This window comes from Rhinolophus hipposideros, assembly GCF_964194185.1.
Source record: "Rhinolophus hipposideros genome assembly, chromosome: X".
Classification (NCBI taxonomy): domain Eukaryota; kingdom Metazoa; phylum Chordata; class Mammalia; order Chiroptera; family Rhinolophidae; genus Rhinolophus; species Rhinolophus hipposideros.
In genome coordinates, this window is record NC_138046.1 from 38,973,803 (window position 1) to 39,045,891 (window position 72,089).

A 72,089-nucleotide genomic window follows, 5' to 3' on the forward strand; every position below is an offset into this window, starting at 1 on the left:
TGCAAACAGTGCCTCTGATAAGGGGCTAATATCCAAAATATACAAGGAACTCATGAAACTCAACAACAAAAATCAAACAACCCAATTGAAAAATGGACAGAGGACCTGAAGAGACATTTCTCCAAAGAGGATATACAAATGACAAATAGACATATCAAAAAATGCTCAACATCGCTAATCATCAGAGAAATGCAAATGAAAACCACAATGAGATATCACCTCACCCCAGTCAGAATGGCTTTCATCAATAAGACAAATAGTAACAAGTGTTGGAGAGGCTGTGGAGAAAAAGGAACCCTCATACACTGTTGGTGGGAATGCAGACTGGTGCAGCCGTTATGGAAGGCAGTGTGGAGGTTCCTCAAGAAATTACGAATAGAATTACCATATGACCCAGCAATCGCTCTCCTGGGTATCTACCCCAAAAATATAAAAGCATTTCTCTATAGAGACACGTGTCCTCCAATGTTCATTGCAGCTTTGTTTACGGTGGCCAAGACATGGAAACAACCAAAATGTCCTTCAATAGATGAATGGATAAAGAAGTTGTGATATATATACACAATGGAATACTATTCCGCGTTAAGGAAAGATGATATAGGAGCATTTGTGACAACATGGATGGATCTTGAGAGTATAATGCTAAGTGAAATAAGTCAGACAGATAAAGCAGAGAATCCTATGATTTCACTGATATGTGGTATATAAACCAAAAAGAACAAGACAAACAAATGAGGAAGAAAAACTCATAGACACAGACAATAATTTAGTGGTTACCAGAGGATAAGGGGGTGGGGGGTGGGTGATGAGGGTAAAGGGGATCAAATATATGGTGATGGAAGGAGAACTGACTCTGGGTGGTGAACACACAATGGGATTTATAGACGATGTAATACAGAATTGTACACCTGAAATCTATGTAAATTTACTAACAATTGTCACCCCAATAAAATTAATTAAAAAAATTTTTTTTTGTATTTCTGCAGTGTCTGCTGTCACTTCACCTCTTTCTTTTGTGATTTTATTAATTTGGGTCCTCTCTCTCCTTTTTTTAATGAGTCTGGCTAAAGGTTTGTCGATTTTGTTTATCTTCTCTAAGAACCAACTCTTGGATTCATTGATCTTTTGTATTGTTTTTCTGGTTTCTATTTCATTTATTTCTGCTCTGATCTTTATTATCTCCTTCCTTGTACTCTTTTTGGGCTTCTTTTGCTGTTCTTTTTCCAGATCTCTTAAGTGTGAAGATAAACTGTTGATTAGTGATTTTTCTTGTTTCTTTAGGTACACCTGCAGTGCTATGAATGTCTCTCTTAGGACTGCTTTCGCTGCATCCCATAGATATTGCGTCATCTTTTTTTCATTTTCGTTTGTCTCGAGATATCTTTTGATATCCTCCTTGATCTCCTGGTTTATCCATTCATTATTTAGTAATATGTTATTCAGCCTCCATGAATTGGTGTGTCTTCCAGTTTTTTTCCTGTAGGTCATTTCTAATTTCATAGCACTGTGGTCAGAGAAGACAGTTGGTATGATTTCAATTTTCTTAAATTTATCAAGACTTGTTTTGTGGCCTAACATATGGTCTATCTTGGAAAATTTTCCATGTTTGCTTGATAACATGTATTCTGCAGCTTTGGGTGAAATGCTCTGAAAATATCAATTAAATCCAAGTGGTCCAATGTGTCATTTAAGGCCGTTGTTTCCACATTGATTTTTTGTCTGGAAGATCTGTCCCTTGTTGTCAGAGGTGTGTTGAAGTACCCTGCTATGATAGTGTTACTGTTGATCTCTGTCTTTATGTCAGTCAATATCTGTTTTATACATTTAGGTGCTCCTATGTTGGGTACATAGATGTTTATTCGGGTTATGTCGTCTTGTTGGATCGATATCTTTATTATTATATAGTGCGCATCTTTGTCTTTTAATATGTTCTTCATTTTAAAGTCTATTTTGTCAGATATAAGTATTGCATCCCCAGCTTTTTTCTCATTTCCATTTGCATGAATTATCTTACTCCAACCCTTCACTTTCAGCCTGTGTGTGTCTTTTGATCTGAGGTGAGTCTCTTGTATATAGCAGATACAAGGGTCTTGCTTTCTTATCCACTCAGCCACCCTATGTGTCTTGATTGGAGCATTTAATCCATTTACATTTAAAGTGATTATTGATAGGTACATAGTTATTGTCATTTTTAAATATTTGTTGTTAGATTGTTTCATCTTTCTTTTGTTTACAGAAGTCTTTTTAATATTTCGTGCAATGTTGGCTTGGTGGCAATAAATTCCTTTAGCTTGTCCTGTTCTGGTAAACTCTGTGTCTCTCCTTCAATTTTAAATGGTAGTGTTGCTAGATCAATCAATCTAGGTGTAGGCCTTCGGTTTCCATCACTTTGAGTATCTCCTGCCCCTCCTTCCTGGCCTGCAATGTTTCTGTAGAAAAGTCATTTGATATTCTCATGAGAGTTCCCTTGTATGTAACCCTCTGTCTTTCCCTTGCTGCTTTTAGGATTCTCTCTTTGTCTTTAATATTTGCCATTTTAACTATAATGTGTCTTGGTGTGGACCTGTTTGGGTTTACCCTGGTTGGAACTTTCTGCACTTCTGGGGCTTGTATGTTGGTTTGCTTCATCAGGTTAGGGAAGTTTTCAGACATTATTAGTTCAAATATATTCTCAATCCCTTGCTTTCTCTTCACCTTCTGGTATTCCTATGATGCGCATGTTGTTGTGCTTGATATTACCCCAGAGATCTCTTAAACCATCTTCATTGTTTTTTTATTCTTTTTTCTTTCTGTTGTTCTGTTTGGATGATCTCTGCTAACTTGTCTTCTAAGTTGCTGATTTGATCCTCTCCTTCATCTAGCCTGCTGTTAATTCCTTCAAGTGAGTTATTTATTTCAGTAGTTGGGTTCTTTAGTTTTAACTGGTTTTTCATGATGATTTCTATATCCTTCTTTAGGTTGTCTCTAAGCTCCTTAAAGATTCTTATCATCAGTGTTCTGAACTCTGTCTCTGATAGGTTGGTTACCTCTGTTTCATTTGGTTCTATTTCTGGAGGTTTCTTCTGTTCTTTTATTTGGGACATGTTTCTTTTTTTCCCATTCTGACTGACTCTCTGTGTTTGCTTCAATGTATTAGGTAGATCCCCTAGAGTTCTTATTTCTTGCTGGATTATTTTATGTGTGTGTGTCCTTTATATTTGACCTGCACTACTTCTTTCTTCTCCTCTGTGTGTGCTTCAAAGGTGACTCTTGCGTTGTGTATATTATCCTGTTAAAGAAGATCTTTAATTGCTTTTCGCTTGTGAGTAGGTGGGGTTAACTCCTATACTGACTAGTTGTGAGACTTGGCTCTGCCCACCGCAGGTTGTTCTGCTGCATGAGGGTTGACCACTTAAATGTGGTCTGAAAAGAGCCTGAAAAGAGTTCCCTCTGGGTGCATCACTTTTAGGTCAAATCTGGTAGTTCTCTGGTTTGGTCTGGAGTTGGCCTCTGGGTGTTTTAAATCTTGTGCCTCTTCAGCTGGGCCATAGTAGGGCCATGTCAGAACAAAGCAAATCACCAAGCACAACAACAACAATGACAATAAAGAAAAAATCAAATACATTCACTTGTAAAAACAACCGACAACCCACACTCAATACAGGCAAAGATATCAAAGATATAAATATAAAACAAAACAAAACAAAACAAAAAGCAGCACCAGTCTTGGCTTAAGCCCACCAAGTAATCTCCAGGTTGTCCTTTGCTGTGCCAAAGATTTCTCTGTGTATTGTGCAGGCAGAGCCGGTCACCTGGTGCCCAGAGTGACCTTGGGACTGCAGATTTAGATGAGTGGGGCTGAGGGGTGGATGGTAGTTTCTACAAAGTCAGTGCCGTTTCTGCCCTTGCCTGCACATATGCGCACTGAGAGTAGCACCACCAGCCCTGTGTCAAGTTCTCCTGAGTCTTAGGGCACTTTTTCCGTGTGTGTATATGTGTGTGTGTGTGGTAGGCGGGAGATTTCTGAGCTGCTGAAAGCCCATAGCTGGGTCTGTGGCCTCCTGCTGATCCCTGGGAGTGCCTCAGCAGTTGTAATTGCCTCGCCCTAGGCAGGCCAGAAAGGGTGGAGGCTGGGGATGGAGGGGTCTTCTCTCTCCCCGTCCAGTCGTGTCACACTCTTCCTGCAGGCCAGAAAAGGTGGTGACTGGGGGTAGAGGAGTCTCTTCTCTCCTATACCATGAAAAAATCACACTCTTCCCAGCCTCTTCCCTGGATCAGAGCTGCATGCAGGTTTTCCCAGAGTCTGAGCAGTAAGGCTCCTCTGTAATCTGACACTACTCCTCAGTTCAGGGGCCAGTTTAAGTCTCTGGAAGTGTGGTGGTAGGATTGGAAGAGTGGGGGGAGGGGCCCTGGTATGGAGTTTGTGTACTTTGTCTGTCCTGTGGCCCAGCTGGAGGTCTCAGGTGAGGTTATTGCCTCAAATACTGGATATGCTGCCCCCTCGATGGGAGAGATCAGCAGTGGGTCGCAGGGAAAGAGCCCACCTCCTGGCTTTTGTGTTTTCTGTTCAGTCCTGGGATCCCCTGCATTTCTGCAGCTGGTTTTGCAGGCCGCGTTTCCACCATGCCTCATTTTACTGGGCCTATTAACAGCTTTTGACATTATCCGTCTGTCCTTGAAACATTTTGTCCACTTGGTTTCTGGGACACCACAGACTCTGGGTTTTCCTCTTACCTTCCTAGCCTCATCTTAGTCTCCTTTGTTGGTACCTCCTCATCTCTTTGACCTGTATTATATATTGGAAGGTCCCAGATCTCAGTCTTTGGTCCCTTTTTCCTTTTAAAATCTCATCTCCATTATACTCTATGTGAATTCAATTGATCCCATGGCTTTAAATACCATGTATATGCTGATGACTCTCAAATACATATCTATAGCTCTGGTCTTGCCTCTAATCTCCAGGTTCAAATAGGCAACTGCCTACTCATTTTCTCCCCTTGGATGTTCAGTCAGGCAGCTCAAACTGAACCATCCAAAACTGAACTCTTGTCCCTTGTCCTCAGGCCCCTTACACAATTATACGGTTGCTCATGACAAAAACAGAGGCATCATCCTCTGATACTCCACACTCAGTAAATCCTATCAGCATTTCCACTGCTATTAGCTTGGTCCAAGTCACCATCAACTCTAGCCTGGATTATTGCATCTACCCTTTCCTTCCATACAGAGTAGCCTTTTAAAATGGAAGTTACATCATATCACTAAGCTTACAAATTTCCAACTGCTTGTTTTTTACTAAAAATAAATAGTAAAATAAATAGGCACATGCTCTACCCTGTGCTTATCTGTGAGATCATATAACCTTTTCTGTTTCCTATTGTATTGGTCTTGCTATTTCTAGAACTACTAAGCTGATTCCCACCTCAGGGCTTTTGAATGTGCTGTTCCTTCTGTATGGAAAATTCTTCCTCTATCTTCACCTGGCTTATTCCCTCACTTCACTGAGGTCCTTAATGTCACTTTCTTGGAGAGGCATTCCCTGACCACCCAATCTAAAATGAACCCCCATTAGTTTCTTTCATATTATCCTGCCTTTTTTTTTTTAGAACTTATAATTATCTGATATGGTTATTGTCTGTCTCCCACACCAGAAAGTTAATTTCAAGAGGGTAAGTTCTTTGTCTTGTTCACTGATGTATCTCCAGTGCCGGGCTTCCAAAAAAAATTATTGAATAATGAATACATGATAGCAATATTAATATGTTTTTGTTAGCATTCTTTTCCATTATTGATGGTACTGTATGTGATATAATACCATATTTCCATGTATTTCCAATCTATACAATATGGTCATGAAAGAGCATGTTGGTAGTATAATCCTGAAGTAATGTAAAATGTGCTGTTGTATATTTTGTATTCTGTTCTTAGTATGGAGGGGCTGGGGCACTCTATTATTTACTTATGAATTTTTTATGCGAAGTGAATGTTTTGGGTACACAGTGTTTGCTTGCTTAAATGTATTTAAGAGCATCTGGGAGTAGGGAGAAGGGTGTTGAACAAAAAAGATTGTTTTGTTAGTTCCAGAGTAATGGAGTCTTTCAAGATACTGCATTGCTCTTCATCTGTGACTGTATTTGAATAAAACATAAGGCATATTTAATCATAATTTGACCTGTGTTAAGAAATTGATGACCTACGGAGATTTTTTTTAATGGGCTGTAAAAGCCTGTTGGTGGTATTTTGGAAGGGATTATTAAAAATAAAGCTCCGATCTGCTCAGATTTCGGACAGATTCTGAGATGTGTAAACTGCTTCATGAATTAACACTGTTAATCTGGCAGTTGCTATAGTGGCTCAAAACGGAATTCTCTAGCTTTGACAGTGCTTTAGGAAATTCATTAGCTCGATGAACTCAGGATGTCATACAGGCAATCATCTAAAAAAGAATTAAGGAATAAGATGACTATGTTTTACAAAATGTATTGAACATATTTTATAAATATCAATAAACAATAGTATATAATGTTGGCAGGGACACAAATATAATCGTGTTATACATAACTGGAGGTTACAGTGATATTTGTTAAAAAGAGATCCTACCAGTATTTCACTTGTCTACAAGTGATTTTCGTCATTCAATATGTGCTTAAATTCTTTGAGTATTTTTGTGGGAAATGACTTATACCACTTGACTAGTGGTGAGTGTGATGCATCTGTCTGATTCTGTCTTTTTGTGTTTGAAAGTACACAAAGTCATCTTCATATTTTTTTCCAAACTACTCTACTGCAGGACATAATATTTGCTAGTTATTATCTAAAATATATTGACTCACCACCAGGTCATAAGCTGATTGTAATATTACTGAGCCATGTATTGATCTCAACATGTCATCAGGTCTTAAGGTCTGGCTGGTTCTAGAGGTGCTGATTATGATGCTGAGTCATGGTCATACTATAGAAACTGCATAGACATTTGTACATGTTGGATGGTCTCCTTGAAACAAGATTAGTTATTCAGGAAGCCAGTGATTTTGAGTCACATCCTGAAACTGGATAGATACACAGTAGATTAACTGATGAAACAAAATGATATCCCAGGGACAATTATATGAGAGGAAATTGAACTTCACTAAAGTGAAATTCGTTGAAAGATAGTATTATATGTTAAAATGAGCACAATCTTTACAATCAGGTATACACATCTTTTCTTGCTTAAGTTTTATAAGCTTGAGTAATTTACTTAAACTTTTTGAACCTCAAACGACTCATTTGTAATTTTGGGATAAATCTTAATAGTAACTATCAATGTTGTTGAGACTTAAATGAGCTAATGAATATCAAGCATCTGGCACAGAGCTTGACACTTGGTAAAAGCTTAACAAACTATAGTCATCATTCTTCTTCTTCTTCTTCTTCTTCTTCTTCTTCTTCTTCTTCTTCTTCTTCTTCTTCTTCTTCTTCTTCTTCTTCTTATTCTCATTCTTATTATTATTATATAAATGCCTGACAAAGTTGGTGCTAGAGCCCAGATCTCCTAGTCAATGCTTTCTCATGTAAGGCCGTATACATTTATCATTTCTCTCATAGATGACATTTAAGCCTTTGTAATTATGCTGCTTCATTTTTCTCTCCTCAAGCTCTACTTCATTTTCCCATTTTCCTTTTCTCTAAGCCCTATTCTAATTGCTTTGGGTGATATTTTTAGTAATGTGAATGAAAAGTGTCAAACTTTATAACACTGATTTTTTTCTAACCCAGTGGCAACAGAAATAACATGCCCATACTTTTAGGTGGTTGTTTCAGTAGACACTTTAGTGACATTGAAAAAACCCATTTCTCATTTTCTAATGCATAATTATCTATCTTTGCAACTTGGTTACTGCTTTTATAAATGAAAGAAGAACTTGTGGTCATTTCAGGTACTTTGGAAGAATCTTTTTTTTCCCCTTTGTCAAGACAGAGAAGGAACTTTACTACAAAACCATATTATGTCGGTGACTGGATTATTCTCCTTGCAACATTTTTCTGTCCCTTTCATCTTTTAACTTTTAGTATGGATTATACTAGCTGTGGGATCTCGTACAAATCACATCACTCCTCTCAGCCCCAGTTTTACTGATTGTAAATATGCAATACCAATGTTATACACCTGAATAACATTATTCAGGTTAAAATAATGAATTAAAATAATTCAATAAATTTTTGTAAACTATAAAATCTAAACAAATGTGAGAAATTATTATTGTTAAGACAAAGATCAGTAAAGGCAGATAATGGATCAACAAGGGTGTTAGAAGTTGGAGTTTAATATTAAGTGCCTAGTTATCAACTGTCAGATCAGTTTTGCTGAATTAGTAGGGGCAAATATGTAGGTTGGAGCAAGTTATTTTGAGGTTTTGGCTTAGTGGCAAGGTGCTCAGAAGCAAATCCCTCTCAAGTATATAAAGCAATTTACTATTCTCACAGCACTTTCACATGCATTATCTCATTCAATCTTCAACACAAATCTTCCAAGCTGGCGTCATTACCTCCATTTTATAGATGGAAGTTGAATGACAGTTTGCCTCTAAGCACTAAGCCTCTAAGGTTGAGGCAGGGCTGAAATCCAGGTCAATATTTATACCATTGTGCCTTTTATTAGAACAAGCTCCTCAGTTATATCTATTAGTTTACCCAAAGATTAATTAGCCTTGTCAGCTTTTACACCACCTTGCTGTGATTCTAAATTTGCTGTAGATGGCTTTTAGCCTCATCTATAACCTCCCCTATCCTGTAACTTGTAGAATCTGTATCCTGGCCACCAGCTGTTTTAGGAACACCTGTCTAATTTTTTTCAGTGTGCTTGATTATCCGACAGGAAGGGAAATGTTAGAGATTCTAATTAATGTTTCTAAAATGGAAAGAAGAAAAAAAGAGGGCCTGTGATAATTGCCTATGATAATTTATTTCTTGAGAAACCATATTACTGGTAAGTACCTGGAGTCTCTCCAATAATGCAAGGATTATCCCAGCCAACTCTTAGAACTAGAGGATTATTTAGCATGGCTTTGAAGAGGTGGGGAAGTGAAGCTGAAAACAGGAAATAGCTTTAGGCTTGCCATTCCCAAGGAGGTTCTCAGTGGGAAACTGTCTAAGCAATAGTGTTGTATGAAACGAGTGTGTAGAAACAGGAAATTGCCTTCTACATTGATCTTAGGTATGAAAAATGCCTAAGTGTAGTGGTTATAGTCAAGGGCTCTGGTATGAGACTGGATTCAAATCTAAGTTTCACCATTTATGGTCTGTGTGACTGGCAGAAGTAGTTTAATCTCTCTATGTCTCAGCTTCTGATCTTTAAGATGGGAATTAAAATAGTACATACATCCGAATTTGACTGTGAGTATTACCTGAGATAATGTATATAAAGTGCTTAGCGCAGGGCAGTGCCTGGGACACTGTGAATGCTGAGTAAATAGTAGGACATATTATTATTATTACAGACATTATGACTGTTGTCACTTGCACCTTGCATATTAGATAAGATTTATCTGGAATAGTATCTGGCAAAAAAGAGGTGCTCAATGAAGGTTTATTAAATTATTACTCTTCCAAAAATGTCATGATGATAAAACTGGTGGGCTTGATGGTTTGGGTGGTGACAGTAGGTTGAGGAAGGTTTGAGGTGAGGCTTCTGATAAAATATGTGCAGGACAGACTCCTTATAACAAGAACATTTATTTGCTAGTCAGTGAAAAGGGCTTAGGAGAGTGTTTCTCAGTTCTATCTCTGCCACCAATAAGTTATGTGAGCTTGGACAACTCACCTTCCTCTCTGGGTATTTCATTTTTAAAAATAAGGAGTTAAGATCAGACAAGTGGTTGTTAACTGTGGGTTTGGGTGGGGAGTGTATCAGAAACTGTTTTAAATCTTGTATGTCTGCATTTCCATCCCCAATCTTCCCTTTGTCTTCAGGTCCTCTATCAACCTCCTTGTGAAACCTCTGTCCTTCTTGGTAACCAACTAATATATAAAGCACCTCATTGCACTAATGATCATTCTGTAACCCAGAAACCATGGAAATAATTGCCTTTGTGTTCCTTTGGGTAAGAAAGTCTAGGTGGGACTCTAGGTGTAATTCAGGAGCTCCTTTATGGGTTTATAGATAAGTGAGCCAGGTATCCATTTTTCTACCTTTGCTTAAATGTATTGGGCTGATCCAGGAAATGCTATTTGATAGCCTGAGTCAAATTTCAGTAGCCAATAAACAGAACAGAAGCAAGTGATTTTTAACTCTTTACTTAGCATTCATGCTATACATGACATAGGGTTATGAAATATTTGAGGACAGGTTGATAGGGGAAAGAGAACTTTAAGGTCTCTCTGAGAGCATTAGAAGGGAAGCCTAATTGTCATAGTCTTGACAAGTAATATAGAAAGATTCCTCTTTGTCAAATCTATTGCTTTGGATCCAAAAGTAATTGGTGTGTTCATCTCCATCTATGATAGCAACTCTGTGAAATATCTGTGGCTTTCCGTTGACCAAACCTACCCACTACTTACAGATGCTTTAGAGGGCAGCAATGGGCTGGCGAATGAGGAGGGATGAATTGAGGAGAGATTTATTGGACCTCAGTAAGAGAAATGGCATCCTCTTACAATTTTATGAGAGAAAAATTATAGCATAGTGTTGATTCAGCCTGGATAGCTAATTGAAGGAAAATTTAAATAGTGGAGTCCCAGAGGAAAAGCTTTCATAATCCTGAGTTAAATATGTGGGATCCAGCATAGTAGGATGGAAGTATACTGGACTGGGAATTATACATACATATATATATGGGAATTATATATATATGTATATATATATATATATATATATATATATATATATATATATATATATATATATATAAATAGAAGATATATATATAAAATAGAATATATATATAAAATATATATAGAATATATATGTATAATAGAAGATATACATATATCTATATATCTATATCTATATCTATCTATCTATCTATCTATCTATCTATCTATCTATCTATCTATCTATATATATATCTTCTATTCCCAGTTCTATTACTAACTTGCTGTGCAACTTTGGGCAAGTTTGAGTTTTGTTTTCCAATATATAAAGGAGGATTTGACTAGCATTGTCTCCAATATACCTACTGGCTCCAACAGTTTGACCCCAAAATTCTATTATGTAATAGTTGAAGCCTACCAACATTAGAACATTACAGATGGACCAGTAGGATGAAGGGGGTGGACAGGGAAAGACGGTCTATCCTGCTTAATTAATTTATGTAGGAGAAAAAATGGTTGTCCCTGAATGTTGTGATAAATTACCTTTAATCCTTAACTTCCTGTGAAATTGTTGATTCCAGGGATATAGACTCAAAGAGAAATGTAGAACTCAGAGTAGTGATTTTTCTTTGACAGGAGAGTGATTTTTGACTGAGTAGGTGTGTAGAGATATGAATCCTTTAAGTTTTGATCATAAAACCAATATTCTTCAAGGATAAAAAGATGATTAAATTGTATTCTGTGGTGGTGAAGTGCTGTTTTAAGAAAGGGTTAATAAATTAGTTCAGATTTGCCATTTAGAAACATGATCCTTGCTATAGTGGTAAGTGAAAGATTGGATGAGAGAAGGAGTTGAAGACTTCCAGGTTTCTGGTTTGGGCAACTGGAAAGATGATGCCATTTACTGATAAAGGAAACACAGGGAGGAGTGGAACAGATATGAAAGTAGGAGATGATGATTTGGTTTTTATGAAGAAATGGAGCAAAGTTCTGCGATATCAAGGCTTTGGTGTAGGTTCTGAGCATTCTCAGTAGTCAGATGACTTTCAAATACTTTTTATTTCAGAAAAGAGTATATATCAGTGTGTTTCCTTTGTTGCCAGTCCCTGTAAACCAATAAGAACACTCTGGTGGGTCTGGCTCAGTGTTCAGGCTGAAGGCTATTTGAAGTCATCCCATCCTGGCCACAGAGTGTGATGTATAGAAAAGTGTGAAAGTGAGAGGATGGAAGGGGTGAAGCAATACAGGTTTTCATTTGTTTTGCTTTATTCTTACTCTTGTAAGAAGGATGAGACTAGAAATCTCCCTTTCCAATTATATTGGTTCCAAACTTGATTTTTTTCTGTGTCCATGGTTCAGAGGGTCACGTTTTTCCCAATTCTTGGTAAAAGCATGCAGATAATTCCCCAATGTATTTTCAATCACATTTAGTCATTTGGTTTTTTGAAGTAAGATAAAGTTAAAATGTTGTGTGTTTTTTTTTCTTAGAGTGGAAATTTCAAAGTATTAAATCTTAGAGAAATGGCTTTCATTCATTTGGATATCAGATGCTTATATGCCATTCTTATTTGCACAGCATTTGGCTCTACTTTGTCTTCGAACACTGAAATAAAAGGTAAACCAACGATGGAGTAGTTTTCAAATTATGGATATTTATTGTCTTTTCAACCTACCGTAAGAAAATGACAAGTGGATGCATTGTTATTGGAGATAAGTCAGGAAATCAATGCACAAAAGATACATTCTTAGTCAGCCTCATGTATATATAACTATATATATATAGCTTCATGTATATATAACTGATGATAATAAACATTTTGTGGGATAAAAGCCAAACTAAAGGACACTTTCCATATGTTTTGTATAATCTTATCTAAGAATAGGTTAATTATCTGAAACTTCACTGCCTGAAATCTAACTAACTAGATATTTCCTTAATTTCTATCCTTAACTTTTAAGACAATTAGATAAATAAGAAAAAATAAACGAAGGTTTAAAGTTAAAAAAGTAATTACAGAATCATTAAATCATGTCTAATGAACTAGTATTATTACCATAGGTAATCAGAGCAATGCATTTGAAAAATATTTATAACCATAAAATTGAAAACAACAGAATTGTTATTTCTTCCTCAATGGAGACCTTCTTTATTGGTACATGGAGGTCTCACATCAAATTATAATTTGTGCCACAATTTATTCCTGTGGATTCTTTTCCTCACCTCAGTAAGTGTCATAAAGTAGTAAAATGAACAATAGGGCAAAAATAAGAGGGAATTATTAGCAGAATGGCAACATGAGGGTAATAGCATAGTACTACTAGATTTGCTTGTAGGAAAGTTTATAGAATTATTTCTTTATTGGTTTTTGTTGCTTTTTAAGTTACCAGATGGAGAAGCCATTGCCTCTCACTGCCTCCAACTCCAAAATAAGAGGGGCTGTTTCCTGATGTCACTCTACTCAGCTGCCTGCCACTTCTTGAATCATTCCAAAGAATGGCCCTGGTTTGCCATATCTAGGGATAGCTCTGAACTTGAGTTTACAAGAGGATTTAATTAACCAGAATAGACTGACGAGATCTGCTTGTTCCTCTAATTCTTAAGGCACTTATCCATAGTAGTTATATTTTACATTTTCTATCCCTTTGTGTGTGTGTGCCATGATGGTATATGAATATAGTAAACACTGAATTAATAACTGTTTAGTTCTTGCTTTTAGAGAGATTTATGTAATAAAATGTTCCCATCCTAAACCAAATTATGGTCTGTAGGACCACAGAGATAACTCCATGTTGAATTTCTTGTTTGTGTGAAAACTTAGTACCTAGCTAGGCAAAATCACATTTTGCATATGTGATTTCTTAAAGACGGGATAACTATACAGTAGTAATCCATCTTTTTAAATGGCTTTATTGGATACAATTTATGCAATATAAAACTTACCCTTTTAAAGTATACTGTTCAGTGATTTTTTAGTATATTCACAAAGTTGTATAACAGCCACGACTATCAAAAATTCCGGAATATTTACATCAACCCCCCCCCCCAAAAAAAAAAACCCCATATCCATTCAGCTGTCATGTCTCATTCTCCCTTTCCTCCAGCCCTTGGCAATTACTAATTTACTTTCTGTCTCAATGGATTTGCCTATTCTGGACATCTCATATAAATGGAATCATGCAATATGTGGTCCTTTGTGACTGGTTTCTTTCACCTAGATTAGTGTTTTCAAGGTTCTTCATGTTGTAGTATGTATCAGTACTTAATTCTTTCTTATGGCTGAATAATATTCCATTGTGTGGATATACTAGAGTATATCCATTCATCAGTTGATGAACATACAGTAGTAATCTGGATTTAGCAATCTTTGTCATAAAATACAGGAAAAAAGTAAAAATATTTTGATTTTATTCCAGTTAATCCTCCTCAGGATTTTGAGATAGTGGATCCTGGATATTTAGGCTATCTATATTTGCAATGGCAACCTTCATTGTCTCTGGAAAATTTCAAGGAATGCACTGTAGAATATGAATTAAAATACCGAAACATTGATAGTGAAAACTGGAAGGTAAGTACAGCATGCATTTTTGATATCAGAGTGATTATTAGCATTTTCTTATGATTCCTGATGTCAGCATCCACTCTAATTTCCATATTTCAATAGCAATTAATTAAGATATAACAAGCTGCCACGACTGCTGTTCTCTTCTCTGTACTTTCTGCCACATCTATTTTCACCCCACCCAATATTAAGACTACCATTGGAAATACAGGAAAAAATTACTTGGTCCCATGGATAATGGACTTGAAGAGTACTTATACATTTTACCATATTTTATAGTTACTGATTTACCTGTATGCGAGTCTTAATCTACGTTATTGGACTGTGAGTTGTTTTTCTGTAGGTATCAAGCCTTATTTATCTTTGTATTTTCCCCACAGAACACAACATGTTTTCTTGCATATATTGTAGTAAATGCTCAATGAAAGTTTATTGAATTATTAACCACTTACATAGTCAACAAGCATGTTCATTCAAAGATTTCTGTTCTACAAGAATTCAGTTACCTTCCTAATTCAGCTAGGTAGTTTCAAGGGACAATTCAAATCAAACATTTATTGAGCCACTTTTTGTGCTAGGCACTCTGCTAGGTATCAGGAGTACAAGGATAAATGATATATGATTTTAGTCTTCTAGGAGCTCACAATTTGTCTGGCTTTCTCCAGTTACCTCCAAAGGTTTTACTTTATATGATTCCTGAGGAATTCATATGTCATTTGAAAGGTGACAAATCATTTGTCATATAATTTGCACATGGTATGTGAAAATTATCTCTTTATTTCAAGTTGGTTATGGCTCAAGTCCTGCCATAGAGCCTTTTTTCTGTTTCAGAATTTTGTTGGTTTTTTTGAATGAGGTGTTAAGATTCAAATGACCTCATTAAATGATGCAATGTACAGAAATTTGTTCTATCAGAAACATATCTGGGACATTGTATCATGAAGAATTTCTTTCTTTCTTTTTAACTTCACAACATTTATTTATTTAATTTTTTATAAGATTTTATTGAGGAAGAGGAACAGGACTCTATTGGGGAACAGTATGCACTTCCAGAACCTTCTCCAAGTCAAGCTGTTGTCTCTCCAATCCTAGTTGTGGAGGGCGCAGTTCAGCTCCAGGTCCAGTTGCCATTGTTAGTTGTAGGGGGCACAGCCTACCATCCCTCATGGGAGTCGAGGAGTCGAACTGGCAACCTTGTGGTTGAGAGCCCACTGGCCCATGTGGGAATCGAACCGGCAGCCTTCAGCGTTAGTAGCACAGAGCTCCAACCGCCTGAGTCACTGGGCCGGCCCGAGGAATTTCTTAGATATTGGGGTATTATGACTTCTTACTTTATTAATGTGGCGCATGATGTCATCACTGTTTCTAAACTTGATTTTGTCTCATCTTTTTTATCAAACAGACCATCATTACTAAGAACCTATGTTACAAAGACGGGTTTGATCTTAACAAAGGCGTTGAAGCAAAGATACACACACTTTTGCAAGGCCAGTGCACAAATGGATCTACAGTTCAAAGTTCATGGTCAGAAGCTACTTATTCAATATCACCAAAAGGTTAAAACAAAGTTCTCATTTCATATTTAATACTGTCAGAACAATCCACATGGGAATAAATTCTACAACTCTTATACATGAGATTATAGGTACAATTGAGAGTGTGGCACAAAATAGAATGCTTCTTAAGAGTGAGTGACTGGCCTTTTTGAATTCTTTTTTTTTAAATTAAATTTATTGGGGTGACAATTGTTAGTAAATTGAATTCTTTAAATCAGCGGAGACATTTGGCAAAATCTGTATCTTATTAGGCATTTAATACAGTTCCCAGTTTTGAGGTCATATTAATAAATATATATGTGAGCATTTGCTCAACTGTTTAGAGCATCCTGGAATTATTAATTTAGTACTTTTACATATGCTTACACTAGTACTTACTCTAGAAAATGAAACCTCAAAGGTTTTTGATTTTGCATACCCCACTTACAGTGAAGTGATTTCCAACAACTTCCTTTTGGAATATTCCCAATTGTGTTGATTCCTAAATGAAATGGAGAGATCAAACGAAATGAAGTAAAGTTACATAGTGATTTCCCAAATGATTCATCACCATGCCTTTCAAGCACTCACAGTTCATTCCTTCCTTAGGAAATCTGGAAACTAAAATTCGGGATATGGATTGTACATATTACAATTGGCAATATTTACTCTGCTCTTGGAAACTTGGCATAGGTGTCCGTTTTGATACTGATTACAACTTGTTTTACTGGTGAGTATTTTATAATAAGAATTCGTATTAGGAAACTACCTATCAAAATTAATCCATAGTATGAGTAACTGTATTTTCACTTAATTAAATTCATTATATTTTTCAAAGTTTCATTTATGATAAAGGTTGTTTACAATTATTTGGGGTTTTCAATGGGAGTAAGTAGGTTTAGGGTGTAGCTACTAGAAGGCACTCTATGGGTGATATAAGGAATGCAACCACTGTTTTTATAAAAGATTAAATTTGTATCTTTAGATAGATGGAGTTGAATTATAACCTGAAAAATTTGGCATATTTTATATTCTTGTCTTTTAAAAGCAGGTACCTATTAAAACTGGATCCTTTTATTTCTGACTCTCCTTCCTTTGGTAACTCTCAGTGAGGCTTTTAAACTTCAGTCATCTTGAATCTCCTGTCTTCTTCATTCTTTAACATTCTTTAATTGTTCCGTGATAACATTGAACTCTAATTTAGGCTCACTTCATACCACATCGGGATGATTACCCTAGCCTCCCGAAAGATGTTCTCTGCTTGTAGTCTCTCCCCTTCCCATTCGTTCTACAAACTGTAGTCAGATTTATCTTCCTATACTGCTATATTCACATGTCACTCTTTTGCTCAAAAACTTCCAGTGGCTACTCATTTCCTCCATGATAAAATCTAGGCTGCCATTCAAGTCTCTGCCTCACTATGTTACTGCCTTTCCAACATTACCTTCTATTATCACCACTGTGAATGTTCCACTCCATTTAGACTCATCTCTAGTTTTTTTTCTCATCAATGTTATGCTCTTTTATGCGTTTGTGTGCACTGCTATCTGAAATGCCCTCTGGCTCTCTCTTTCACCAACTCTTATCCATCCTGTAAGGCCCATCTAGCATTAAATTTCCTTAATCCTTTACTGATCACATCAACTTCTGTTTAGTTTTTCTCTGAACTATTATTTATTTTACAGATGACATTTAAATTTATATATATACACATATATATATAGTCTCTTAAATTTTTAAGAGATTTATAGGCATGAACTGTTCCTTATATTTCTCTTGACTATTTCTGCTGTGCTATGCCCATTTCACTTGGTGGTGTTGGGCAAGTGAGCTCCCTTTTTGGGGTCTCAGTTCCCTCATCTGAAACTGGATGTGTCAATTTCTAAGGTCTGACTTTTTGTTCATTAAGTCAACAAATATTAAGCAATCATTAAATGCCAAGCACTGTTCTAGATAAAAAGGACAAAAGTGTGAATCAGACAAAGTCCCTGCATTCTTGAGCACTGCATTTCATGTTTAATATAACTTTATCCTCATCTTAGTAGCGTAGTGAGGGATAAATATTAACATTATAGAGAATGGAAAATAAGGGTACCACAAAACTTCCCATAGGCACAAAGTAAATCTATATAAAGTCAAGCCTAGAACTCAAGTCTCTCAAACTCTAATCAGTTGAACTAACCAAGAGACTACAATTTTGCAAACTCTGCCTAAAGTAAATACTTGGCATAAAATGGATTCTGTAGAATCCAGATATGTGTACCAGCATCTTACCAGATGCTAAATTGGCCTTATTTCAGAAAGGATTTTGGTTACTTTTACAGATAATGTTACATTTTGCATTGCAAGCTTTTCTTTAAGGAAAATAAACCAGGCATTTGTTGCTTTGGAAATCAATAGGGAAATTCCCCCTAATTCCCATTAACTTTATTACTGGAAAAAGGTTAACTTTGAATGATATGGCAACATTTCTTGTCTAGGAGAATGAGAAATTAGATATTTACTTGCCAAATAGTTCCTCCTTTTCTTTTTGACCCCCCCCCCGCCCCGTTGGCTTTTCTGAGGTTTATCTCTTGATATAAATTGTGTCCTCAGATAATTTTATTTTATTTTATGAAACATAACATTTTTTTAACTACTGAAAGCAACAAAGTAACAAGACAAAGAAATAGACATAACAATATTTTGTGTGTCTGGTTTTAAATATGTTTTCTATACAAGTTCTCCAATATAATATAAAAAAGGAAGTATCACTTAGTATAAGTAATACTTGTTGCAAATGACAAGATTTCATTCTTTTATGATGCTCAGTAATATTCCATTGTGTGTGTGTGTGTGCCAAAAATGTATACATATTTTAAGTAAAAATCTGTATTAAAATTGTAATACTCATTATATACTGATAACAAAAGATGAATACAAGTTACGTTTGACTTCTGCAATTACAAGAGGTGCTCAAAATAGTTACCATCAGTGTAATTTTAATACAGTTTTTTCATTTCTTAAAATATGTATACATGTTTTGGCACCCTCTGTATATATCTATATCTATTTCTATCTATCTATCTATCTATCTATCTATCTATCTATCTATCTATCATCTATCTATCTATCTATCTATATGACATCTTCTTTATTTATTCATCTATCTGTAGATACCTAAGTGACTTCCATATCTTGGCTATTGTAAATAATGCTGCAATGAATATAGGGGTGCACATATCTTTTTGAATTAATGTTTTCATTTTCTTTCTATAAATACCCAGAAGTAGAATTGATGGGTCATATGGTAGTTCTATATTTAATTTTTTGAGGAACTTCCATGCTGTTTTCCATAGTGGCTGCACCAATTTATAATCTCACCAACAGTGCACGAGGGTTGCCAGAGGAGAGGGTTCTGGGGGAATGGGTGAAGGGGAATAGGTACAAACTTCCAGTTATAAAATAAATAAGCCATGGAAATGTAGTGTATAGCACAGGAAATATAGTCAATAATATTGTAATAACTTTTCACGGTGACAGATGATTACTAGACTTATCGTGATGATCACTTTGTAAGATATACAAATGTTGAATCTGTGTTGTACATCTGTGTACAGTCTGTTGAATCTGTACATCTGTACACCTGTGTACATCTGTGTTGAATCTGTGTTGTACATCTGTGTTTCACATTTGTTGTAATATAATATTGTGAGCCAACTATACTTTAATAATAACAAAATAGGAAAAAAGGCAGTGTTATTCAGAATTACGTATATAAATCCCTGGTTTTCTTAATAGGAATCTTATTCTTCGATTCACAAATCCTGTTGATGAGTCAGCATAACCTTACCTTATCTTTGAGATTTCGTAACAGCTCCTATCAGATTGTAAATTCCAGATTTGTAAAGGCTCCCCATCAGATTGTAAGCTTCCTTACTGTGATATCTCTAACACTTGTCATAGGCTCTGACACATAGTTGGTACTTGATAAAGTTGCATGTTATTAAATGATTTTTAATTCACTTGATATCTTAAGATAATTGAAATTTGGACACCATGATACTAGAAGATATTGGTAAAACAATTTTTACAAAACTTCTTTTTACAGGTATGAGGACTTGGACCATGCATTACAGTGTGTTGATTATATCAAGAGTAATGGAAAAAATATTGGATGCAGGTTTCCCTATTTGGAGTCACCAGACTATAAAGATTTCTACATCTGTGTTAATGGATCATCAAAATTCCAGTTTATCAGACCTAGCTATTTCATTTTTCAGCTTCAAAATATAGGTGAGGCAAACAAACAACTTCAAAATGTTTCTAGTTTAAGCTATTTACAACCATATGAAAGAGCAGAGATAGATATAGAGATGAGATATAGAGATACCTACTGAAATGCAAAGCCAGGAAAATGAGGGCCAACAGAGCATATGAGGAAGCTCTTATTAAATATAAAAGTATGGAAGATGAGGGATTGAATGAAGGGTAAAGTGTTATTTTCATTTAGAACTTACAATCTATTTCCCAGCTTCAAAGAGTTGGTCTGCTATACAGTATTATTGTCTAGCGTTAGTGATAGAGTAATTATGGAATCACTTACTTCCAGGCCTCAACAGGCAAATGGTTGTATATTTTGAGTCTGGTTTCTCTGTTTTAACAATTACAACACTGACAGATTCTAGAGTGAGTCATACCTGGGTCAATTGAATCTTGGATTTACTACTTTCTAGCTGCATAACTTTGGGCAAGTTACTTTTAACATCTGTTTCGATTTCCTCATCAGTAAAATGAAGATAATAAAGGACCACCTTATAGATTTATTGTGAGATGTGAATGAATTTATGGTGTAACATCCCTGGTTCAGTGCTTGACACATCATAAGCTCTAAATAAGAGTTAACTACTAATAAAAATAGTAGTAGGTATGATTGTGGTAGTTGTTTCTAATGCTACTGTAGGGGATGAAAACATTTCCTCTACCCTTCTGGGTTCTTTTGGCTGGTCTAATAATTTGACATAAGGCAGATTAACAGAAGAAAATTTAATTATGTCTGTATGGGAGCCTCACATAGACATGAGAAGACAAAAGACAATCAAGCAATTGAGGCTTATATGCCATCCTAAGCTAAGGACAAGGGAATAGGAGTCTGGGACTTCAAAGGGAAGGAAGATGCAATGCAAAGGGAAGATGCAATGCAAAAGGAAGATGCAATGCAAAGGGAAGGAAGATGCAAAGGGAAGGAGAAGAGCAAATGCTTGATAAACAAATGATTGCCATGCCATGCAGAGGCAATGGGAGATGAAGAAATTTAAACAAGCCCTGCCAATTCCTTCCAGCCTACCACACCTGGCCCATACACTTTGTAGTTATCTCTGGTGATAGCTTTCTTCCTGATCCAGACCCTCCATTTAAATTCTTTTAGTCAGTTAAGGGGAGGTAAAAAAGAAAAGGAAAAAAGAAAGAAAGAAAACTCTTCCTGAGTCTTGGTTGTCTTCAGCGTAAAATAATCCACATGCCAAAGTGGCACATTTTGGGGTGGTCTATTCTGCTTCTCTTTACTGCAAAATGAAGAAATAACTCTAATGATTTGGACCTTCTAACTTTTCTTTCGAGCTTAAATATTTGTCAATATGTGACTTACAAAAATTAGTTTCCAAAATAACCAAGTTTCTTAATAAACTGAACTTGACTGGTAAGCAAATTTTAATTCACATTACAGAGGACAGTCTTGAGCCACCTGATGTATCTTAGAGGCTTGTGTTACTAGGTTTCCCTAGCTTTTAATAACGGCTACTGCTCAACTTCAGTACCTCCATGTTGAATGATTTCCTTTTGCTTTTCAGTTAAACCTTCGCCACCAGACTATCTTAGTATTACTGTGAAGTCAGAGGAAATTAACCTGAAATGGAGCATGCCTACAGGACCCATTCCAGTGAATTGCTTCATTTATGAAATTGCATTCACAGAAGATGATAGTACCTGGGTGGTATGAACATTACGTTTATTTGGCAAAATCATAAACATAGCTTTTTAAATAAAATAGCAAACATGAGAATCAATCAATTGCTATCCACATGAGAAATAGAACATGACATATTTATCTCAGTTTAATTTCCAGAAAATCAAATAATCTAGTGGACAAAAGAAAGATTTTTGCCATTGGAAAGCATAATCATACCAATTTTAAAGCTACGTAGGACCTTGGAGATAAGCTAGGAACTTGTTTCTAATATTGTGTCAATAAATTAAAGTTGCCATGGGCATGCATAACATGAATTACAAAGAGGCTTCAAGTGAAAAAAGAACACAACAAAAAACATAAATAAACATAAAAACTTTTTGAGGAACAACCATCAGGGCAGGGTTACCCAAGAATGGCTTGTATCAAGAATGGGCAGGGTTACCCAAGAATGGCTTGTATCAGGGAAAGGGGCTAATTGGGAAAGTAGGAGATGGTTGCAAGACTAATTATTCCCCAGCACCAACAATGTGTGATGCCTTTAGCCCCACATTGTTATATGTTAATTTTATTCATTGGTTTCCAACTCAGAGAGAGTGATGGAGATAAGTAGGTAAGGCATTAGCTCTAATCAATTCATTTCATAAACAGATGAGAAAATGGAGTTGAATTGATTGACAAGTCCCAAGGAAGTGAATTGACTTACAGTCAAATTACACAGCTAAAACTAGAATCCAGATCTTATTCCCAGTCCGCTTTAATCTGTATCACACTATGCTGATTTCCATGAAAAGTTACAACAAAAGAAAAACCTGTTTTGGATGAGAAACACTCTTCAGCTCCTTGAAATGTAGAATTGAAATAATCGCTTCAATGATTTTTTTTCCTTTGAGATCATCCAGCCTTGTTGTATTTTCATATCTGAAAGGGTAGTTTCATGCCAACCCCTAAGCACTGCTGCACAGATCTTAGGGCAATTAATCAAAATAAGAATAAGAGAAAAACAAAGATTTATGTATATGAGTATGATTTCTAGTTTCCATAGAAGCAACATTCACATGATGGCTCTTTCTACTAACTCAGTGTATATAACATTTTACAGTTCATGGAATCTGGGAAATTTGACACTAATCCAAATACTGGCTGTCATAAACACTAAATATGCCTAGGAATTTTGTCCTGTGACACACGCGCTTTACTACAAGTGATCCATTATCATCACTATAGAAAAATTTAAAAATATAGATACGGGAAGAAAAAATGAAAAGAGAAAAGTAACTCACCATACAGAGAGATAATCATTATTAGGGTTTTGGTATATATCTTTTTAGTCATTTGATGCATATATTTTATGTAACAAAACCCACTTTGAAAGAGACTAACGAAACGGGATTGGTCTAGCTGAAATTAAATCAAATAATACCATCTTATTTTTTCCTTGGCTTTCAGACTACCACTTTTGAAAATGAAATGTACATCACAAGAACATCAAATAAAAGCCAACAATTCTGCTTTTTAGTGAGAAACAAAGTGAATATTTATTGCTCAGATGATGGAATTTGGAGTGAGTGGAGTGATAAACAATGCTGGAAAGGTATGAGGTAAAAGAACAGTAACTAAATAACGAGCTATTTGTTAGCAAAATTAATTTTCTTCCAGTGTATTTTGTATAATAATTATGGAAATCACAATGCTCTTTCATATAGTCTAAAATCAGAGAAGATAAAGTAGTAAGCACCTCAGTCGAACATAGATTTATGGAGAAACTAACATTCAGTTTTATCTAGGTGTAGTTATAAGATTAACTAAAAGTCATGTTATAGTTCTATTACCAATATTCTTGTTTTTCTTTCAGTAAAAAGCACATGCTAGTTCTTTTTTGGGGGAGCCCATTTTAACAATATTTTCTTATGCTTTTAATTTTTAAGTGAGAAGAAATCTTTTTTTAATTAAAGTTTATTGGGGTAACAATTGTTAGTAAAGTTACATAAATTTCAGGTGTACAATTCTGTATTACATCATCTATAAATCCCACTGTGTGTTCACCACCCAGAGTCAGTTCTCCTTCCAACACCATCTACCCTCATCTACCACCCCTCTCCCCCCTTACCCTCTGAAAACCACTAAACTATTGTCTGTGCCTATGACTGTTTGTTTCCCATTTGTTTGTCTTGTTCTTTTGTTGTTTTTGGTTTATATACCACATATCAGTGAAATCTGCTTTTTCTGTCTGACTTATTTCGCTTAGCATTATAATCTCAAGATCCATCCATGTTGTCACAAATGGTACTATTTCATCTTTTCTAACCGCTGAATAGTATTCCATTGTGTATATATACCACAACTTCTTTATCCATTCATCTATCGAAGGACATTTTGGTTGTTTCCATGTCTTGGCCACCATAAATAAAGCTGCAATGAACATTGGAGCACACATGTCTTTATGGATAAATGTTTTCAGATTTTTTGGGTAGAATCACAGGAGAGGGATTGCTGGGTCATATGGTAATTCTACTTGTAATTTTTTGAGGAACCTCCACACTGCCTTCCATAGTGGCTGCACCAGTCGAGCAGAAATCTTAAAGCAAGGATCAGTCAGCATAAACTTGTTTTCGAGTGTCTAGTACTGTTCCTAATGAATATGTTTCTAAGTAATATGTCATCATTAGTAAAATGTATATTTTATGATGCATTTTTCATTCCATTCACTTCCAACACTGATTTAAAATGACATGATAAAAGACATATTTAAATAGAAACATAAACTACTAAAAAGCCTTGACAGTGAGGCAAAATATTATTATGCTTCACAGTATACTAGCTTTATCAATAGAAATGATGAATAATTGTTTGAAATTGAAGTCAATTAGCTCAGCATTGCTCTTTTAGATATATAGATACGTATATACATATACAGATACAGACAGATAATGGCATTTCTATCATTCATTCATCTTCTTTCATGTTGTTCCATTGTAATAGAGTTACTGTTTTACTATTATCTCTCTATAAATATAGTGGTATCATTGTTTTCTTTCACTCATCAAGTATTTATTAAGCACTTACTATATATCAGATTTTTAAGGCATGGGAGATATAGCAGTAAAACAACCTATATTCTCACAAAATTTATATTCTATTCCCAAGTTGAGTAGAGATAGATAATAAAGAAAGAAGCCAAATATATCATGTACTCACTAAAGGCTATGCAGAAAAAATAGGCAGAGAGAGGGAGAACTCAATTAACCAAGAGATATATGGAATCAGAATGAACACTTATCTGTTCTACGTTTTTCGTTTTACTACTGCTGTAAGAAATCTGGCAACTCTGTAGAAGTGACATTGAGAAAGTCATGTCCTGAATTATATCTTGTCATTAGTCAATGCATAATTTAAAGTGGATATGGTGAGTTGTTAGCCACATCCTCAAGATATACGAGATAAGACCAAAACATATGGTGAATGTTTAAATAAATAAAAATTTATTACAGTAAAAGGCACATTAATCTCCCTCAAAATACTCCCCCTCACTTTGAATACACTTATCCCATGGTTCTTGCCACTTTCTGAAGCAGTTCTGGATGTCCTCTTTTGTGAGTGTGTTTAGTTGTGCTGTCATGGCTACCTCAATGTCCTGAATCATTTTGACTTTGGAGGAAAAGCCAGAAGTCACATGGTGCCAGATCTGGTGAATAAGGTGGATGAGGACACACCGTAATGTTTTTATTTGACAAAAATTGCCTTATACCAGAAGAGATGTGTGACACGGAGCATTGTCATGATGGAGGATGAAACCGTTTGCCCATTTTATGTTAATGCACTGTTCATGGTCCATGATTTATGGCACACTTTAAAACACACTTTCTCTCAACCTTAGCTCACAACAAACTGACTGCACCCAACAACTTGAAACTTGTCACACACTATTACTAAGGTTCGACTCGCTGCTTCCCTATTGAAGATCCCGAACTTTCCGTGGGATGGCACTCGGCAGCAGCATTCACCATATTTTGTGATCGCCACGGAAAGGCTCTGTATCACACATCGTTTCTGGGACAGCAATTTCTGTCAAATAAAACAATTATGGTGTGTCCTCATTCACCTCATTCACCAGATCCGGTACCGTGTAACTTCTGGCTCTTCCCCAAAGACAAAATAACCCTGAAAGTTAAATGTTTTTAATTGATTCAGGACATTGAGGCAGCAGTAACAGCACAACTAAAGGCACTCACGAAAGAGGACATCCAGAACTGTTTCAGAAAGTAGCAAGAATGGTGGGATAAGTGTGTTCAAAGCTAGGGAGAGTATTTTGAGGGTGATTAATGGCAATGTGACTTTTACTCTAAATTTTTTTTTAAATTGAAACATTCACCGTATTGTTTGATCACACCTTGTACATCTTTTTATGTAGTGTACATATTGTGTTAACATGATATTGATGATTGAGATTTCTTTTTCCCTGATGGGTACCTCTTGATAAAATTTTAATAACTTTGAGATTAGGAACAAAAATTTCCTGAGATGTGTGTGGTCTTTGTTCTTTAGGATATTTATTATTGGATGTTTCAAGGTATAGAAAAATAAGACAATATTTTTCTTTTTGGAAATAAAACTATGACTTCTTCAAAATTGACTTTATGTATAGGGAAAGCAACTGGAACCTCAGGAAAGAAGTATGCTTTCTTACTGTTAATTTTAAATGCCAAACATTTAAATTATTTGTCATTTCTCTAGATTATATTTTTGCAAATCTTTTTTTTTCTTATTTATTGGGGTGACATTTGTTAGTAAAATCACATAGATTTCAGGTGTGCAATTCTGTATTACATCATCTATAAATCCCATTGTGTGTTCACCACCCAGAGTCAGTTCTCCTTCCATCACCATATATTTGATATCCCTTAGCCTCATCTTCCACCCCCTACTCCCCTCTTACCCTCTGGTAACCACTAAACTGTTGTCTGTGTCTATGAGTTTCTGCTTCTCATTTCTTTGACTTGTTCTTTTGTTCTTTTTGGTTTATATACCACATATCATAGGGTTCTCTACTTTTTCTTTCTGACTTATTTCACTTAGCATTATACTCTCAAGATCCATAAATGTTGTCACAAATGTTCCTATATAATCTTTCCTTAACGCCGAATAGTATTCCATTGTGTATATATACCACAGCTTCTTTATCCATTCATCTATCGAAGGACATTTTGGTTGTTTCCATGTCTTGGCCACCTTAAACAAAGCTGCAATGACCATTGGAGCACATGTGTCTTTATGGAAAACATTTGTTTTCAGATTTTTTGGGTAGGTACTCAGGAGAGGGATTGCTGGATCATATGGTAATTCTATTCGCAATTTTTTGAGGAACCTCCACATTGCCTTCCATAGAAGCTGCACCAGTCTGCATTCCCACCAACAGTGTATGAGGGTTCTTTTTTCTCCATAGCTCTCCAACACTTGTGACTATTATTCTGACTGGGGTGAGGTGATAACTCATCGTGGTTTTCATTTGCAATTCTCTGATAATTAGTGATGTTGAGCATTTTTTCATATGTCTATTTGCCATTTGTATGTCCTCTTTGGAGAAATGACTCTTCAGGTCCTCTGCCCATTTTTCAATTGGGTTGTTTGTTCTTTTATTGTTGAGTTTCATGAGTTCCTTGTATATTTTAATATTAGCCCCTTATCGAAGGCACTGTTTGCAAAAATCTTCTCCCATTCAGTTGGTTGCCTCTTTATTTTGTCGATGGTTTCTTTTGCTGTACAGAAGCTTTTAAGTTTCATATAGTCCCATTTGTTTATTTTAGCTTTTACTTCCATTGCCTTTGAAGTCAAATTCATAAAATGCTCTTTGAACCCAAGATCCATAAGTTTAGTACTTATGTTTTATTCTATGCAATTTATTGTGTCAGGTCTTATGCTTAAGTCTTTGATCCATTTTGAATTAATTTTGGTACATGGTGACAGATAGCAGTCCAGTTTCATTCTCTTGCACGTGGCTATCCAGTTCTCTCAGCACCATTTATTGAAAAGGCTGTCTTTCCTTCATTGCATGTTTTTAGTTTCCTTGTCAAAAATTATCTGTCCATATTTATGTGGTTTCATTTCTGGGTTCTCAATTCTATTCCATTGGTCTACGGGTCTGTTTTTCTGCCAATACCATGCTGTTTTGATTATTGTAGCCCTTTAGTACAAGCTAAAGTCAGGGAGTGGGATACCTCCAGTATTGTTCTTTTTTCTTAAGCTTGCTTTGGCTATTCGGGGTCTTTTGTGGTTCCAATCAAATCTGATGATTTTTTGTTCTATGTCTTTAAAAAATGCCATTGGGATGTTGATGGGGATTGCATTAAATCTGTATATGGCTTTGGGTAATATAGCCATTTTAACTATGTTGATTCTTCCAATCTGTGAGCACGGAATGTCTGTCCATTTCTTTGTTTCTTCTTCAATTTCTTTCAAAAATGTCTTATACTTTTCAGCATATAAATCCTTCACATCCTTGGTTAAGTTTATTCCTAGCTATTTGATTCTTTTTGCTACAATTGGAAAAGGGAATTGTTTTTTGTATTTCTTTTTCTTAGATTTCATTGTTAGTGTATAGGAATGCAATGGACTTTTGTAAGTTGATTTTGTAGGCAGCAACTTTAATGTATCCGTTGATTGTTTCTAAAAGCTTTTTGGTGGAGTGTTTAGGGTTTTCTATATATAGCATCATGTAATCTGCAAAGAGTGATAATTTAACTTCTTCATTCCCAATTTGGATGCCTTTTATTTCTTTCTCTTACCTGATGGCTCTGGCAAGGACTTCCAACACTATGTTGAAAAGCAGAGGTGATAGGGGAGAGTTCTGTCGTGTTTCTGAACATAGACCAAAGGGCTTCAATTTTTCACCATTGATTATGAGATTAGCTGAGGGCTTGTCATAGATGGCCTTTAGTATGTTAAGGTATTTTCCTTCTATACCAATTTTATTAAGTGTTTTAATCATACATGGATGTTGTATCTTATCAAATGCTTTTTCTGCATCAATAGATAGAATCATATGATTTTTTTCCTTTATTTTGTTTATGTGATGTATCACATTGATGTATTTGCGGATGTTGAACCATCCTTGTGCTCCGGGGATGAACCCCACTTGGTCGTGATGAATAATCTTTTTAATGCATTGTTGTATTCGATTTGCTAGAATTTCGTGTAGGATTTTTGCATCAGTATTCATCAGAGATATTAGTCTGTAGTTTTCTTTTTTGTGTTGTGCTTACCAGGTTTTGGTATCAGGGTAATGTTGGCCTCATAAAATGACTTAGGGAGTACTGTCTCTTCTTCAATTTTTTTGAAGAGTTTGAGCAGGATTGGTATTAGATCCTCTTTGAAGGTTTGGTAGAATTCACTAGTGAAGCCATCTGGTCCAGGACTTTTGCTTTTGGGAAGGTTTTTGATGACTGATTCAATTTTGTTACTGGTGGTCAGTCTGTTTAGATTTTCCAGTTTGTCATGGTTCAGCCTGGAAGGCTAAATGTTTCTAAGAATTTGTCCGTTTCTTCTAGGTTATTGAATTTGGTGGCATATAGTCCTTCATGGTATTCTTACATGATCCTTTGTATTTCTGTGGTGCCATGATAACTTCCCCTTTTTCATTTCTGATTTTGTTAATTAGTGTCTTCTCTCTTTTTATCTTAGTAAGTCTAGCCAAGGTTTTTTCAATTTTGTTAATCTTTTGAAATAACCAGCTCTTTCTCACATTAATTTTTTTCTATTCTCTTTTTGTTCTCCATTTCATTTAGTTCTGCTCTGATATTTGTTATTTCCTTTCTTCTGCTGACCTTGGGTTTCACTTGTTCTTCATTTTCTAGTTCTTTAAGGTGTTACATGAGGTTATTTATTTGGGATTTTTCTTGTTTCTTGAGATAGGTCTGTTTTAATATAAATTTCCCTCTTAAAACTGCTTTCGCTGCATCCCAAAAATTTTGGTAGGATGTATTTTCATTGTCATTTGTTTCTATGTATCTTTTGATCTCTCCTCTAATTTCTTTTTGACCCAGTCGCTCTTTAAAAGTATGTTGTTTAATCTCCATGTATTTGTGTTTTTTCCTGCTTCTTTTTGCAGTTGATATCCAATTTCAAAGCCTTGTGATCAGAGAATATGCTTGGTATGATTTCAATCTTCTTAAATTTGCTGAGGCTGATTTTATGTCCGAATGTATCCTTGATAATGTTCCATGTATACTCGATAAGAATGTATAGTCTGATGTTTTAGGATGAAGTGCTCTATATTTGTCAATTATGTCCATTTCATCTAATGTGTCATTTAGGGCTGCTATTTCGTTATTTATTTTCTGTTTGGATGATCTATCCATAGCTGTCAATGATGTATTTAAGACCCCTAGTATAATTGTGTTTTGGTCAATTTCTCCCTTGAGTTCTGTTTGTAGTTGTCTGGTATATTTTGGTGCTCGCTGATTGGGGGCATAAATATTGATGACTGTTATGTCTTCTTGTTGTATAGTCCCCTTTACCATTATGTAATGTCCATCTTTGTCTCTTGTTATCTTTTTCACCCTGAAGTCTGTTTCATCTGATATTGTTATGGCTACACCTGGTTTTCTCTGGGTACCATTTGCTTGGAGTGTCAATTTCCACCCTTTCACTTTGAGTCTATGCTTGTCATTGTAGCTGAGATATGTCTCTTGGAGACAGCATATGGTTGGGTTTAGTTTTTTATCCAATCTGCTACTCTGTGCCTTTTTATTGGTGAGTTCAGTCCATTTACATTTAGGGTGATTATTGACATGTGAGGATTTCCTGTCATTGTATCTTTAGTTTTCTGGTAAGGCTGTGTCTCCATTGTTTCTTTGCCTTTTTGTTGTTGTCTATTATTTCTGTGTGGTGGTATTTTATGATGTTTCCCTCTGTTTCTTCTTTTATTACAGTATATATTTCAGTTACTGATTTTTTTTTGAGTGGTACCCTTAAGTTTATGTGAAAGAAAGTTTGCATTTTCTTCAGCACGCTTACTTTCTCCATTCCCATATTCCGGTTCAGGCCTTTACTCTCCCCCTTTTTATGTTGCCACAAATTGTCCTTGTTAATGGTTGTCGAATAGCCTCCTTTAGTATTTCTTGTACTGCCGTTCATGTATTAGAAAATTCCCTCAGCTTTTGTACGTCTGGAAAGGTCTTTATTCGTCCTTCATGTCTAAAGGATATCTTTGCTGGATATATTACTCTTGGCTCATAATTTCTCTCTTTCAATACTTTGAGTATTTGGTTCCAATCCCTCCTGGCTTGTAGAGTTTCTGCTGAAAAATCTGATGATAATCTAATGGGCTTTCCTTTGTAGGTTACCGTCTTCTTTTCCCTGGCTCCCTTGAGGATTCTTTCTTTGTCGTTTATTTTAGACAGCTTCAATACAATATGTCTTGGAGAAAGCCTGTTGGGATTGAGGTAATTAGGTGTGCTATTTGCTTCTTGGATTCGAGGATCCAATTCTGTCCAGGAGTTTGGGAAGTTCTCATCAACAATTTGTTTAAATATATTCTCTGTTCCCTTCTCTCTTTCTTCTCCTTCTGGTATGCGCATTATTCTTAGAGTCAGAAAGTTCTTGTAGAATTCTTTCATTTCTTGTAAGTCTCTAGTCTGTTTCTTCTTCCATCTTTGTAATTTCTAGGTTTCTGTCTTCGATGTCACTGATTCTTTCCTCCATCTGGTCAACTCTACTACTTAAGCTGGTTATTTCATTCTTAATTTCTTCTATTGAGTTCTTAATCTCCAGAAATTCCATTTGGTTATTTTTGAAAAATTCAGTCTCCCATAAAATGCTCATGTTTTTCTTTGATTGCGCTGCTGAGTTCATTAAATTGCCTTTCTGTGTTTTCTTGCATCTCGTTGAGTTTTTTCAGAACTGCAATCTTGAATTCTCTGTCATTTAAGTCATATATTTCCATATCTTTAAGTTCCTTTTCTGGAGACTTTTCACTTTCTTTCTGAGCTGTCTTGTTGGCTTGGTTATTCACGGCAATTACTGATTTATTATTTCTCTTCCTAGAAATCTACAGGAGTGGCTTCTGCAACAGGTTGATAGGAAAGGTCTTTCTTTTGTTTTCCAGTATTTGTTGGTAGAATGTTTTATTTTCTTTCTGACTGCAGCCTTTTTTTCCTCTCTCACACAGTAGTGCTATGTTTCCTCTGCACTTTTCCAGCTTCTCACACAATGGGTGTATTCCCTGGGAGACTGGCTTCTCCTCTGTTAACAGTTCGCCTGGTTCATAGGGCACCACGTCCCTGTGGGTATGCGGAGAGCTTTTTAAGTTCCAAAGCTCTTTCTGGACCAGATTCAGAGCCAGTATTTTTCAGCAGTTTTGTTTACTCCTGCAGGCATCTGCCCAGATAGTTGGGGCCAGGGGCAGGGTGAGTTGTGAGAGGTGGCCCACACCAATGGCGGCGACCACCACCACAACTCGTCTCGCTTCCACAGCTCCCTCCCTTTTGCCGGAAGTAGTTGGGCTGTGAACCTGTGTCTGCAGTCCACAGTTTTCAGAACAGCAGCTATTCTGTTCTTTTGATCTGACACTGCTGCTCTTCAGCTCCTAGCACCAGGCAGGTGGGGGACATGTGAGCTCTGGGAGAGTAGGGAGGGGGCGGCTAGTCTCACTGCCTAAGGCTTCCGTTCTCTGCTCGGCAGTGAGTGCTTAAACCACCGTTTTCAGCCTTCTTCCCTCAGTCTTTTCTCTGAGGTCTCTGCCGTGAGCATTGGGCTCAGCCGTGTTATATGCTGCCCGCTCAGCCCTGTGGGACATATGCGTAGCTCTAGCAGTTCGAATTTTTCCCTCTCCCGCAGCTGCTGTAGTTCCGGGATGCAGCGAGCTCGGAGCACTGAACCAGTTCTGCGTCCTGCGCCTGTGAGGCTCTGTGTCCGCACTTCTCCCTTCCCTCCTTCCCTGCTCGCGTGAATCACCCACCTTTAGGTGAATTCAGTAGTGGGCCTCTTCGTCTTGCCTGTCTGCTGTGCATGGAGTTCTTTGTGGAGCTATTGTCATTTCATTAGTTGTAAATTCCAGGGGAGTTTTACAGAGGGTCATCTCATCCCGCCATTTTGATGACGTCTATATTCTTGCAAATCTTAACTGAATTGACCACAAAATTTTGACTTAGTAGAAAATAAGACCCTAAGGGACTAACACACAGCAAATGGTGGGTTGCGGATAGGTTTAAGTGTAAGGGTGGGCCTAGGATTCAAGATGCTCTGTAGTATTACTTCAAAACAAGTGAGATATACTGGTTTTGGAAGGACAGGCTTTGTCTATTTTTTAAGTTTGTCTAGTGATTGCTTATTTTTTGCTATGCAGTACTATTAAAACTTAATACCTAAAAGAAGAGAAAAACCTCACCTTTTTATTCACTAAAATGTGAGATGAGACAACTTTAAAAACATGACCTTTAAAGATTAACTCCATTATTTTCACAAGGACTTTTATTGAAGACCATCTCTTGCTCACTACAGCATATGTAATACAAACATTTGACTTATTGACAGTTAAGAAATATACAAGATATGTTTATCTAATCACTTGGTTAATGTTTTGTCATTTGTTCGTATGAAGAATTCACAAGGTCAAATTTTAATCAAAGCAGAAAATAAGAATTGGGCTTTTGGGCATTATTTTTCTCAGTGAAATGAAGAGATGTCACAGTTCAGTAATGTAGTTCTGTATAAACAGTGCACAAATGAAAGAAATGCTATACTCAAATATAACTGTGGTATCTATGCATTGGCAAAAGATGGCAGATGTTTCTGAGTTAAACTCAGTTCGACTCCATTTACTAGATTATTTATAAAATAATTCAGTTTAAAAAATAATTGTAAACATCTAATCCTTCCCCTTTTCAAATTTTTTTTCACCTAGGTGACATTCGGAAGGAAACCTTGTTATTTTTCTTGATACCATTTGCTTTTGTGTCATTATTTGTTTTGTTAATAACTTGTCTGCTTTTGTACAAACAAAAGGCTTTACTGAAAATGGTGAGTGGTATAATATTATAACGTTTAGTTTAAAACAGTAGATAACAAAAAAGTTCTGCATTTAGGACTGATGAACCTACATTTTATAATTTTGCCTGCACACTGTGGGTATATAATTGATGTTGTATGGATAGTGATGTCTTAAAAAAAATATAGCAGTTTAAAAATTAACCCTAAAAATCTACATTTTGGGGTGGATTTACTTTTGTTGAAGTAAAAGAATAAAGCTTTAGAACATGAAACCCTATTTTTAGATTAGGGAAAAATATAAGGAAACAGTTACAGGAGAAAGCAGGATTGGGGAAAAGGATAGAGTGACTTAGAATTGATATAAACTGAAATATATTACTAGTGTGCCACAGACAAAAGATCACAAAAATTAAAAACCATGGTCCCTACTCTCCAAGAGCTCACACTCTAGTTGGGGGAGATAAAATTCATACAGAAAATAAAATCTACATTATGAGTTGATTTTAGATAATTGTTATTTGAGTTGTACAGAAACCGTGTTTCCCTGAAAATAAGACCTAGCCAGACAATCAGCTCTAATGCGTCTTTTGGAGCAAACATTAATATAAGACCCGGTCTTATTTTACTATAAGACTGGGTATAATACCATAACACACCACACCACACCAGGTGTTATGTTCATTTTTGCTCCAAAAGACACATTAGAGCTGTTTGTCCAGCTAGGTCTTATTTTCGGGGAAACACAGTAATGTTATAGAATTTCAGAAGATGGATGGATTACTACAGGTTGGTGGGCTTTAAGGAGGAATCGTGAGTTGGAGGAAAATATCTTAATGCCAAGTCTTTTAAAGATAAAAAGAAATATGAAGGTGTATGAAACATTTCACTTCATTTCTCTGCTGAACGCTTTTTTTCTATTCCTCTGAGTTAGTTATCTAAGTGAAATAGTTTGTGTTATTAATGACTATTTGTTGATAATGGAGCTTTTTCTTAATTTCAGGTTTTTCAAAAAGAAGTCTTTTCTCATCAAGAGACACTCTTTTGACTCAATAATTTTGTCTCATGGCCAAATGTTAAATATGGGTCTTATTAAACTAATTTTTCCCCCCTCCAAATATTGAATAAAACCTGTTTTAAAAAAACATTGTTGTATTTTAGTAGGCTTTAGAGTACTCAAACCCTCAACTAGTAGTAAATTTTCTATTAACAGGTTTCTTCCTCATTAATTTATGGTGAGCATGCTGCACATACAGAAGTCAAGGGATGGGTCAGATTCTAATTCACTGATGTAGTAATAAAACAATGTGATTTCTCAAACTGCAGTAAACCATACTGATATTGTTGAATCTTGGAAGGTGAGAGTCTAACTTAAAAAAAATGTGTTTGTGATGAAAGTATTCCCCATGAATAAGGTTGTTCGACTTTTAAAATAACCTGTAGAGAGGATTAATAGGAAGTTTTAGATACATTCATAGTCAAAAATTGCACTTCACATTTAATGAAAGAAGTGGGAGGAATGTAGTGCCTAAAAGGCTGAAAATAATGAAATGACTAGAAATCGTATTTGAAAATTGCGGATGTCACAAACCACACAATAAAAATTTGGGAGTTTCCTATACTAGTTTGCAGGCAATATTTCCTATATTTTGATGATGTGATTTTGTTTTTTTCAGTTCAGAAACCAAAACACACAAGCCTCTGAAATCAGTAAGAAGAGTTTTTAAAGCATATCCAACCTTCAGACTAATTGACAATTGACTTGTAGGAGACATCGTGGCAACCTAGGGGTAGACAGTTGCTTTAAAATTTAGGACCTAGTGGATGACATACAGATTAAAACCAAGAGCCAAGTTTTAATTTTGACCAATTTCTGTTTAATATTATTCAGAGTGGTTCTATTCTGGTTCACACATCTACAGAGTGGGCATTGACTGGGGGCCTATTAGAAATGGAGAAGCTCAGACCCCCAACCCAGACCTACTCAATTAACAATCTGCATTTTAATAATGTCCCCAGGTGATTCATTTGCAAATTAAATTAGAAGCAGATATGCAGCAGGTCCTAGAATAATGTGTTTTCATTTTAACCTTAATGAGAAAAAAATTGTTTTCCACTTCTTGCTACTGTCTGTGTGGAGTTGCATGTTCTCTCCATGTTGGTGTGGGTTTTCTCCATGTACTCCAGTTTCCTTCCACATTCCACAGATGTGCACGTTAGGTGAATTGACTGACATGTCTAAACTGTCTAAGTCTGGGCGAGTGCAAGTGTGTGTGTGAATGGCCCTGCAATGGAAGGATGTCCTGTCCAGAACACGTTCCCTCCTTATGCTCTGAGCTGCTGGTACAGGCTCTGATCACCCACAACTTTGAAATGGAAAAACCAGGTTGGAAAATAATGCTTTTTAAATTAATCTTTCATGAAAATATGTATAGTTCTTATTTATTTAAATGTTTAATATTAGAACTGTTGTGGGTCTTTAGAAGTTTGGTGATGTTTTTGTTACCAGCAATATGCCGTGGAACTTGACTCATGTTCATATCAATTAATCTATGGTAAAATTGGTTTCCTTATGTCATTTTACTTAGATCACACTTTCAAAGAACCTATTAATGACATTAAGTGAGAACTTACTCTATAGCACTATTTTAGAATGGAAAGGACTAAAATAATATAACGGAGAAGCAAGTCCATGGGTGGGTAACTCCAGCTTTGACTGTCATTGTCACTAAGAGGGGAAAAACAGCTAAAACTTTGATGTGCAGGGAAGGAAAACTAATTTTTCCTCTACTATTCTAGGTTCTTGGCTGAGACAAGAAACCCTCCCTGTAATAAAAGAAATATTAACAGGAGAAAAGCACACAGAAGTTTAATAACATGTATACCTCCTGTATACATGGGAGAGACTCAGAAAAACTGAGTGAGTCTCCAAAATGGCCCAAGCCACCAGCTTAAATACCATCTCCAACTAAAGACAAAAGGAGATATTGGGCATAGTGGCAGGCCAATTATGGGAAGTTACCAGGAAAAGCACAGTAAACAAGGGTATGGTTGTTATTCAGAGTTTAGTCAGTGTCTTTTCCATTGATAAGAATCTCTAGAGATTTAGTCATCTTCCTCTTCATGGTGCAGAAAGGGAGATACTCTTACAAGTGGAAATTTCCCTTATAAATGCAAATTTCTCTTGCAAAAGGACAACTGTCTACTCAGATTTCAGAGCTTTTCCTGTGTCTGCTAATTCTTTAAAATAATCAGCCTTATGCTAAAGAAGCATCTTTTGAGGTGGCAAATTCTGCTCCTCTTCCAGTGCAAACTAGAATACTGTAAACCAAAATTAATTTTAGATTGTAATAAAGAATAAAACATTGATTTAAGCAAAAAAAGCTGTAGCCTGAGAGACACAGATTCAGGTAGCAACCTAAATGCTCCCCTGAGACAAAGGGGGAAGCCATCTTTTATAGAGCAAGTTCCCATTTTTATGCAAATGAGGTTTCCAAATTGTGTAGTTCTGATTGGTCTGTATAGGTACAAATGAGGATACAATTTGTGTAGTTCTGATTGGATAGAGCAGCTCTTAGTCTCTTAGTAGAAAGAGGAAATAGGACTTCCCTGCAGTGATAATGAATAAGGAGGGCACAGTGTGGGAAGCTGGGTTCAATCCAAGGTTCTTCCTGATATACAGAGTAAGTGAGGAAACCCTGTCAGCAAATGTCTTCTAGACTGATTATTCATAAAATTTGGGCCCTTGGTTGACTATGGGGAATACCATTGTTGCCAGAAAATAGTTTTTTGTGTCTGCCACAGAAAAGAATTCAAAGACACATCGAATAAACCAAGCAAGCAGCAGATCTATTAAAAGGATAATACACTCTGAAAATGGTGAAAGCAGGCAGGCCCAGAGAAGAGCAGCTGCCCCAAAGAACAATGAGACTTGGGAATTTATTTCACTAAAAATGAAAGCGTGATAGGTGGGTCCTTGCTGACCACTCCTTCCCATCAGAAGGAGGGATTATTGTCCTTATTTGGCTCTGTCGCAACTGTCATGGCAACATGGGGTTGACATTTTCTCTAACCACAATGCTAATAATATAATCCATTATAATTAGCTAAAATTCATGTTGAAGGGCAAGATGGTGCCCTGGATCTGCTCTTGGCCACCAAAATCTAGTTATGGCCAGTCTGATAGCTGCACTTTTTCTTGAGGATTATTTCATCTCCTCCCTCCCTTGTCTCTCCACACTTTCTCCTTCTCTTTGGTTCCCTCTCTGCCTGCGGCCTTATTCTTTCTGTCTAATACCATTTCAGTGTTAGGCCATATTTAGGCCAGGAACAGGAACCTTCTTATCTTAAAAGCCATCTTGTCTTGCTTTGTACCTTGTACCTACTGGCTTGTGTTTGCCTTAGGCCTGGAGAAGCCTCCTGGAATGTAGAAACCATCTTATCCTGTCTTGCTTTGGACCTTTTTTGTCTCCTAGGGGCTTGTGATCAATGGGCCTGGGTGGGCCTGGGTGGGTCTGGATGGGCCAGTTGGAGGCCTGGGAGCCAGGGTGTGGAGCCGGAGGGCTTGGTTATGCCCCAAAACCTTTTGTTGCTAGAGACAATTTAAAACCCCCTGAAGCATTGAAAGGGGAACAACCTCGTTTATCCCTTCCTATAAAACTCCATACCCCTTTTTGCTCGGAGAGGTTATGGTCTTTTCTAGCCTGACCTCCCACAGCTCAAATATGCCGAATAAATTCTAATAGGCCAATTTTGGTCTCCCGTGATTCATTCCTCCGGCTGTGCCTAACACTCAGCAGATAAATTCATTCTTGTGGTTAACATCAAATGAATCCTTGTTTTTGGGGTCCACAATCCTTTACTATCACTTGTAATCAATCTTAGGATGCACCATCATTTCCCTAAGTAGATCTACCCTTGTTAAACATTAAATTTCCCACATTAATATGAATTGAAATACAAAAAATTGGCAATTGCTCTCAAGCCAGAGCTTGCTGAAGTTGTTCTTAGTATGTTGAAGGGTGTTGGGGGAAAAGGAGTAATGTGGAGGGGAGAGATCAAGGCTAGGCAGGGAAATGGCAGGCAACCCCATCCTCGGAAGCTGAATGGGTCTTGGAGACCTTGTATTCCAATTTCTTTGTTTAGAACATGCATATCAATCTCTACTAACTAATGGACTTCTGGAATCCCTGAAATGAACCTAGAAGTCCCTACCAGAAGTGTTACCTAGCAAGGACTCACTGCCCAATGCGCGTAGAAGCCAATGCTATGGCATTGGCTTTTGAGAATAACAAAATTTTTTATTGTGAGGTTGACCAGCGAGGAGGCAGGATGTAAGGCTCAACTCTGTCTCTCTGACCCAGGGTTTGGGGCAATATATAAGGAGCTTAAGCACCAGATCTTCCTAGACCAGGGGTTTCCAAACTTTTTTCAATGTTTTTTACCAAGGGCCATATGCGGTAAAATACACAAACAGCTGGGCCACGCACTCGAGTTGAAGTACGTATTGCCTCACCCGGTTTATTTAAGTAAACTAAATATATTTTTGGAATTTGCTGCGGGCCAATTAACAATGGATTGCGGTCCACAGTTTTGACACCCCTGTCCTAGACAATGGACCCTTTGCTTTTGAAAGGGTTACGCCATTCAGGTTCTGGTCATGTTCCTGGTCCTTTGGTTTCAAGTGGGGGAAACAGTTAAGGGTTCATAAGTGTTACCTGTGAGTGGTGTTTGCAAGTGTTACTTGTAAGTGGTATACCCAAGGTTTAAACTTTGGTTCCTGGTCTTGTTAGAAGCAGGATAGGACCAGTTTGAGATGGTTCTGCATTGACAAAATTGTCTCAATAAGCGGATCTGACAACCAAGTGGTATCAAATCTGGACAGATTTGGACTTTGCAAAAGGACCTATAGAACTGGCTTGCTAGCTGTTTAGGTCTATTAACCTTTCAATAATGTGGCCGCAAATTTTCTGAAATTAAATTTTCTGAACTCTCATTTTTATTTTTGCCTTATGATAGACTTTTAAAGTATTGAATATTTCTCAGATACTTGGTACACAGGCAGTGGCCTAAGTCACAGTGCCTCTCTTATCCATCTGTCTTTTGTTACCTAGGGATGCTCTAGGCCTTCACTTTGAACCCACTCCTCTAGGACCTCCCAGCAACTAAGAAATAATACTTTTCGCAGCAGGTATCCCCCAAGATTCTACTCTAGAAAAACAGTGAAGATTCCTTCATGGGTGTGTCCTGTGCAATTACACAGTGCCTTATCCTTGGATAAGAGGAAGGGCCTCAAACATCATTTAGTGATCTCCTGTAACAATCTTGAAATTCTTAATTTTTGAGGAAGGAGCCTTATATTTCATTCCTCACTGTGCTCTGTTAATTATGTAGTTACTCCTGATAGCCAGTATCAGTTCTGATTAATCTGCTCAAGCTGTACCATTAAAACATTTTGAACATTACCGTTTGGTTTTTTACATTGGTAAATCAATTATTAGAACCTTAGAAATCATTCACCATCCACCCATCTATCCATTCATCCATCCTTCAATCCAGTTCAATATTTACTGCACACATACCATATGCCAGACACTGTGATAGTCACTAAAGATACAGCTATCCAGCCTTGAAGGGAGACAGTCTTGAACGGAAGAGGGCTAATGTTTATTGAGTGTCTACTGTGAGTCAACTTCAATGCTAAGTGCTTTATAAAACACTATTTCAATAATCTTTCAATCCTCATCACAATCTGAGAGACATATAAAGTGCCTATATTATAAATGAAAAAAGGGGAAAACTTAGGTTAAATAATACATTTAAAGTGTCAGAGCTAGAATAGGAATTCGTTATTATTTACATGCTCAACAGTTCCAGGTTCATTCACTCGAAAATAAAGTTATTTGAAAATGCACTTTAAGAATGGTGGTGTGAGGAGCTTCATTGTTCCTCATGGTCAGCAAAACAACCATAACTGGTGAAATTTATTTAAAAAAAAAATATCTAAACTATGTGGAAATTGCCCTGAAAGCCTACAGCAAATAAAGTAACATTTATCCTAGAAAATATAGTAAATCTTGTAAGATCAGCTAGTCTGTGGGATTTGAGCCATGAAATGTTCTCCCACCTTTTCCAGTTCAGTGCAATGGAAACTATTCCAGGTGGGTGTAGCTAATAACATAAGACTCCTCTTTTTCCACATCGCAATAAGACTGATTTCTGTCCCTGAGGGGTTGGCTACTAGCATTCCTCATCCTTCCCAGTTCAGTGATTCCAGACAACAGATCTGAGGCTCCCTTCCTCCACCCAGCTCCCATTCATAGGACAGAAAGTCTACCCCAGGAACAGGAAGCTGAGAATACTGGCCTACAATAATCTCTACCCCAGGTCCTTTGAAGGGCAGAGGTTCCATGATGAGGGACAAACCAAGAAGACCAGTGATGCTTTCCTCCTTTAGTTCCCCCCAGGCCAGAGTTTTACTTGTAAGGGGTGCACTGTAAGAATAAGAGTTCTTACCCCCATCTTTAAAGCAGTAGTGCAGTGGTTCTGCATTGGGAAAGAGGCCATAAGAACAGAGAGCTCTGTAGCTCTCCCTAAATGGACTGATTTTATTTGGAATAGAGACTGAGGAAGTTCAATTCTAAGGATGCTGTGAAAAAAATGTATATTTTGCTAGTGAGCAAAAATAATATAAAAAGGTAGAAAATAGAGCTATACAGGAGTAACATTTCTATATTTCACTGTCATTTCAGTTAGTATAAATCTGAAGTAGATATGTATGCTGAAAGGCCTAGTGTAACTACTGAGAAAATAATTTTTTTAAAGTTTATTTGGGTGACAATTGTTAGTAAAATTACATAGATTTCAAGTATACAATTCTGTAATACATTATCTATATATCACACTGTGTGTCAGTGAAACATTATTAAAGTAATTCAAATGGTACACTAAAAATATTCACTTATAAATGAAGGCAGTAAAGAGGAAAAGAAGGACAAAAGGACATGAGTCATAGAAAAAAAAGTAAAATGGCAGTCATAAATCCAATCATATGAATAATGAAATAAAACATGACTGAATTAAACAATCTAATAAAAAAGCAGACAATTTGAAAGTGGATAAAGAAACTAAGACCCAACTATATGTTATCTATAGGAGACATACTTTAGATTCAATGATATTAGGTTTTAAGTGAAAAGACTGAAAAAAATTTATAGTAAGTATAGGCTATAGTGGAGAGCCAGATTGGGTGTTTCTGGATATTTAGGAGGTGGTGTGTGGGTCCTATGCTTATAGACAGAATGATGTTTAGAAGAAGAATTAGCATACCTTCACTACACATTTTGAACAAAATGACTTCAAACAAAACACTTTGCTTCTTAACAAATAAATGCATATAAAGATACAGGTGACTGGTGGCAGCTTAAAGGATAAATTTGCTAACATCTCCATCCAATTGCACAAAAGTACAAATTAATAGTTCCAATCCATAAATCTTCCCAGATCTGTAGGCAAGGCACCTGCTACATAGCAGGCCACAGGGATTGCTTGTCCTCATGGAAATCTAGGGACAGAAAGTCAAGAAATGGGGAACTATCTTTGTTTTTCTCTTACAATAATAACAATACAAGCTGAACATTAAATCACTTATATTATCTGAGAGTAATAGAGACTCGGTTTTTATATGCTCATATTTTGAGGTGACATTAGATTTAGACCATTGCTGTCCCTTCTAGTCAATCCATAAGTGCATATTTACTTTGTGAAAAGTAAGGCCATCTAATTCGAAGTCTTCCATCAGAATGTCAAAACCTTTGAAATCTTTACCCTTAGTTCTTTTCTTCAAGAGAAAGACCTCATTAATGAGACATGCATTTTGTTCTCTGGCAGGAGTAATGCAGTAGCTAGTAGTATGTTGATAAATACTGATTTATTTGATAAATAACCTGGTATCAGATATTGTCACATAGCAGAGAGAAGGGTAATAGAGGAATAAAACAGGCCAGCCCATGTTTCCCAGAATCACATACAATCACCAATATTAGAGTTCAAAGACACTTCAGTGATTCTATTTCAGCCCAATTCCTTTATATTATGGATGGAAAAACTTAGACTCTGAAATTGAAAAGAAATCAGTCCAAGTTCACCTAGTACATAAAAGTACTTGGAACTAGACCCAAATCTCTGGATTCCTACTCCACTATTATTATTATTATTATTATTATTATTATTTTATAATAAACAAAGTTTATTGATTAATCCACAAACATGACAATTTTTTAAAAAGTATAAATCAAATTATTGCCTTCGGTTAATAAAATGAGGCTTTCCCTGGGTAGCAGCTCCCCTAACCAGCACAGCTCTTATAGCACTGAAGACCATTCTCATTGAAAGCCATACACTTCAGGGCTTTGAAAGAGTCTGTAAAGCAAGCACTGATGTCTTGCTCCCATGGCACATGGCCTACTCCATTATTTATACTACTTCACATATTTTATTTCTTCCAGAAGATAGAGAAAGTCTGAGACACTATTGAGATCCTAGGCAGCCAGGAAGCAGCATGAGGACATTGAGTGTCTGAGAATTGTAGATGGAGGTGGGGGTGACATAAAAATGAGATATAGAATGTCATGTAAATTCCAAATCTGGTGAGCACACAATGTAATATATAGATGATATATTATAGAAATGTACACTTGAAACTTATGTAATTTTATTAACTATTATCACTCCAATAAATTTAATTAAAAAATAAACATAAATGAATTACAAATCAAGTCTCAATCCTTGGGGTAACCTTATCTATCATAGGCTTGCTGCAAGAATGTGCTTGGCTGGCTCACTGAAAGCCTCCTAATGAAAGAAAATAATACCCATTATTCTTTCTGGGCTGTGGCCTTGAAATAATGTGGTTTCTCTCCATGATTTTAGTGTTCAATTATGAAATCCCCTTTGCTTCAGATAATAAAGATTCCAGGTGTATTTGTTCTCTAAGGACTTGTCCCCCACATGCCAAGGATGCTTACAATATGTAACTCTTAACTGGAATTATTGTATTTCTTGCATAAAGATTTAAAGCCCTCATAAATCTGACTACATCTGCACAGCAAAAGAAACCATCGACAAAATAAAGAGGCAACCAAGTGAATGGGAGAAAATTTTTGCAAACAGTGCCTCTGATAAGGAGCTAATATCAAAATATACAAGGAACTCATGAAGCTCAACAACAGAGAAACAAACAACCCAATTGAAAAATGAGCAGAGGTCCTGAGGGGACATTTCTCCAAAGATGACATACAAATGGCAAATAGACATATGAAAAATGCTCAACATCTCTAATCATCAGAGAAATGCTAATAAAAACCACAATGAGATCTCACCTTACCCCAGTCAGAATGGCTATCATCAACAAGACAAATAGTAACAAGTATTGGAGAAGCTGTGGAGAAAAATGAACCCTCATACACTGTTGGTGGGAATGCATACTGGTGCAGCCATTATTGAACGCAGTGTGAAGGTTCCTCTAAAAATTACCAATAGAATTACCATATGTCCCAGCAATCTCTCTCCACCCCTACAGAGTCTCGCCTCACAATTTACGGGACAAGCGTCTTCATCAAGGGGCCCTGTGTGAGGAACCTGGAGGTGAATGCAATATCCTGGACACTGCCAAGCTCTCTGGGCACAGCCAGGGTTTCTCAGGGCACCACCAGTAATTCTGCACACAGCCAGACTTCCTGGGCTTCTTAGGGTACCACCGAGAGCGATCCCTCTCCTGGGTATCTACCCAAAAAATTTGAAAACATTTATACATAAAGACACGTGTGCTCTAATGTTCATTGCAGCTTTGTTTACGGTGCCAAGACATGGAAACAACCAAAATGTCCTTCGATAGATGAATGGATAAAGAAGTTGTGGTATATATACACAATGGAATACTATTTGGCAGTAAGAAAAGATGATATAGGAACATTTGTGACAACGTGGATGGATCTGGAGATGCTAAGCGAAATAAGTCAGACTGAAAAAGCGGAGAACCCTGTGATTTCACTGATAGGTGGTATATAAACCAAAAAGAAGACAAACAAATGGGAAACAAAAACTCATAGACATACACAATAGTTTAGTGGTTACCAGAGGGTAAGGTGGGTGGGTGGTGGGAGATGAGGGTAAGGGAGATCAAATATATGGTGATGGAAGCAGAACTGATATTGATGGTGAACACGCAATGGGATTTATAGATGATGTAATACAGAATTGTACACCTGAAATTTGTGTAATTTCACTAACAATTGTCACCCCAATAAATTAAAGAAAAGATAAATAAATATATATGTAAATAAGACATATTACAAAGTAATTTACATGCATTACCTCATAATATTTGCAGTAAATCAGTGTACAGATACGTTATTTTGCCAAGTTAATACAATTAGATCAGAGCAGACTCAGGATTTCTTTTTTTTAATTAAGGTTTATTGGGGTGACAGTTTTTAGTAAAGTAACATAGATTTGAAATGTACAATTCTGTAATACATCATCTACACATTATATTGTGTGTTGACTACACAGAGTCAGTTTTCATTCCATCACCATATATTTGATCCCCTTTAGCCTCATCTACCACCCTCCTCCCTTCTTACCCTCTGGTAACCACTAAACTATTGACTGTCTATGAGATTTTGTTTCCTCATTTGTGTGTCTTCTTCTGTTGTTTTCAGTTTTATATACCACATATCAGTGAAATCATATGGTTCTCAACTTTTCCTGTCTGACTTATTTCAGTTAACACTATAGTCTCAAGATTCATCCATGTTGTTGGAAATGGTACTACTTTATCTTTCCTTATGGCTGCGTAGTATTCCATTGTGTATATATGCCACAACTATTTTATCCATTCGTCTACCAAAGACACATCCATTGTTTCCATGTCTTTGCCACTGTATATAAAGCTGCAATGAACATTGGAGTACACTTGTCTTTATGGATAAATGTTTTCAGATGTTTTGGGTAGATACCCAGGAGAGGATGTGGGGACAAAGCCCCAGAAAGCAGTTTCCAGGCTCTCAGCCTCACATAGAAAGGTGCTGGCTCTGGTAGTAAATGGCCATCAACTGTGATCAGATGGCCATCATCTGTGGCTAGTTGGCCATCAGCTGTAACCTGTAAGCCATTGGCCACTAATATAACTGCCGTGGCTACTCTAGTAGAAAATGGGGGCTAGCAAGAAGATGGTGACTGGCAAGCACGGACTGCTGTTTGGACGGCGGGTTGCAGATTATGTAGATACTGCTTCCTCTGTCTCCAGCCCAGCCACCAGCGAGAATATATTGGTTTGACTCCCCTACCTATGGCTCCGTGGGTGTTCCTTTTTGGCCTCACCGTGTCCTGCGTTCTTATGTGGGAGCGGGAGTTGAGACCCTGCAGGCCGCCCCACACGACAGAGGGATTGCTGGCTCATATGGTAACTCTATTCGTAATTTTTTTTTTAAGTGATACAAAACCTTTACTTTTTTATTTTTATTTTTTATTTTTATTTATTTTTATTTATTTTTAGTTTTGTACATATTTTTTTAAATTTATTAGTTTCAGGTGTACAAGACAAGGTAATACTTAGACGTTCATCATTTATATCCCTCACTCTGCGAACCCCCCTCCCCCCATCCACTATTCCTCCGACCTGACACCGAGCCATCACATTATATATATAAAATTATAGTTGGCATTCATTAATGTTTAGCTTCTGGTGTACAATGCCATGATCAGGCATCCACAGTATCTCTGAGGTGGTCTCCCAAATAGGACGCATGTCCATCGGATACCCAACAAAATCTTTACAACATTATTGAATACCTTCCCCAAATTAATTTTCAAAAATCCCTGAGGCCATTCTGTGGTTACCAGCTGCTTCCTAATCCCTTCACCTTTCCCCTTATCCCCAACCCCCCCCCCGCCCATCTAACAACTCTCGGTTTTTTCTTTGTGTCCCCAAAATAGTTTCTGATTAGTTCATTCACATATTCTTTTCTTCAGATTCCGCATACAAGTGAGATCATATGGTACTTGTCTTTCTCTTTCTGACTTATTTCTTTTTCATTTATTTATTTATTTATTTATTTATTTATTTATTTATTTATTAGTTTCAGATGTACAAGACAAGGTAATACTTAGACGTTCATCATTTATATCCCTCATACTGTGAACCCCCCTCCCCCCATCCACTATCCCTCCGTCCTCACACTGAACCATCACATTATATATATAAAATTATAGTTGGCATTCATTAATGTTTAGCTTCTGGTGTACAATGCCATGTTGGGTATCCGATGGACATGCGTCCTATTTGGGAGACCACCTCAGGGATACTGTGGATACCTGACTTATTTCACATAACATAATGTTCTCTAGATCCATCCATGTTGTTGCAAATGATAAGATTTCTTTCTTCTTTGTGGCTGCGTAATACTCCCTTGTATAAATGTACCACAGCTTCTTAATCCAGTCATCTAGCGATGGGATGTTTGTTTTTTTGCAGTTGAGTTGAATAAGTTTCTTATAAATTTGTGATATTAATCCCTTATCAGATATATCATTGGCAAATATCTTTTCCCATTCAGTAGGATCCCTTTTTCTTTTATTGATGGTTTCCTTTGCTGTAAAAAACTTTTTATTTTTTTATTTTATTTTATTTATTTATTTATTTATTTATTTTATTAGTTTCAGGTGTACAAGACAAGGTAATACTTAGACGATCATCATTTATATCCCTCACACTGTGAACCCCCCTCCCCCCATCCATAATCCCTCCGACCTCACACACAGCCATCACATTATATATATAAAATTATAGTTGGCATTCATTAATGTTTAGCTTCTAGCGTGCAATGCCATGATCAGGCATCCACATTATCTCTGAGGTGGTCTCCAAAATAGGACGCATGTCCATCGGATACCCAACAAAATCTTTACGACATTGTTGAATAAGTTCCCCAAATTAATTTTCAGAAAACCCTGAGGCCATCTTGTGGTTACCAGCTGCTTCCTAATCCCTTCACCTTTCCCCTTATCCCCAGCCCCCCCCCCCGCCCTCGCCCATCTAACAACTCTCGTTTTTTTCTTTGTGCCCTCAAAACTATCTCTGATTAGTTCATTCACATATTCTTTTCTTTAGATTCCGCATATAAGTGAGATCATATGGTACTTGTCTTTCTCTTTCTCACTTATTTCACTTACCATAATGTTCTCTAGATCCATCCATGTTGTTGCAAATGATAAGATTTCTTTCTTCTTTATGGCTGCGTAATACTCCATTGTATAAATGTACTACAGCTTCTTAATCCAGTCATCGACCGATGGGCATTTCGGTTGTTTCCATATCTTGGCTATTGTGTAAAGTGCTGCAATAAACATAGAAGTGCATGCTGATTTTTGAATTGGAGTTTTGGATTTCTCCGGGTAGATGCCTAGGAGTGGAATTACTGGATCATAGGGTAGTTCCATTTTCAGATTCCTGAGATACCTCCATACTGTTTTCCATAGTGGCTGCACTAATCTGCAATCCCACCAACAGTGCACTAGCGTTCCCTTTTCTCCACATCCCCGCCAGCATTTATTGTTTGTTGATTTATTGATGATAGCCATTTTGACTGGAGTGAGGTGGTATCTCATTGTGGTTTTTATTTGCATTTCACTGATGGTTAGTGAGGTTGAGCATTTCTTCATATATCTTCTTGCCTTCTGTATGTCCTTTTTAGAAAAATGTCTCCTCAAGTCCTCTGCCCATTTTTTAATTGGGTTGTTTGTTTTTTTGGAGTTGAGTTGAATAAGTTTTTTATAGATTTGTGATATTAATCCCTTATCAGATATATCATTGGCAAATATCTTTTCCCATACAGTAGGATCCCTTTTTGTTTTATTGATGGTTTCCTTTGCTGTGAAAAAACTTTTTAGTTTGATGTAATCCCACATGTTTATTTTTTCTCTTACTTCCCTCGTGCGAGGTGATATATCAGTGAAAATCTTACTCCGGGTAATGTCCATGAAGTTTCTTCCTATATTTTCTTCTAGATATTTTATGGTTTCAGATCTTACATTTAAGTCTTTAAGCCATCTTGAATTTATTTCTGTATCTGGTGTAAGGAGGTGATCCAGCTTCATTTTCTTGCATGTGTCTGTCCAGGTTTCCCAAGATCATTATTGAACAGACTGTCTTTACCCCATCGTACATTCTTGCTTACATTGTCGTAGATTAGATGGGCATATAGGCATGGATTTACTTCTGGACTCTCTATTCTGTTCCATTGATCTATGTATCTATTTTTATGCCAGTACCATGTTGTTTTGATTACTGTAGCCTTGTAGTATAGATTGAAGTCAAGTATCGTTATACCTCCCACTGTGTTCTTGTTTCTCATGATTGCTGAGGCTATCCGGGGTCTTTTATGGTCCCATATAAATTTTAGGATTATATGTTCTATTTCTGTGAAAAACGTCGTTGGTAGCTTGATAGGAATTGCGTTGAATATGTATATTGCCTTAGGCAGTATGGACATTTTAACTATATTAATTCTTCCTATCCATGAACATGGAATGTGTTTCCATCTATTTATGTCTTCTTTCATTTCTTTCTTCAGTGTCGTATGATTTTCTGAGTACAGATCTTTTACATCTTTCGTTAGATTTATTCCCACATATTTTATAGTCTTTGGAGCAATTGTAAATGGAATTGTTTTTTTAATTTCTCCTTTTGATATTTTATCATTGGTATATACAAATGCAACTGATTTCCGAATATTAATTTTATATCCTGCTACTTTACTAAATTCATCTATCAGTTCTAATAGTTTCTTGGTGGAGTCTTTATGGTTCTCTGTATATAGTATCATATCATCTGCATATAATGATAATTTTACTTCCTCCTTACCAATTTGGATGCCTTTTATTTCTTTCTCTTGTCTGATTGCTGTGGCTAGAACTTCCAGCACTATGTTGAATAGAAGTGGAGAAAGTGGGCAACCTTGTCTTGTTCCTGATCTTGGGGCGAATGGTTTTAGCTTTTCCCCATTGAGTATGATGTTAGCTGTGGGTTTGTCATATATGGCCTTTATTATGTTAAGATACGATCCCTCTATTCCCACATTCTTAAGGCTTTTTATCATAAAAGGTTGCTGTATTTATCAAATGCTTTTTCTGCATCTATTGATATGATCATGTGCTTTTTATTTTTCATTTTGTTAATGTGGTGTATCGCATTAATTGATTTGCGGATGTTGAACCACCCCTGCATACCAGGGATGAATCCCAGTTGATCATGGTGTATGATCTTTTTAATGTATTGCTGAATTCTGTTCGCTAATATTTTTTTGAGGATTTTTGCATCTATGTTCATTAGAGATATCGGCCTGTAGTTTTCTTTTTTTGTGATGTCTTTGTCTGATTTTGGGATCAGGGTGATAGTGGCTTTGTAAAAAGTGTTTGGGAGTCTTCCTTCCTTCTGGATTTTTTGGAAGAGCTTGAGGAGAATAGGTGATAATTCAATTTTGAACGTTTTGAAAAATTCACCTGTAAAGCCATCTGGTACAGGGCTTTTGTTTGTTGGGAGATTATTGTTTACTGATTCAATTTCCCTGGTGGTAATCAGACTGTACAGGCTTTCTGTTTCTTCTTGAGTTAGCCTTGGAAGGTTGTGCTCCTCTAGAAAATTGTCCATTTCTTCCAGATTGTCAAATTTGTTGGCATATAGTGGCTCATAGTAATTTCTTAAAATTTTCTGTATTTCTGTGGTGTCCGTTGTCAATTCTCCTCTTTCATTTCTGATTTGATTAATTTGGGTCCTCTCTCTCCTTTGTTTAATGAGTCTGGCTAAAGGTTTGTCGATTTTGTTTATCTTCTCTAAGAACCAACTCTTGGATTCATTGATCTTTTGTATTGTTTTTCTGGTTTCTATTTCATTTATTTCTCCTCTGAACCTTATTTTCTCCTTCCTTGTGCTCCTTTTGGTCTTATTTTGCTGTTCTTTTTCCAGATCCCTTAAGTGTGAAGATAAACTGTCAATTAGTGATGTTTCTTGTTTCTTTCAGTAGGCCTGCAGTGCTATGAACTTCCGTCTTAGGACTGCTTTCACAGCATCCCATAGATTTTGGGTCGTCGTGTTCTCATTCTCATTTGTCTTGAGATATCTTTTGATTTCTTCTTTGATCTGCTGCTTGACCCATTCATTATTTAGTAACATGTTATTCATCCTCCATGAATTGGAGTGTCTTCCCGGTATTATTTTCCTGTAGTTCATTTCTAATTTCATAGCACTGTGGTCAGAGAAGACAATTGGTATGATTTCAATTTTCGTAAATTTATCAAGGTTTGTTTTGTGTGGTAACATATGATCTATCTTGGAAAATGTTCCATGTGCACTTGAGAAGAACGTGTATTTTGCAGCATTGGGGTGAAATGCTCTGAAAATATCAATTAAATCCAACTGCTCCAAAGTATCATTTAAGGCTGTTGTTTCCATATTGATTTTCTGTCTGGAGGACCTGTCCCTTGTTGTCAGAAATGTGTTGAAGTCCCCTACTATGATAGTGTTGCTGTTGATCTCTGTCTTTATGTCCATCAGTACCTGTTTTATATATTTAGGTGCTCCTATGTTAGGTGCACAGATGTTTACTAGGGTTATGTCCTCTTGGCGGATTGATCCCTTTATTATTATATAGTGCCCATCTTTGCCTTTTAATATGTTCTTCATTTTAAAGTCTATTTTGTCAGATATAAGTATTGCAACTCTAGCTTTTTTTTTTTCGCTTCCATTTGCATGAAATACGTTACTCCAACCCTTCACTTTCAGCCTGTGTGTCTTTTGATCTGAAATGAGTCTCTTGTATTCAGCATATACAAGGGTCTTCCTTCCTTATCCACTCAGCCACCCTATGTCTCTTGATTGGAGCATTTAATCCGTTTACATTTAAAGTGATTATTGATAGGTACATAGTTATTGCCATTTTTAAATTTGTAGTAAATTGTTTTCATCTTTCTTCTATTTACAAAAGTCCTTTTAGTATTTCTTGCATTGCTGGCTTGGTTGTAATAAATTCTTTCAGTTTGTTCTTTCCTTGGAAGCTCTTTATCTCTCCATCAACTTTAAATTATAGCCTTGCTTTCATTTACTTTCATTTACATACATCACTTTGAGTATCTACTGCCACTCCTTCCTGGCCTTCAATGTTTCTGTAGAAAAGTCATTTGATAGTTTTATGGGAGTTCCCTTGTATGTAACCTTCTGCCTTTCTCTTGCTGTTTTTCAGATTCTCTCTTTGTCTTTAAGCTTTGCCATTTTAACTATAATGTGTCTTGGTGTGGGCCTGTTTGGGTTTATCCTGGTTGGAACTCTCTGCACTTCCTGGGCTTGTATGTTGGTTTCCTTCATCAGGTTAAGGAAGTTTCGGACATTATTACCTCAAATATGTTCTCAATCCCTTGCTTCTTCTCTTCGCCTTTTGGTATTCCTATGATGAGCATGTTGTTGCGCTTGATCTTATCCCAGAGGTCTCATAAACCATCTTCATTGTTTTTTATTCTTTTTTCTTTCTGTTGTTCAGTTTGAGTGATCTCTTCTAACTTGTCTTCTAAGTCGCTGCTTCGATCCTCTGCTTCATCTAACCTTCTGGTCATTCCTTCAAGTGAGTTCTTAATTTCGGTAATTGTGTTCTTTAGTTCTAGCTGGTTGTTCATTAAGATTTCTACCTCCTTTTTTAGTTGTAACTGGTTGTTTTTTATGATTTCTATATCCTTCTTTATGTCTTCTCTAAGCTCCTTAAACATTCTTATCACCAGTGTTCTGAACTCTGTCTCTGAAAGGTTGGTTACCTCTGCTTCATTTGGTTCCAGTTGTGGAGGTTTCTTCTGTTCTTTTATTTGGGACATGTTTCTTTGTCTCCCCATTCTGACTGACTCTCTGTGTTTGCTTTGATGTATTAGGGTGATCCCCCAGAGCTCTTAGTTCTTGCTGGGTTATCTTATGTAGTAGGTTTTTTTTATATTTGACTTGGACTACTTCGTTCTTCTCCTCTGCGTGTGCAACAAAGGTGGCTCATGTGTTTATGTATTGTCCTATTCAAGAAGAACTTTAATTACTTTTTGCTTCTGAGTAGGTGGGTTTAACTCCTAGGCTATCCATTTGTGAGACTTGGCTCTGCCCACCGCAGGGTGTTCTGCTGGGTGAGGGTTAGCTACCTAAATGAGGTTTGGCTTCTATGGGCTGTTGTGGCTTCAGAGAATTCCCTCTGTGTGTGTGACTTGTAGGTCAAACGCGGTAGTACTCTGGTTTGGTCTAGAGTTGGCTTCTGGATATGTTGAATCTTGTGCCTCTTAAGCTGGGCCCTGGTAGGGCAGTTTCATCAAAAATCAAGTTACCAAGTACAACACCAACAACAACAACAACAGCAAAGAAAACAAATCGAGTACATTCACATGTAAAATACAACAGACAATCCCCACTCAACATAGGCAAAGATATCAAAGAAATAAAGACAGAACAAAGCAAATCAAAACAAGCAGAAAAAAATAAAAAAGCAAAGCAAAACAGAAAGCAGCACCAGTCTTGGCTTAAGCCCACCAAGTAATCTCCAGGTTGTCCTCCGCTGTGCCAAAGAGTTCCCTGCCTATTGTGCAGGCAGCGCTGGTCACCTGGTGCCCAGGGTGAATTGGGCACTGTAGATTTAAATGCGAGGGGCTGAGGGGTCTGGATGACAGTTTTCAGAGAGACCGTGCAGTTTCTGTCCTTTCCTGCACAAATGCACGCTGAGAGTAACTCCACCAGTCCTGTGCCCAGTACTCCTGAGTCTTAGGGCCCTCGTTCTGTGGGTGTGTGGAGGGGGCAGGCGGGAGATTTCTAAGCTGCTGAAAGCTGGGAGCTGCATCTGCCGCTTACTGGTGAACTCAGGGAGTGCTTCGGCGGTTGCTCTTGACCCGCCCCAGGCCAGCTAGAAAGGGTGGGGGCTGGGGATGGAGGGGTCTTCTCTCTCCCAGGCCAGCCGGGTTACAGTCTTCCTGCAGGCCCAAAAAGGTGGTGGCTGGGGGTGTGGGAAGTCTCCTCTCTCCTAGTCTAGCGAAAATCCCCTCCTCCCAGCCTCTTCCAAAGGTCAGAGCTGGCTGCCAATCTTCCCAGCGCCTGAGCACAGATGCCCCTCTGTAATCTGACACTACTCCTCAGTTCATGGGTCAGTTTAAGTCTCTGGAAGGGTGGTGTGAGGATTCGAAAAGCGGGGTAAGGGGCCCAGGTGTGGCGTCTGAGTTCTTTCTCTGCCCTAGGGCACACGAGCTGCCTGCCCCGGTGGGAGCGATCAGCTGTGGGACGCAGGGAAAGAGCCCACCTCCTGGCCCCTGTGCTCTCCGCTGTACCCTGGGCTCCCGTGGGACTCTAGAGTCCCGGGTGCTGCCTGCTGCTGCTGCTGTGGGCATGCTGCTGGGCCGCGGCTCTACCGTGGGGAGGGGGAGAGCCCGGCGCGTTTCCTCTCGCCCTCCTCGCTCCTCCCCCGCTTGCCCAACTAGCGCACCCCAAAGCAAACCTTCCACGAGTCTCCGCTCTGTCCTGGGAGTTGCGCCGCAGTCACCCTCCGGCCTCCCTATCATACTATCTTTGGTTTTTTGGTAGGAGTGTGTCAACATTTTTTTCTATGCCCTTTTGTTCCTATCTATTAGTTCAGTGTGGTGGTATTTTATTATTTTTCCCTCTGTTTCTTCTTTTAGTATGTTATATAGTTCAGTGCTGGATTTTCTTTTTTTTAGCGGTTACCATTAAGTTTATGTAAAAGAAAGTTTCATATTTAGAGTACTCCATTTTGGTCACCATGCTTACTTTCTCCATTCCCTTATACTAACTAGTTCAGACCTTTACTCTTCCCACTTTTATGATTCGTTTTCACAAATTGTCCCTATTTCTGCTGTGAGTTGATTTCTGTGCTGCAATAGCAAGTGGTCGTTTTCCTCTTTTTCTTTAAGTGTTGTATTTTCTTTACCCTATATGTTATTTTAAGTGTACAGTGTCTTATTTGGTGTAGGCGTCGCCATTTCCAGCTCTTGTCTGTCTGTCTGTAATACTACTCATTGTTTGTATCCTTTTGCTTTTTTTTGATTCAAGACAAACAGCATCCTTCAGTATTTCTTCTTTTTCTTTTGTTAATTTTTTTTTTTAATTAAAGTTTAGGTGTGACAATTGTTAGTAAAGTTACATAGTTTTCAGGTGTACAATTCTGTATTACATCATCTATAAACCACAATGTATGTTCACCACCCAGAGTCAATTCTCCTTCCACCACCATATCTTTGATCTCCTTTACCCTCATCTACCACCCCCCACCCCCCTTACCCTCTGGTAAACACTAAACTACTGTCTGTGTCTGAGTTTTTGTTTCTCATTTGTTTGTCCTGTTCTTTTGTTGTTTTTGGTTTACGTACCACATATCAGGAAAATCATAGGGTTCTCTGCTTTTTCAGTCTGACTTTTTTCGATTAGCATTATAATCTCAAGATCCATCCATGTTGTCCCAAATGGTCCTATTTGACTTTTTCTTACCACCGAATAGTATTCAATTGTGTATATATATATATATATATATATATATATATATATATATATATATACACAACTTCTTTATCCATTCATCTATCGAAGGACATTTTGGTTGTTTCCATGTCTTGGCCACCGAAAATAAAGCTGCAATGAACTATGGAGCACACGTGTCTTTATGGATAAGTGTTTTCAGATTTTTTGGGTAGATACCCAGGAGAGGGATTGCTGGGTCAAATGGTAAGGTTATTCATAATTTGTTGAGGAACCTCCACACTGCCTCCCATAGTGGCTACATGAATCTGCATTCCCACCAACAGTGTATGAGGGTTCCTTTTTATCTACAGCCTCTCCAACACTTGTTACTATTTGTCTTGTTGATGATGACCATTCTAACTGTGGTGAGATGATATCTCATTAGGATTTTTCTTTCCATTTCTCTGATGATTAGGGATGTTGACCATTTTATCATATGTCTCTTTATCATTCGTATGTCATCTTTGGAGAAATGTCTCTTCAGGTCTTCTGCCCATTTTTCAATAGGGTTGTTTGTTTTTTTGTTGTTGAGTTGCATGAGTTCCTTGTATATTTTGGATATTAGCCCCTTATCGGAGGCACTGTTTGTAAAAATCTTCTCCCATTCAGTTGGTTGCCTCTTTATTTATTTATTTTATTATTATTATTATTATTATTTTTACTTTTTTTAAAATTTATTTATTGGGGTGACAATTGTTAATGAAATTACATAATTTCAGGTGTACAATTCCGTATTACATTATCAATAAATCCCATTGTGTGTTCACCACCCAGAGTCAGTTCTCCTTCCATCACCATATATTTGATCCCCCTTACCCTCATCTCCCTCCCCCTACCCCCCTTACCCTCTGGTAACCACTAATCTATTGTCTGTGTCTATGAGTTCTTGTTTCTCATTTGTTTGTCTTGTTTTTGGTTTATATACCACATATCAGTGAAATCATAGGGTTCTCTGCTTTTTCTGTCTGACTTATTTCGCTTAGCAGCTATGGAAGGCAGTGTGGCGGTTCCTCAAAAAATTACAAATAGAATTGCCATATGACCCAGCAATCCCTCTCCTGGGTATCTACCCAAAGAATCTGAAATCATTTAGACATAAAGACATGTGTGCTCCAATGTTCATTGCAGCTTTGTTTACGGTGGCCAAGACATGGAAACAACCAAAATGTCCTTCAATAGATGAATGGATAAAGAAGTTGTGGTATATATACACAATGGAATACTATTCAGCGTTAAGGAAAGGTTGCCTCTTTATTTTGTCGATGGTTTCTTTTGCTGTGCAGAAGCTTTTAAGTTTCATATAGTCCCATTCATTTATTTTAGCTTTTACTTCCATTGCCTTTGGAGTCAAATTCATAAAATGCTCTTTGAACCCAAGGTCCATAAGTTTAGTACCCATGTTTTCTTCTATGCAGTTTGTTGTGGTAGGTCTTATGCTTAAGTCTTTGATCCATTTTGAATTAATTTTGGTACATGGTGAGAGATAGCAGTCCAGTTTCATTCTTTTCGACATGGCTTTCCAATTTTCCTAGCACCATTTATTGAAGAGGCTGTCTTTTCTCCATTGCATGTTTTTTACTTCTTTGAAAAAAATTATCTGTCCATATTTATGAGGGTACTTTCTGGGTTCTCAATTCTATTCCACATGTCTATGTGTCTGATTTTCTGCCAGTACCATGCTATTTTGATTATTGTAGCCCTGCAGTACAAGCTAAAGTCAGGGAGTGTGATACCTCCAGCATTGTTGATTTTTCTTAAAATTGCTTTGGGTATTCAGGGTCTTTTTTGGTTCCAAACAAATCTGATGATTTTTTGTTCTATTTCTTTAAAAAATGCCATTGGAATTTTGATGGAGATTGCATTAAATCTGTATATTGCTTTGGGTAATATGGCCACTTTAACTATGTTGATTCTTCCAATCCATGAGCATGGCTATCTTTCACCATTTTTTTGTGTTCTTCAATTTCTTCTAAAAATGTCATAGTTTTCAGCATACAGGTCTTTCACATCCTTGGTTAAGTTTATTCCTAGGTGTTTTATTCTTTTTGCTGCAATTGCAAAGGGAATTGTTTTTTTAACATCCTTTTTTGAGATTTCATTGTTAGTATATAGGAATGAAATGGAGTTTTGTACGTTGATTGTGTACCAGGCTACATTTCTGTATTCGTTGTTGGATTCTAATAGCTTTTTGGTGGAGTCTTTAATAGCTTTTTGGTGGAGTCTTTAATAGCTTTTTACTGGAGTCTCTAATAGCTTTTTGGTGGAGTCTTTAGGGTTTTCTACATACAGCATCATGTAATCTGCAAAGAGTGATATTTTAACTTCTTCATTTTCAATTTGGATGCCTTTTATTTCTTTCTATTGCCTGATTGCTCTTGCGACTTTCAGTACTATGTTCAAAAGCAGAGGTGAAAGGGACAGTTCTGTCGTGTTCTTCAACGTAGAGCAAAGGGCTTCAGTTTTTCACCATTAATTATGAGATTAGCCTAGGGTTTGTCATATACGGCCTTTGTTATGTTAAGTTATTTTCTTTCTATACCTATTTTAGTAAGAGTTTTAATCATAGATGAATGTTATATCTTGTCAAATGCTTTTTCTGCATCAATTGATAAATCCTATGATTTTTGTCCTTTATTTTGTTTATGTGATGTATCACATTGATGGATTTCCAGATGTTGAACCATCCTTGTGCCCCTCAGATGAAACCCACTTCGTCGTGATGAATAATCTTTTTAATGCATTGTTGCATTCGATTTACTAGAATTTTGTTTAGGACTTTTGCATCTGTATTCATCAGGGATATTGGTCTGTAGTTCTCTTTTTTTGTGTTTTCCTTGCCAGGTTTTGGTATCAGGGTAATGTTGGCCTCATAAAATGAGTTAGGGAGTACTGTCACTTCTTCAGTTTTTTGGAAGAGTTTGAGCAGGATTGGTATTAGATCCTCTTTGAAGGTTTGGTAGAATTCACTAGTGAAGCCATCTGGTCCAGGACTTTTGCTTTTGGGAAGATATTGGATGACTGATTCAATTTCGTTACTGGTGATCGATCTGTTTAGATTTTCCAGTTCTTCATGGTTCAGCCTTGGAAGGCTATATGTTTCTAAGAACTTGTCCATTTCTTCTAGGTTATTGAATTTGGTGGCACATTGTCCTTCATAGTATTCTTGCATGATCCTTTGTATTTCTGTGGTGTCTGTGATAACTTCCCCTTTTTCATTTCTGATTTTGTTAATTAGTGTCTTCTCTCTTTTTATCTTAGTGAGTCTAGCCAATGTTTGTCGATTTTGTCAATTTTTTCAAAGAACCAGCTCTTTGTCACATTAATTTTTTCTATTGTCTTTTTGTACTCTATTTCATTTAGTTCTTCTCTGATTTTTATTATTTCTTTTATTCTGCTGACCGTAGGTTTCATTTGTTCTTATTTTTCTAGTTCTTTAAAATGTAGTGTGAGGTTCTTTATTTGTGATTTTTCTTGTTTCTTGAGATAGGGCTATAATGAAATAAATTTCCCCCTTAAAACTGCTTTCGCTGCATCCCCAAAATTTGGTAGCATGTATTTTTATTCTCAGTAGTTTCTATGTACCTTTTGATCTCTTGCTAATTTCTTTTTTGCTCTGGTCAATCTTTAAAAGTATGTTGTTTAATCTCCATATATTTGTGCTTTTCCTGATTTCTTTTTGCAATTGATATCGAATTTCAAAGCCTTGCGATCAGAGAATATTCTTGGTATGATTTCAATCTTCTTAAATTTGCTGAGGTTAGTTTTATGTTCCAATATATGGTTTCTTCTTGAGAATCTTCCATATGCACTAGAAAAAATAGATAGTCTGATGTTTTAGGACAAAATGCTCTATAAGTGTCTATTTTGTCCATTTCAGCTAATGTGTCATTTGGGGCTCCTATTTCGCGATATGTTTTCTTTTTGGATAATTTATCCATAACTGTCATTATGTGTTTAGGTCCCCTATTATAATTGTGTTTTGGTCAATTTCTCCCTTTAGTTCTGTTAGAGGTTGCTTGGTATATTTTGGTGCTCCCTGATTGGGGGCATATATATATATATATATATAATGATGACTCTTATGTCTTCTTGGTGTTATGTCTTCTTCCTGTTATGTCTTCTTTCTTTACCGTTATGAAATGTCCATCTTTGTCTCTTGTTATCTTTTTCACCCTGATGTCTGTTACACCTGATATCATTATGGCTACACCTGATTTTCTCTGGGTTCCATTTGCTTGGAGTGTCAATTTCCACCCTTCATTTTGGGTCTATGCTTGTCCTTGTAGCTGAGATGTGTCTCTTGGAGACAGCATATGGTTGCGTTTAGTTTTTTTGATCCAATCTGCTCCCCTGTGACTTTTTATTGGTGAGTTCAGTCCATTTACATTTAGGGTGGTTGTTGATATTTGAGGATTTCTTGTCATTCTATCTTTAGTTTTCTGGTAAGGCTGTGTCTCCCTTGTTTCTTTGCCTTTTTGTTGTCTATTATTTCTGTGTGGTGGTATACTATGATGTTTCTCTCTGTTTCTTATTTTATTCCAGTATACATTTCAGTTCTGGATTTTTGTTTATTGGTAACCATTAAGTTTATGTGAAAGAAAGTTTGATATTTAGAGTATTCCATTTTCTTCAGCACGCTTACTTTCTCCATTCCCATATTCCGGTTCAGGCCTTTACGCTCCCCCTTTTTATGTTTCGGTTGCCACAAATTGTCCCTGTTGATGGTGGTCTAATAGCCTCCTTTAGTATTTCTTGTAGTGCAGGTCGTGTATTAGAAAATTCCCTCAGCTTCTGTATGTCTGGAAAGGTCTTTATTCCTCCTTCATATCTATGGATATCTTTGTTGGGTACACTATTCTTGGCTCATAATTCCTCTCTTTCAATAGTTTGAATATTTGGTTCCACTCCCTCCTGGCTTGTAGAATTTCTGCTGAAAAATCTGATGATAATCTAATGGGCTTTCCTTAATAGGTTATCATCTTCTTTCCCTGGCTGCCTTGAGGATTCTTTCTTTGCCATTGACTTTTTATAGCTTCAATACAATGTGTCTTTGAGAAGGCCTGTTGAGATTTATGTAATTAGATGTTCTATTTGCTTCTTGGATTGGAGGATCCAGTTCTGTCCACAAGTTTGGAAAGTTCCCATCGTCTCTTTGTTTGAATATACTCTGTGTTCCCTTCTCTTTTTCTTCTTTTTCTGGTATGCCCATTTTTCTTATATTGCTCTTTCTGATGGAATCAGAAAGTTCTTGTAGAGTTCTTTCCATTCTTTTAAGTCTCAAGTCTCTTTCTTCTTCCATCTGTGTAATTTCCAGGTTTCTATTTTTGATGTCACTGATTTTTTCCTGCATCTGATCAACTCTACTACCTAAGGAGGTTATTTCACTTTTAATTTCTTCTATTGAGTTCTTAATATCCAGAAATTGTATTTGATTCTTTTTTAAAATTTGAATCTTTTTCGTAAAATGCTCATGTCGTTCTTTGATTGTGTTTCTCAGTTCCTTAAACTACCTTTCTGTATTTTCTTGCATCTCATTGAGTTTTTTCAGAACTGCAATCTTGAATTCTCTGTCATTTAAGTCACATATTTCCATATGTTTAAGTTCATTTTCTGGAGATTTTTCACTTTTTCTCTATGCTGTCTTGTTGCCTTGGTTATTCATGGTAATTAATGATTTATTATTTCTCTTCCTAGAAATCTACAGGAGTGGGATCTGCAACAGGTTGATAGGAAGGGGTCTTTCTTTTGTTTTCCAGTACATGTTGGTAGAATATTTTATTTTCTCTCCTACTGCAGTACTTTTATTCTCTCTCACACTGTAGTGTTATGTTTTCTCTGCAGTATTCTAGCTTCTCACAGAATGGGGGGATTCTCTGGATTGCGGGCTTCTGCTCTGTTAGCAATTCACCTGGGTCATATGGCACCACATCTCTGTGGGATGCAGAGAGCTTTGAAGCTCCAAAACTCTTCTTGCACCAGATACAGAGCCCGTGTGTTTCAGCAGTTTTGTTACTCCTGCAGGATTTGCTCAGATAGGTGGGGACAGGTGCAGGGTGAGTTGTGAGAGGTGGCCCAGAGCAATCTCGGCGACAACCACCACAGCCACTCCTGCTTCCAGAGCTCCCTCCCCTTTGCCGGAAGTATTTGGGCTGTGAACCTGTGTCTGTGGACCACAATTCTCAGAACTGAAAATATTCTGTTCTTTTGATATGACACCCTGTGGGGACAGAGCCCCAGGAGTGCAGTTTCCAGTCTCTCAGCCTCATATGGAATGGTGCTAGCTCGGGCAGTTGATAGTCGTCAGCTGTGGCTAGTTGGCTGTCAGCTGTAACCATTGAGCATTGGCCACTAATATAACTTCTGCGGCTATGTTGGGGAGTCGAGGAGAGTGGGTCGGTTGGCAGTAAAGTGGACTGCATGTCGCACATCGTGTTAACCCAGCCTCCAGTGAGACCATAGTGGTATGACTCCCCTACCTATGGCTCCGTGGGTGTTCCTTTTTGGCCTTACAACATCCTGCGTTCTTATGTGGGAAGCAGGAGCAGAGACCCCGCAGGCCGTCCCACACAACAAATGGCGCAGCGAGCAGTGAATGGTGTCGGCCGAAACTCTCCGAGAGATGGTGGAGCGGTTTATATGTATAAAGTTTTTGCTCAGTCTCGTATGCAGGATACGGTGCCAGCCAAAACCTACCGAAGCATGGTGGAGCAGTTTGTGCGTGTGAGAGCCCAGCTTCAGGAGGCCCATGAGGAGAGACAATGGGAACCGGAAGCACGGTCTGCCTGGGAGACTCAAGCCTCCAGCTGTCACACTCTTGGCCGTGGATGTTGTTGCCTTCATTTTGGTGATCTGCTGCAGCCTTAGGCTCCGAGGGTTGTGGACATCTTCCATGGAGGACTCCACCCACTCAGACTCCTGGCATGGTGAGCAGGATTCCGACCAGGTAGGAATGGAGTCTGACTCTGGGCAGGAGGACGTGTGGTCCCCACACAGTGTGTGGTGTTCGGTGGCCACTGTTCTCAGGGTTGGACCCCCAAGGAGGGGTGGGAAGACATGGACGACTCTCCAGCTAGCATGGAGAGAGCCCTGCAGGGTCTGGCTAAGCGGTTGCCAGAGAAGGAGAAGGCTACAGCCGGCTGTGTGGGCTGGATGTTCCTCATGGCCTTGAGTCTCAACACGGAAAATGTGCTTAATGAAATGGCCCAGGTGCCGGACCAGGTGTTCAGGTTGGAAGCACTGGAAATTCGGGTCCGCCTGTTAGAAGAGGGGCCTCACAATGGAGACTCTGAGGCAGAGGCGGAGGAAACAAGTGGGGACAATGTAGCTCCCAACCCCCAAGCCTGGCCAATCTTGAAGCAAAGGGTAAAAGGTGAGCAACCTTTGGGCCTCGGAGACGTTGCTGCCAGCAACCCAGCTGTGACTGAGTTCACAACCTATACCCCATACACTCCCACTGAGTTGCAGGAGCTGGGGAGCTGGTACATACAGAGCCCTGGAGAGCCAGTCTTGGCTTGGCTACTACGTTTTATAGGATGAGGGAGCAGACAACATTCTCTGCTCCCCAGGCGAGATGGAAAAGCTAGCCTTTGTCACAGTGCATCCATCCCTACAAGAAAGGTTACAGAACTGCCATAGGTTGGCCCATGACCAGGGCAACCATTCTCTAATGGAGTGGCTCACTGCTGCAGTAGGCACAGTATGGGGACAGTCTGGTGAGCTGCCAGACACTGTGAGTCAATGGCAGTCACATACGGAACTTAAACAAATCATCTGTGAAATGGGTATGAGACATGCTATTTTTAACCTTAACATGCAGGGGCCAGATGATGAGCTTTTACAGCCAGCATGAGCGATCTGATTTTGGATACTGCACCTGTGAGTGCTTTTGGATCCTTGGTTGCTATTCTTACACCTTATGTATGGCAACGAATCCATGAAGTTACCACTGCCATGGCCACACTAGGGGATGTTGAAAGCCGGAGGCAAAGGTAGTTAAGACAGGAGGTCCGCACAGTTGAGACCTGGAAGCCCAAACCAAAGGTAAAGGGACGAGGTCGTGAAACTCAGAGAGTAACACGTGCACAGATTCGGCATGATCTCCTGGCAGCAGGGATCGATCGGGAGAAAATAGACTGAAAACCCAATGCACTCCTGCTGGAACTTTGGAAACAGTTGTGTCTGGAACAACAATTCCAGAGAACCTTTTCCAGAGGTTGCTCTGGGAAAGCGCAACCTGTGTTCCTCCAGGACTTCATGAAGCCGCTTGAGGCCACTCCTTTTCAGTTTTATTAGGGGTTGGGCCAAGGTACCCGGTCAGAGGGGATGAGCAGGTACCGGAGGCCCCACGTGGAACTGTCCATACATTGGTCCCCTTCTAATGTGCAGAGGGTTTTAGCCCTAGTTGACACTGGCACAGACTGCAGTCTCGTTTATGGGAACCCAGAACTGTTCCCCGGATGAGCAATCTGCATTGATGGCTACAGGGGAAAGACTGTGACTGTGAAAGACATTTCCTTACCCCTGGATATAGGAAGGCTTCCCCCTCGTACCTACAAGGCTTATGTCTCCCCCGTTCCAGAGTATATTCTAGGGGTGGAGTTGCTACATGTCCTCAGCTTACAGATGTTGGTAGGAGAGTTCCGTCTCTGGATCCGGGTGGTGAAAGTGGTGACATGCGGACATGCTACTACCCTCCTCAAGTGTTGCCACAGCCCTGGCGCGTGGTTACAGTTCTACAGTACCGCCTGCCAGGAGGGCAGGAGGATATTGGTCACACAATATTGGAATTGGAGAAGGCACATATTGTGAGGCCAAAGCACAGTCCCTTTAACCCCCCAGTATGGCCTGTCAAGAAGCCAGATGAGACCTGGCGAATGACTGCGGACTATAGGGAGTTAAATAAAGTGACACCACCCTTGCATGCTGCAGTGCCTTCAATACATGATTTAATAGATCATCTGACTGTCCGCCTGGGGACATATCACTATGTAGTGGACTTGGCCAATGCTTTTTTCTCCATTGACATTGCACCCGAGTGTCAAGAGCAGTTTGGTTTCACTTGGGATGGGCGGCAGTGGACGTTTCAAGTCCTTTTGCAAGGATACTTGCACAGCCCCACTATCTGCCACAGGCTCGTGGCCCAAGATTTGGCACAGTGGGATCGCCCATCCTCTGTGGCCTTGTTTCATTATGTCGATGACATTCTATTAAAATCAGATTCTCTTTCTGATTTAGAGCAAGCAGCTCCCTCTCTTCTCCACCACCTGAAGTCGCACGGCTGTGTGGTGAATGAGGAAAAGGTCCAAGGCCATGGCTTATCCATCAAGTTTTTGGGTGTTGTGTGGTCAGGTAAGACCAAGGTTATACCTGAGGTAATTATTGATAAGATACAAGCCTTTCCTCAGCCAAACCAGGTCTCCCAACTGCAAACAGATTTGGGTCTGCTAGGATATTGGCAGGCGTTTGTACCCTATTTAGCACAAATGGCAAGGCCCTGTACAATATGATAAAAAAAAAGGGGGGGGGCCTCATGGGATTGGACAGAGACTATAGAGCAAGACTTTGTTGCCACGAAACAGGCAGTGCAACAGGCACAGACTCTGCAAGTACTGGACCCAGGCCTCCCATTTGAACTTGATGTTCACGTAACCCAAGAGGGGTATGGATGGGGCCTCTGGCAACGGCAGGAGCATCTCCGGTTGCCAGTGGGATTTTGGTCCCAATTATGGAAAGGAGCGGAGGTCCGCAACTCTCTAATAGAGAAAGAGCTGGCGGCTGTGTATGTTTGTGGCTGTGTATGCAGACCTAGTGGCCACAGAAGCCATCACAGGAACGGCATGGGTATTGGTTCGAACAACCTATCTTTTCCAGGGGTGGGTCCGTACATGGACCCAGGGACGCAAAATGGAGGTGGCACAGACCATCACCTTCACCAAGTGGGGTGCCTACTTGGAGCAACATATCACCCTTAGTTCAAGCCCTTTGAGCACAGAGCTACAACAGGTCCTGGGGCCTCTGGAGCTTGTAGCCCAGGCTGAGCCAAGTGCTCTGCCTAGGAGGGTGGACTTGGAGCCCTTGCCCTACAAAGAAGGACAGTCCCCAGTACCTGAGGATGCCTGGTTTACCAACGGTTCTAGCTGAGGGGCTGCAGCTGTTTGGGCGGCTATTGGTACGCAGCCCCAAACAGACACTATTTTTTTGATACTGGGATGGGCCAGAGTAGCTAGTGGGCTGAATTATGGGCTGTGTGGATGGTAATCAGCCATGAGCCTGGGCCCCTAGTTATTTGTACTGACAGATGGGCAGTGTTCCGGGGCCTAACATTGTGGCTCCCTACATGGAAACACCAAAACTGGTTGGTCGGACACTGTCCACTGTGGGGTCAAGCCATGTGGCAGGACCTCTGAGACCTAGGGCAGGGAAAGGAGGTGACCCTAATGCATGTCACAGGTCACTCCCCCTTAGTGTCCCCAGGTAATGATGAAACAGATGCCCTAGCACGGGTCCGATGGTTAGAACGGGCTCCTGCCACTGATGTGACCCATTGGCTGCATAGGAAATTGCAGCACGCTGGAAGCCGAACCATGTGGCAGGTGAGCAGACGCTGGGGTCTGCCTTTAAAATGGCAGGAGATAGCAGATGCCTGCTATGACTGTGCTGTCTGTGCCCAGGACAGCCCCCAAAGGTGGAGGCTCCCCTGGAAGACACAGCAGATTATGCGAGGGAGGGTGCCCCTCACTCGCTGGCAAATGGATTACATTGGACCCCTGCCTAAGGCCCGCAATGCGATATACACATTTACAGCAGTGGACACTGCTACAGGGTTGATGTTTGCTTGGCTGTGTCCGGCTGCAGATCAGCGGCATACAGTGGTCGCTCTTACACAGCTGTGCGTCCTCTATGGGTGCCCCCAAGTCATTGAAAGTGACAGGGGTACCCATTTTACGGGGCAAGAAGTGCAGTGCTGGGCTGCCAGGATGGACGTGCAATGGTTGTTTCATGCTCCATATAACCCACAAGCAGCTGGCATGATTGAACGTTATAATGGCCTTTTGAAGCAAGGTCTTTGGGTGTCAAAACACCCTCCCACGAGGTGTGACTGGGCCTCGTGTCTATGGGAGGTCCTGAGAGTCCTGAATGAGAGACCAGGGAAGAGAGGGCCGCACCAGTAGAATGTCTGCTACATGAAACGGCCGCTCCCATTCAATTACAAGTTACCACCAGTGAGAATCTGTTAAAGCCAGGCTATGGCAGAAATGGAAACATTTTGCTGTCAGCACCCACATGCTTAAAAGCAGGGGAACGACAGCAATGAACTTGGCCCTGGCAGGTCAAAAGGCCCCACTATTGATGGTTGGGCCTGATAGCCCCATGGGGGCCGGTTTGACTCATGAGTTGCAAGTGATGTCAGGGGTGGTGGCTGAGTGGCCACCGCAAGTGACTGTAGTATACGGAGGTCCCGATACCGGGATGATTTTGCGGGGAAACTACGTGCTCTCACTATGGCCTATTATGGGGTCCCATGATCTGTTACATTTTGAAACTATGCAAGGGACCCCAAGCACTGCCATAAAGGTCTGGTACCACAAACTGGGTAAGGTGCCAGTGGGAGCAACCCTCCTTTCCCAGGACAAAAAGCTAGCGTGTATGCTCCAGATGGAAGGGATTTGCCATTGTTGGTTCCTAAGACTACCATTTCTTTTCGTCCGTAGGTGTCAATAGGCTAAGATGGCAAAGGGACACTCGCGGAAGATGCTTGTCACATAGATTATGAGGCGAGACCCTGTAGGGGTGGAGTGTGGGGACAGAGCCCCAGGAGTGCAATTTTCAGGCTCTTGGCCTCATGTGGAAAGGTCCTGTCTCGGGTAGTAGATACCCATCAGCTGTGGCTATTTGGCCGTCAGCTATAACCATTGAGCCATTGGCCACTAATATAACTGCTGCAGCTACGTTGGGGAGTTGAGGAGAGTCGAGGAGAGTCGAGGAGAGTTGGTTGGTTGGCAGCAAAGCGGACAGCAGGTCGCACGTCGTGTGAACCCAGCCTCCAGTGAGACCATAGTGGTATGATTCCCCTACCTATGGCTCCGTGGGTGTTCCTTTTTGGCCTCGCCACATCCTGCGTTCTTATGTGGGGAGTGGGAGAAGAGACCCCGCAGGCCATCCGGCACAACACACTCCTACTGTTCCACTTCTAGCTCTGGGGAGGTGGGGGTGGGGCGAGCTCTGGGAGGGGAAGAGTGGGTAGTCTCAGTGCCTATGGCTTCCATTCTCTGCAGCAGTGAGTGATTAAACCACCATTTTCAGCCTTCTTCCCTCAGTCTTTGTTCCGAGGTCTCTGCTGTGAACGTTGGTTTCAGCCGTGTTATATGTTGTCCCCTCAGCCCTGTGGGCCATAAACAGAATCCTAGCAGTCCGAGTTCTCACCTTTCCCGCAGCTGCAGTAGTTCCGGGATGCAGCGAGTTCAGAGCATTGAGCTAGGTCTGCATCCTGCCCCCGCGCAGCTCCGTCTTCGAACTTCTCCCTTCCCTCCTCACCTGCTCGCGCAATTTGCCCAACTTTAGGTGAATTCAGTAGTGATCCTCTTTGTCTTGCCTGTCTACTGTGCAGGGAGTCCTTTGTGGAGTTATAGCTGTTTAATTTGTTGTAAATTCCAGGGGAGATTTCCAGAGGCTCACCTCACACTGCCATTTTGATGACGTCTCCTAATAGAGTTTATTTTTACACAAATGTAAAAGTACAAAAGAAAATAAAACTAAGCAATAAAATTCTGATATTAAATACTATTTAATCAGCAATGAAGCATTCACTGTAAATGAGTAAAAATGCATCTTGAAAGAGGAAAAGAATAATTATATCTGTTCATCAAAGACAAAGTTAAGAGGTTAAAAAGACAAAGCCACAATTAGGGAGAAAATAGCTGCAAAACATAACCAGCAAGGTAACCTAACAAAATATTCTTCCCTACATAAAAGCAATAAGAAAAGTGGTATAAATTGTTAGAATCGATATTTTTAGAAATCTCCAAAGTAACCAAAGAACTGTAGCAATCCAGGGAGAATTTATTCATGAAATATACCGGAATCTTGATAAGAAGAGTGAGCTTTGAGGTGTGTTGCCTTCAACTACTCCTATCCCACTCTCTCAAGTTCTGTGATACAGTTGAAAATTAACCTCTAGGTATCATGGTGAAAATCAGCAGCACAGCAGCCAGCATAGGGGCTGAACAAGATTGGAGGTCCTTTATACCCTCATTCTCACAGATGTTTTATCACTTCGCATATCTTGTAGTTCCCCAAAATACCCCAATTTCAGACTATCTTCATTTGACCTGGCGTAATACAAAAACAAACAAACAAAAAAAGCATTCTCCAAGGAAATTTGGTAAAATTATTTAGAGGCAGTTGTTTGAATATGAGGCTGTCTGAAGAGAGTTATAAGAGTTGAGGCAAACCAAAAACCTGAAAAAGAAAAGCTAGGTAATGAGATATCCATAGAAAATTTGAAAAGCTCTGACATATTCCTGGGAATCCAGAATGCCAAAAGCATATGTAGTACTATGCACATGCCCTGAGATCTACATATGCCCAGGAAAGACCTGAGAAAGTCCTAAGCTGTCATGTCTGTCTGACCTTGAAGCTCCACGAAACAATAAGCAAAAGCTAAGGCAGAATTGTCAGTTACATGACTGAGTGCTGTAGGTATGCCCCAGCAAGCACACAAAGCCCTTCAGCAATATTGAGAGACTGTATTGTCTGTTTAAGGAAATTTCCATTGATTCATCAGCCTATGAGTTAGCTAAATAAACAGACTTCAATTACTACACATGAACAAAGAACACAGACTTCACAGAATTCAGTAAATTAACTAAGAAATAATCAGCAATAATATTAAAACAAAACAAAAACACTGAGGAGAGGCAAGAATCTGATTTCCAGAGTTAACACATTATATTAAAGTATCTAGTTTTGAAAAAAAAAGAGATATTTAAAGAAACAAGTATGGCACATATACAGGAAGAAAAGAAATCATAGAAACTATCCCTGAGGAAGGCAAACATTGGTCTTACTAGGCAAAAACTTTAAATCAGTTATTTTAAGTATGGTCAAAGAACTAAAGAAAACCATGTTTTATAAATTAAAAGAGATTGAATTTCTGGTCAAGATGGCAGAGTAGGTAAATGCTGGGCGTGCCTCCTCTCATGACCACAACAAAATTACTACTAAACTACAGATTAACCATCCTTGGGGGTCACCTAAGGTCTATGTAAACCGAAACCTTACAGTTAAGAACATACAGAAGAAGCCACCTCAAGATTAGTAGGAGGGACAGATATGTGGAACGGGCTGGGCCCACACCAATCGGGAGGGATATCTTGGCTGTGGAGGGCCCCCTCTGAAGAGTGAGGGGTCCCAGCCCCTCCCTAGCCCAGGGTTCCATTGCCAGGAGGAGAAGTCCCTATAAATTCTGGCTGTGAAAATCAGTGGAGATTGTGGCTGAGACAGAGGGCAGTTGCGCTCCGAGGTGCTCTCTTAAAGGGACCACACACTGATTTACTCACTGATGGACTCACTTGCTCTGAGCTCCAGCACGGGGACACCAGCTCAAAAGGCAGCAGAAACGTACCCTTGAGGAAGTGAATTGTCTAGCTCCAGGATGAGGACTGGAAAGGCAGCTTTCTCCTGGGCGCCCCAGTGGGTGGAAGCCATTGTTTTTTGTTGAGCCCTCCCCCTCTCTGTGTGCAGAAGTAGGCAGACACCATATCTGAGTCTCCATCAAACTGGTTATCACCTTTCATGTGTCCTGCCCTCGTTATTCCCTCAGACCCTGCCCCACTCAATTTTCGGGCACACCTAAGCTGCTTCCAGTGGCTTTTTTGTATAAACGCCCTGCCTTTGCTCATGCTGCAGAATTTTCTAAAATCTCTCAAAGGTTCACAAAACCCAAATAAGCAGAATCTGGCTTTGGCATGTCCTGTACATCTGTCTGAGCAGACCTAAGCTAAGCACTAGCAACAGCCAGCCTTTTTTCACAGCTTGACTTCTCGAGGCACTTCCAAGCACAGAGCAGGTGGCAGCCATCTCAGGATTGAAACACAAAGGGCAGACTGGGCAGGAACCAGAGCCCCACTACAGCGAATCCTATTCTATAGGATCAGGCCCTGTACAACAGCTTTTCCACTGTAGTCACAGCCAGTCCTCACAACCTATCAGCCTAAGGGTCAATCCCTTCCATTGACATGCAAACGGCAATCAAGTCTTAACTACCATAGGAGGGCACATACAACACACACAAGGGACACACCTGGAGTACCTGGCTCTGGTGACCAGGGAGAATGAATTGACGACTGGGTCCCACAGGATACCTACTACATAAGGCCATTCTACAAAGATCAAGAGGCATAGCAACCCTACATAGAAACAAACACAGGGAGGCAGCCAAAATGGGAAGACAAAGAAACATGTCCCAAATAAAAGTACAGAACAAAACTCCATCGAAAGAACTAAACAAAAGGGAGACAAGCAATCTACCAGATGAAGAGTTCCAGACACTGGTTATAAGGATACTCAATGATCTCAGGGAGAACTTCAAAAAAAGTGATAGGAAACATAAAAATAGAGCTAGAAAACATGAAAAAGAACCAGTCAGAAATAAAGGCTACAATAACTGAAATGAAGAATATATTACAGGGAATCAACAGTAGATGAGATGAAGCAGAGGATAGAACCAGCAACGTAGAAGACAAGATAAGAAAACACCCAACCAGAGCTGCAAATAGAAATAAGAATCCAAAGAAAAAGAGGAGAGTTTAAGAGCCCTCTGGGACATCAAGTGTACCAATATTTGCATCATAGGGGAACCAGAAGGAGAAGAGAGAGAACAAGGAATTGAAAACCTATTTAAAGAAATAATGACTGAAAACTTCCCTAACCTGGTAAAAGAAAGAGACATACAAGCCTGGAGAGTCCCAAACAAGATGAACCCAAAGAGGCCCACACCAAGGCACAGCATAATTAAAATGCCAAGGTTTAAAGACAAAGAGAGAATCTTAAAAGCAGCAAGAGAAAAACAGTTAGTTGCTTACAAAGCACCTCCCATAAGACTGTCAGCTGACTTCTCAACAGAAATTTTGCTAGCCAGAAGGGATTGGCACAAAATATTCAAAGTGATGAAAATCAAGGACTTCCAACCAAGATTACCCAGCAAAGCTATCATTTAGAATCAAAAGACAGATAAAGAGCTCCCTGTACATGAAAAAGTTAAAGGACTTCCTTACCACCAAACCAGTATTACAAGGAATATTAGAGGAACTTTTTTAAGGCAAAAAAGTCAAAATTATAAATAATAAATGGTAATAACTACATACCTAGCAACAATTACTTTCAATGTAAATTAATTAAATGCTCCAATCAAAAGAGTTAAGTGCTCCAATCAAAAGATAGGGTGGCTCAATGGATAAGAAAACAAGACCCTTACATATGCTGTGTACAAGAGACTCACTTCAGATGAAAGACACACAGAGACTGAAAGTAAAGCGATAGGAAAAAGATATTTCATGAAAATGGGGAAAAAAAATAGCTGAGGTAGCAATATTTATACCAGACAAAATAGGCTTTAAAACAAAGGGTATAACAAGTGACAAAGAAGGACCCATTAATCCCACTTCTGAGTAATTATCTGAAGAAACCCAAAACACTACTTCGAG

At 38.4% G+C, this 72,089-nt stretch overlaps 1 protein-coding gene across 1 annotated transcript; it reads left to right on the forward strand.

Moving 5' to 3' along the window:
* Positions 1-11,966: 11,966 nt before the first annotated feature.
* On the forward strand, positions 11,967-34,839 carry IL13RA2 (interleukin 13 receptor subunit alpha 2; the record flags this gene model as incomplete). The annotated part of the gene is made up of 10 exons (XM_081042680.1): positions 11,967-11,978; positions 12,259-12,385; positions 14,185-14,336; positions 15,733-15,886; positions 16,475-16,595; positions 19,956-20,140; positions 21,694-21,836; positions 23,259-23,403; positions 33,709-33,824; positions 34,795-34,839. The coding sequence occupies 10 exons, from the start codon at positions 11,967-11,969 to the stop codon at positions 34,837-34,839; spliced, it is 1,200 nt and encodes a 399-aa protein (XP_080898806.1).
* Positions 34,840-72,089: the final 37,250 nt, after the last annotated feature.